The following is a 72,089-nucleotide window of genomic DNA, read 5'->3' on the forward strand; positions in this document are numbered from 1 at the left end:
ATTCTAATTGAGAATTGGCTAATGATTATTGATTACTTACTTGCAAGGATGGTGGTATTATTCTGCTTGCTCAGTACATTGTTATTATGTGGGGATAATGGTTTTGTCCCGCCCACAATGAAGATAGTAGTTTTGTCCTGCTCAAAGCTTGAGGATGATTGTTTGTGTGACAAATATAATTATAAAGAATTATGACTATGGTTATGTTTGACGATGATTGTGGTTGTGATATAACAATTGAATTGGCAAGGACAGAGATTTTGTCCTGCTTGTGTGATTGTGATTGAGATGTGATTATTGATTGATAAGGACGTAGGATTTGTCACACTTGCATGATTTATGATTGAGATATGACTACTAATTAGTAAGGACGTGAGTTTTATCCCGCTTGTGTTGTTGATAAGGTACCTGTGCCTGGCAAGGATGGTGGTTTTATCCCACTTACTCAGCTAAGCATTGAGCGTGCAGTAGTTTATTTTTAGAGTACATTTGTATTTAGCTATTTTTTTCTCTCGCTGTTATTTTTGAATTCATTCTTTTAAGAGGGGCAGAAAATTGTATTTCCTGTTGTATGTATATAAATATTTGTATAAAAGTATACTTGATGTATTTTATTCATGACAATGAATGTAGCTGTTTGAGTTGTAGTAATTATTAATTACCTTGTGATAATTGGAATATAAAATGTACGTATGTATGTATAAAAAAAGAGAGGTTAAATTGGTCCCTTACGTTTGGATGTAATCCTGTTTTGGTCCTTAATGTTTAAAGTGTTCTATTTTAATCTAAAAAAGTTTCATTTAACTTCAATTTAGTCCCACCGTGAGGTCAAAGTTAAATAATTAATGGAATGTCCTACATGATAGCAGTACAAGAACAAGGTCGATAATTTGGAGAACAAGTACAAGCTCCAAAGGCACAAAATCAACTGTGGATGCATCAATACATTTATTTATCATTCTCCTTAATTCTATAGAAAATATTTCATTTAAATTGTAAGAAGATTGATAAATAAATGTATTGATGCATCCACGATTGATTTTGTGCCTCTAGAGCTTGTACTTATTCTCCAGATTATCGATCTTGTTCTTTTACTGCTATCATGAAGGGCATTCCGTTAATTATTTAACTTTGCCTCACGGTGGGACTACATTGAAGCTAAATGAAACTTTTTTCGATTAAAAAATGACACTTTAAACCTTAAAGACCAAAACAAGATTAAGCCCAAATGTAGGGGACCAAATTAGTACTTTACCCAAAAAAAAGAAAAAAATGCTTTTAGCTTTAAATTTTGTTCTTAAAGGCTCCTATTGATATGTAAGAGCCTGTAGAGTGGACTGGATATACTTCATTGCATACTTTGAATGCTGGAGCAAGAAAATTGTACTCCGCAAGTTTTGCACAGATGAATCGGCAAGTGCACTGGGTCGTCCAAGTAATACCTCAGGTGAGTAAGGGTTGAATCCCATGGAGATTGTCGGATTGAGCAAGCAATGGCTATCTTGTAGATCTTAGTGAGGTGATTAGAAAAGATGGTTGTTTGTTTAAAAGCATAAATGAAAATTAAAGGAAACAAAATACCAGATTAAGGTGAAAGCAATGATAGAGATACAGTTAAGGCTTCGGAGATGCGTATTCTTTCCAGATTAACTTTTTTTACTGTCTACTTCAATAACGAATGGTTCATTCAATGGCAGCCGTAAGTGATTAACTCATGTCCTCTCATCAAGTTAATCTTTTCTAAGCAATAGCAGTCCACCATATCCGAGCAACTCATGTCCTCTCATCAAGTTAACTCATGGCTTCCTACTATGGTCGAAGGTGAAGCCCTAAGCAATCCAATCCCCCTCGTGATCCAACTCAAAACGCCACAGACAAGGTTGGATCTTCCGGATCATGGAATGCTGCTTCTCTGACTCTAGCCTTAATGCCAAAGGCTGCGTTTGTTTACAGAGACAGGACACTGAGACATGGACACAGAGACACAAAATCATGTTTGGCAGAGGAAACATGGACAGAGACAGTGTGTCCAGGGACACTGAATTAGTGTATTTTGTGTCCATCCTGACAGGAAGGACACTGAGACACTAACAAGAGACACAACTTATTTTTTATTTTTTCTTTCATTATTCTTATTAATTTTTCATAATTATATTTTTTATTATTATATTTTTTAACTCAAATTTTTTGAATGAAAAAAAAATGAGAATAAATTGAATTTTCATAATTTGTTCTAGTTTATCACCAAACAGAATACAAGAACACAAAATTTTGTGTCTCTGTCCATCAGTGTCTTGTCATGTCCTGTTCTCAGTGTCTTGTCCTGTCCTGTTCTCGGAAACAAACGCAGCCAAATAGACCTCAATAACCCACAGAATTTTATGTCACTTATCCAAAATCGCCCAGGTCTGCTCTTGGAATCTGCAATGCACTCTCTAGCTATGGTTCAATACTATCCGGGTCAGGACTCACATGGAACCCATGTTGAACAAGGATGAATGTCACGGTTCATCCTCAATTCATGAGATGAAGAACAAAAATACACAAGAGAATGGAATTAAACGTGTATTAAAATAGTAATAGTAATATTATTAATCCATGAGAATTAGCAGAGCTCCTAACCCTAAGGATTTGGATCCTCTAAAGCTTGAATTTCACTTTAGAGAGTAAAGTGTGATCTTTTACCCTTGAATAGTTTCTCTTTCATATTTATTCTTGATCCCACCTATGAAATCAATGGTGAGAGATCACACTTTATTCTCTAAAGTGAAATTCAAACTTTAGAAGATCCAAATCCTAACCCTAACTTAGGAGGTTTAGTTGCTCATAGCTTACAGAAGGTAATAGTAAAACATGCAAAGGGCCAAAGATAAAAAAAGTCTTCTCTCTATAACAAAGGTGATCTTTGTTCTATATATAATAACCTAATAACAAAGAAGTACAAAAGTATGATAGACTAGACTAAAGGTGCAAAAATCCACTATTGGGCCCACTTTAGTTGAGTCCTTGGGCTGAGCTTGGCGTCCATCTTGAGGAATGGACGTTGAACGCCTATTAAGGGGTTGATCCATGCTGCCTTATGCTTCTTGGTGGGTGTTGAACACCCCAAAGAGGGTGATTGGGCGTTCAACGCTGGCTAGAGTCTCTTTGGAGTGTTGAATGCCAGAAAGGGGGTAGTTCTTGGGCGTTTAATGCCCAATATGGCCAGGCTCCTTCGAAGAAAAGTGTAGACCATTATATATTGCTGGACAGCTCTAGAATACCTAGTCTAAGCAACAAGATAGTCCGGTAGTTTGTCAAACTCGAACAATCCTTGGCAACGGCGCCAAAAACTTAGTTTGCGAAATTGAACTTTGCAAGTTTCGCACAGATGAGCTGGCAAGTACACCAGGTCGTCCAAGTAATACCTCAGGCGAGTGAGGATCGAATCCCACGGAGGCTATCGGATTGAGCAAGCAATGACTATCTTGTAGATCTTAGTCAGGCGATTAGAAAAGAAGGTTGTTTATTTGAAAGCATAAACGAAAACTAAAGGAAACAAAATACCAGATTAAGGTGAAAGCAATGATTGAGATTCAGTTAAAGCCTCAGAGATGCGTATTCTTTCCGGATTAACTTTTCTTACTGTTTACTTCAATAACGAATGATTCATTCAATGGTAGCTGTAAGTGATTAACTCATGTCCTCTCATCAGGTTAATCTCTTCTAAACCATAGCAGTCCACCATATCCGAGCAACTCATGTCCTCTCATCAAGTTAACTCATGCCTTCTCGTTATGGTTGAAGGTCAAGCCCTAAGCAATCCACTCACCTTCGGGATCTTACTCAAAATGCCACAAACAACGTCGGATCTTCCGGATCAGGGAATGCTGCTTCTCTGACTCTAGCCTTAACGCCATATAGACCTCAGTAACCCACGGAATTTTATGTCACTTATTCAAAGTTGCCCATGTCTGCTCTTGGAATCCGCAGTGCACTCTTTAGCTGTGGTTCAATACTATCCGGGTCAGGACTCATATGGAACCCATATTGAACAAGGATGAATGTCACGGTTCATCCTCAATTCATGAGATGAAGAACAAAAATACACAAAAGAATGGAATTAAACATGTATTGAAATAGAAATAGTAATATTATTAATCCATGAGAATCAGTAGAGCTCCTAACCCTAACTTAGGAGGTTTAGTTGCTCATAGCTTACAGAAAGTAATAGTAAAACGTGCAAAGGGGCAAAGATAAAAAAGTCTTCTCTCTATAACAAAGGTGATCTTTGTTCTATATATAATAACCTAATAACAAAGAAGTACAAAAGTATGATAGATTAGACTAAAGGTGCAAAAATCCACTCTTGGGCCCACTTTGGTTGAGTCCTTGGGCTGAGCTTGGCGTCCATCTTGAGGAATGGGCGTTGAACACTTATTAGGGGGTTGATCCATGCTGTCTTATGCTTCTTGCTGGGCATTGAATGCCCAAAGGGGGTGATTGGGTGTTCAACGCTGTCTTCAGTCCCTTTGGGGTGTTGAACACCAGAAAAGGGGTAGTTCTTAGGCGTTCAACGCCCAATATGGGCAGGTTCTTTTGAAGAAAAGTATAGATCATTATATATTGCTGGATAGCTCTAGAAGTTAGCTTTCCAACTCTATTATGAGCGCATCACTTAGACCTCTGTAGCTCCATAAGTGTATATTTGAGTGTATAGAGGTCCGAATCTGACAGCATCTGCTACGCTTTGCTTGCCTTTGAATCATACTTTGCCAAAGCTCCTCAATTTCAGCCAGAAATTACCTGAAATCATTAAAAAACACAACAACTCAAAGTAGAATCCAATAATATGAATTTTTCACTAAAACCTATGAAAACATAATGAAACTTAAACAAAACATAACTAAAACAATATGAAAATAATGCCAAAAAGCGTATAAAATATCTGCTCATTAGAATACCAAACTTAAACTATTGCTTGTTCCCAAGCAACCAAAAATAAAGTAGGATAAAAAAGAAGAGAAGGATATAATAAATCTCAGAGTTTTCAATAAAGCTCAGTTCCAATTGATGAGCGGGGCTAGTAGTGATTTACTTCTGAATAGTTTTGGCACTTCACTTTCCTTTGAAGCTCAGAAGTATGGACATCTTTAGGAACTCAGAATCTGGATGATATTATTGATTTTATTAGTTAAGCTTTTCTTGATTCTTGAACACAGCTTCTTTTTTGAGCCTGACCGTGACCCTAAGCGTTTTGTTTTCCAGTATTACCACCGGATACATAAACGCCACATGCACTTAACTGGGTGAACCCAATTGGATTATGATTCAGTTTTGTCAGAATCCCCAGACAGTGGTACCCAGAGTTCTTAGGCACACTCTTTTGCTTTTGAGATCACGACTTTAACTACTCAGTCTCAAGCTTTTTACTTGACACCTTCACACCACAAGCATTTAGTTAGGGGAAGCAGCTCATTTGAACTTTTTAGGCCAAGATTTTGTTTCTTTAGACCCTCCTAACCATTGATGCTCAAAGCCTTGGACCCTTGCTCTTGTCTTTTAGTTTTAAGAGCTATTGGCTTTTTCTTTTTCTTTTTCTTTCTTTTTTTTTTGCTTTTTCTTTCTTTTTCTTTTTGCTGCTTTTTCTTACTTCAAGAATCAATAATTGGATTTTCCAAATCACCAATAATACTTTTTCTTTTTCATCATTTTTTAAGAGCCAACACACTTTACTTCAACATCAAATATGTAATGTTAATTCATGCATTCATAAAGTAAAAGCAAGGCCACCACATCAAATAATTGGACTATTCTTATTATATAACTTGAGTTTATTATCTCACTTTTCTTTTTTAAATAATTTTTTTAAGTATGGTGAGAGATACATGGGATATTTCATAGCTTAAGACAAGATAAAAAGATGATCATGCACTTAGAAACAGGAAACAGACAATGAGATAAAATATACTGGAAAACAGAAGATAAAAAAATAGCATAAGGAAGGGGGTAATGAAACGTGACCACCTTAGTGACGGCGGCTACTTCTCCCTCTAGTTGATCCAATGGAGCGTTTAAGCTCCTCCATGTCTTACCCTTGTCTTAGTTGCTCTTTCCTGAAGGCTATTTGATCTTCTCTTATTTCATGAAGGATAGTGTACTGCTCTTGGTGTTCCAACCTCAGTTGATCCATGTTAGAGCTCAATTCTCCTAGAGAAGTATTCACTTGGTTGCAATAGTCTCTAGGAGGAAAATACATCCCTTAAGGCATCTCAGGATTTCTGGAGGCAGCTGCACAGGCTCTTGTACAGGTTCTCTTACATGCTCCATCCTTTTTTTGGTGATGGGCTTGCCCTCCTCAATGGGAACATCTCCTTCTTTGACAATTCCACCTGAATTACATAAGTGATAGATAAGATGTGGGAATGCTAGCCTCGCTTGGGTGGAGGGATTTTTTGCCACCTTGGATAGCTCTTGAGGTATCACCTCATGTACCTCTACCTCATTCCCAAACATAAATGCAGTGAATCATTATTGCTCGGTCTATAGTAACCTCAGAACTATTACTTGTTGGGATGATAGAGTGTTGGATAAATTCCATCCATCCTCTAGCTACGGTCTTGAGGTCAGGCCTTCTTAGTTGGGCATGCTTGCCTTGAGCATCCCTCTTCCACTGAGCTCCTTCCACACAGATGTCTGAAAGGAATTAGTCCAGCCTTTGATCGAAATTGACTCTTCTAGTGTAAGGATGTGGGTTTCCTTGCATTAATGGCAGTTGGAGCGCCAACCTTACACTTTTTGGACTGAAATCCAAGAGCCGCTCTAGGAACATGGTGCGCCAATTTTTGGGATGTGGGTTCACACTAGTGTCATGCTTTTTAGTGAACCAAGCATTGGCATAAAACTCTTGCACCATTAAGATTCCAATTTTTGGGATAGGATTGGTCAGAACTTCCCAACTTCTTCTTCGAATTTCTTGTTGGATCTTCGGGTACTCATCCTTTTTTAGCCTAAAGGGGACTTTAGAGATCACCCTTTTTTTGCCACTACTTCATAGATGTGGTCTTGATGAGCCTTGATGATGAATCTCTCCATTTTCTAAGATTCAGAAGCAGATGCATTTGCTTTTCCTTTCCTCTTTCTAGAGGATTCTCCGACTTTGGGTGCCATTAGTGTGATTAGAAAACAAAAAACAAAGGTTTTCCAACACCAAACTTAAAAGCTTTGCTCGTCTTGGAGCAAAATAACAAGAGAAGAAGAGAATAGTAGAAGAAGGAAGAAAGAGATGGAGAAGAGAGGGGGAAAGGCTTCGGCCGTGTGTGTGGGAAAGGGAAGAAGAATATTGTGTGAGTAAGAAGAGGTAAATAATGAGGTATTTATAGGGACGGTTGAGCTAGGGTTCGGCTGTGGGGGGGGGATTGGGTGGTAAAGTTTTGAATTTGAAGTAGGTGGGGTTGGTGGAAATTGATGGATGGGAGTGATGAAGGGTTTTGGGAAGAGAAAAAAAGTAATGTGGATGTGATTGGTTGAGAGTGTATGGGAAAGAGTGTATGTGGAGAAGACGAAAAGTAAGAGAGAGAAGAAGATGGGGTAGGTGGAGATTCCATGGGACCCACTGATCCTGAGAGGCTAAGAAATTCTAATTCCCTGCCCACTTGTGGCCGTTGAACGCCCAGCCTCTGCTCCCTGAACGCCGCTTCTTGCTCCATGTAGGGCATTGAACGCCATCTAGGGACTTCTTCCTTGGCGTTTAACACTAGCAATACTGCTCCCTTTTGGGTGTTGAACGCCCACAGTTCTCCTTGTATGGCGTTCAATGCCAACTTCTTACCCATGTGGGGTGTTGAACGCCCCTCTTGCCTCCCTGTCTGGCGTTCAACGCCAACAAGGGGTGTACTCCAGGGTGTCCTGTTTCCATCTCGGAATGTCTCTATCTCTGACTACTGTACATGATCACAAACTTAAAGAAACAACTATGAAAATAGGCTAATATTACTCGAATAGAAATAAACTCAAAGAAAAATAGAAATACTCTAGTTACGATTGGGTTGACTCCCAACAAGTGCTTCTTTACCGTCACTAGCTTGACGGACAACTCCTTGATGGAGGTAGATAGTCATAGAGGAATAAATCATCACTCCTCAATGGGAGCTTCCTTCCTGTGCTCTCATAAATCAGCTTAGTGTGCTTAAGAGACAGGATCCTGTTCACTGCATGATGCAGGACTGGGATTGTAGGAAATACTACCCTCATCCCTGGTGAGATGTCTGTAGTAGGGATATTTTTATTTTTCCAGCTTCTAGGCATCTTCCTTTTGGGTGCTTCCTCCTTGGTGGATAGTGTACATCCAACACCCAACTTACGTTTGGTTTTAGGAGGGATTGAATTCGTTTCAATCAAGGGGGATGCTTAGATACTGAATGCTGTATGCAAGTACCTCCCTTGTTAGGAGGTAGTGGAGGTTTAAAAACCTTGAGTAACCTCAGTGTTCTTTTTCCTCTCTCAAGGTCTATCAGGGCTCTTTTAGTGGCTAGGAATGGTTTTCCTGGAATGATAGAGTCAATTGCATCCTCTCCCATGTTAGAGCCTACATAGAATAAGAGCTCTCTAACCTTTACCAGTACGTTCTCCGCTAGCCCATGTGATTGCCTTAAAGACTGGTTGGCCAATTGCAGGGTGATCCTTGTTGGCTGTGCTTTTTGTGTTCCCAGCTTCCTCATCACGGATGGAGATATCAGATTTAAACTTAAGCCAAGATCATACAGGACTTTGTCAAAAGTGATCTTTCCAATAGTACATAGAATATGAAAGCTCTCTGTGTCTGGCATCTTCCATGGTAGCTCATTCTAAATTAGTTTACTGTACTTCTCAATAAGTACCTCTAATTTGTCTCCCTCTAGGGCCTTCTTTTCAGGGTGTAAGCTCTTTATGAGTGCATTAGAGAGAGGCCTTTGCTCTAGGACCTCAGCAATAGGAGTATTGACTTGCAGCTTCTTAGAGTCTTCTAAGAACTGTGAGTGCTGCTCATCCTTGGTCTCATTTTGCTCTTCCTAAGGATGTGATGCTTCAGGTTCTCTTCCTAGAAGAGGGGCGTGTATCTCTCTTTTTGCATCTGGTGGAACCTTTTCTTCTTTTAGTTCCTTAACAGTGTGTATCTCCCAAGCATCATAGAGGGACTCGCTCTCCTTCTGCTTGAAGGTCTAAACATCTGTCATTAGCTTAGCTAATCTCTACGAGGGAGAGAAGCTATTCAGGAATTTGTTAACAACCTTATTCCAAGAGAGAACAATTCCTCTGGGTTCAATATTCCACCATTCCTTTGCTTGATCCCTCAGAGAAAATGGGAAGAGTTTTAGCCTGAGGATTTCAGGTCCATTCTATTGGCCTCTACAGTGTCACAGAACTGCAAGAAGTCGGAGATGAATTTACTAGGGTCTTCCTGTGGGTGTCCATGAAACTAGAACCTTTGTTGCATTAGCAAGATCAAGTCTATGTTGACCTTAAAGTCATTTAAGTCTCCAGGAGGTGGACTATTACTCCTTCTATAGAAGTTGGGAGTGTGAAATGCATAGGAGCCCAGTGTATTCCTCTTTGGATCCATAGTGACTTTGGTATTCCTGCATACACAAATAGGAGACAAAGAAAAATGAGAGTCTCTTTGTCACAGTATACAGAGCTCCCAGTAAGATACCCAAAAAGAAAGAGAACAAGAATTAAAATTACTAAAAAAAGAATTTTTTTTCGAAAATAAATAAAATAAAAATGAAAAATTAATTAAAAAAAATAATAAGTTAAAAATTTCGAATAAAATAAGAGAATGGAAGAATAAGAAAAGATATGACAACCAATTAACTAACAAGAATTAAAATTGAAAGGTGATTTTCGAACAGTAAGAAGAAAAAGTCAAACAAAGATTTTGAAATTCAATTTTTAAAAGAAGGTAAAGATTTAAAATTTAAAAGTTTTGAATTTAAAAAGAAGATAAGATAAGTAAGTTTTAAAATTTAAAAAGAAAGATAAGATAAATATTTAAAATGATTAAGAAAGATAAGATTTATAAATTTAGAGATTTTGAAAATCAAACTTTAAAAGATAGTAAAGATTTAGAAAGATAAGAATTTGAAATTTAAGATTTTAAAAGAAAATAAGATAGGAAGGATTTAAAGTAAAAAGATATGATAAAGATTTGAAAATATTTTGAATTTTTGAAATTTACAATTTGAAAAGATTTTGTTTTGAAATTTGAAATTTGAATTTTTAAATTTTTGAATTTTGAATTTTAAAATCTTGAATTAAAATTGAAATTGAATTAAGATAAGATAGAATTTTGAAATTTGAAATTTAAAGAAATATAAACAAAGAAAAGATAAAGATTTGAAATTCAAAATTTAAACTTTACTAACAAGAAAACACCAAACTTAAAATTTTTAAATTAAGATAAGAAAACATAGCAAGATTTTCGAAAATTTAAATAGAGATAAAAGAAATATTTTTTAATTTTTCGAATTATTAAGGAGAAAGAAAAATAACTAAGAGACACCAAACTTAAAATTTTAAAATCAAAGGCTATTATTTTCGAAATTTTTGGGAGAAAAACACAAAAGAACACCAAACTTAAAAATTTTAATATCAAACAAAGAAAAATAGCAAGAACAATTCGGACACCAAGAAAAAACAATAAGAGGAAGTTTTCAAAAAACTAAAGGAAAGAAAAACCAAGAAACACCAAAAAGACACCAAACTTAAAAATTTTATAATTAAAGACACTAATTTTCGAAAAATTGAAAAAGGAAAGACTCGAAAGGACACCAAACTTAAAAACTGACACACAAGACTCAAATAAAAGATAAAGATTACTAACGAAAAGAAAAGGTTTTGAAAAAAGTTTTTTTTGAAAGAGAAAAGAAAAGACACAAACAAAAGAGCAAATAAACCTTAAAGAATACCTAATCTAAGTAACAAGATAGTCCGGTAGTTTGTCAAACTCGAACAATCCCCGGCAACGGCGCCAAAAACTTAGTTCGCGAAATTGAACTCTGCAAATTTTGTATAGATGAGCTGGCAAGTGCACCAGGTCGTCCAAGTAATACCTCAGGTGAGTGAAGATCGAATCCCACGGAGATTGTCGGATTGAGCAAGCAATGACTATCTTGTAGATCTTAGTCAGGTGATTAGAAAAGATGGTTGTTTGTTTGAAAGCATAAACGAAAATTGAAGGAAACAAAATACTAGATTAAGGTGAAAGCAATGATAGAGATTCAGTTAAGGCTTCAGAGATGTGTATTTTTTTCGGATTAACTTTTTTTACTGTCTACTTCAATAACGAATGATTCATTCAATGGCAGCCGTAAGTGATTAACTCATGTCCTCTCATCAGGTTAATCTCTTCTAAACCATAGCAGTCCACCATATCCGAGTAACTCATGTCCTCTCATCAAGTTAAATCATGCCTTCCCATTATAGTTGAAAGTCAAGCCCTAAGCAATCCACTCCCCTTCGCGATCTTACTCAAAATGCCACAGACAAGGTCGGATCTTACTGATCAGGGAATGCTGCTTCTCTGACTCTAGCCTTAACGCCATATAGACCTCGGTAACTGATGAGCGGATAGTTTGTACGCTTTTTGGCATTGTTTTTAGTATGTTTTTAGTATATTTTAGTTAGTTTTTAGTATATTTTTATTAGTTTTTAGTTAAAATTCACTTTTCTGGACTTTACTATGAGTTTGTGTGTTTTTATGTGATTTCAGGTATTTTCTGGCTGAAATTGAGGGACCTGAGCAAAAATCTGATTTAGAGACTGAAAAGGACTGCAGATGCTGTTGGATTCTGACCTCCCTGCACTCGAAGTGGATTTTCTGGAGTTACAGAAGCCCAATTGGCGCGCTCTCAACGGCGTTGGAAAGTAGACATCCTGGGCTTTCTAGCAATATATGATAGTCCATACTTTGCTCAAGATTTGATGGCCCAAACCGGCGTTCAAAGTCACCTTCAGAATTCCCAGCGTTAAACGCCGGAACTGGCACCAAAGTGGGAGTTAAACGCCCAAACTGGCACAAAAGCTGGCGTTTAACTCCAAGAAGAGTCTCTACACGAAAATGCTTCAATGCTCAGCCCAAGCACACACCAAGTGGGCCCGGAAGTGGATATTTATGTCATTTACTCATCTTTGTAATTCTTAAGCTACTAGTTCCCTATAAGTAGGACCTTTTGCTATTGTATTTTTCATCTTCGGACATCTAGTTCTTAGATCAGATCTTGGTTCTTCTGGTTCCCTCTTTGGGGCCGAAGCCAATGATCACCCTTGTTCTTATGTATTTTCAACGGTGGAGTTTCTACACACCATAGATTAAGGTGTGGAGCTGGTGCACGAAATTGCAATCACACTTTTGCAATCCCGCACAACTAACCAGCAAGTGCACTGGGTCGTCCAAGTAATACCTTACGTGAGTAAGGGTCGATCCCACGGAGATTGTCGGCTTGAAGCAAGCTATGGTTATCTTGTAACTCTTAGTCAGGATATAAAAAATTATCAGGATTGATTGTGAAAAGCAAAAGAACATGAAATAAGTACTTGTTTTGCAGTAATGGGGAACAGGTTGAGGTTTGGAGATGCTCTATCTTCTGAACCTCTGCTTTCCTACTGTCTTCTTCTTCAAGCACGCTAGGCTCCTTCCATGGCAAGCTGTATGTAGGGTTTCACCGTTGTCAATGGCTACCTCCCATCCTCTCAGTGAAAATGTTCAACGCACCCTGTCACGGCACGGCTATTCAGCTGTCGGTTCTCGATCATGTCGGAATAGAATCCAGTGATTCTTTTGCGTCTGTCACTAACGCCCCACAATCACGAGTTTGAAGCTCGTCACAGTCATTCAATCATTGAATCCTACTCAGAATACCACAGACAAGGTTTAGACCTTTCTGGATTCTCTTGAATGCCACCATCAATTCTAGCTTATACCACGAAGATTCTGATTAAGGAATCCAAGAGATATCTACTCAATCTAAGATAGAACGGAAGTGGTTGTCAGGCACGCGTTCATAGTTGAGAATGATGATGAGTGTCACGGATCATCACATTCATCCGGGTTAAGAACAAGTGATATCTTAGAACGGAAGCAAGCATGATTGAATGAGAAACAGTAGTAATTGCATTAATCCATCAAGACACAGCAGAGCTCCTCACCCCCAACCATGGGGTTTAGAGACTCATGCTGTAGAAGATACAATGAGAAACGTGTAAAGTGTCATGAGGTACAGATACAATGTCAAAAGATCCTATTAATAGTGAACTAGTAACCTAGGGTTTACAGAAATGAGTAAATGACAGAAAAATCCACTTCCGGGCCAACTTGGTGTGTGCTTGGGCTGAGCAATGAAGCATTTTCGTGTAGAGACTCTTTCTGGAGTTAAACGCCAGCTTTTGTGCCAGTTTGGGCGTTTAACTCCAATTTTTATGCCAGTTCCAGCGTTAAACGCTGGGAATTTTGAAGCTAATTTGAAACGCCAGTTTGGGCCATCAAATCTCGGGCAAAGTATAGACTATTATACATTGCTGGAAAGCCCAGGATGTCTACTTTTCAACGCCATTGAGAGCGCGCCAATTGGGTTTCTGTAGCTCCAGAAAATCCACCTCGAGTGCAGGGAGGTCAGAATCCAACAGCATCTGCAGTCCTTTTCAGCCTCTGAATCAGATTTTTGCTCAGGTCCCTCAATTTCAGCCAGAAAATACCTGAAATCACAAAAAACACACAAACTCATAGTAAAGTCCAGAAAAGTGAATTTTAATTAAAAACTAACAAAATCATACTAAAAACATACTAAAAACAATGCCAAAAAGCGTATAAATTATCCGCTCATCACAACACCAAACTTAAATTGTTGCTTGTCCCCAAGCAACTGAAAATCAAATAGGATAAAAAGAAGAGAATATACTATAAACTCCAAACTATCAATGAAACTTAGCTCCAATTAGATGAGCGGGACTAGTAGCTTTTTGCCCCTGAACAGTTTTGGCATCTCGCTTTATCCTTTGAGGTTCAGAATGATTGGCATCTATAGGAACTCAGAATTCAGATAGTGTTATTGATTCTCCTAGTTAAGTATGTTGATTCTTGAACACAGCTACTTTATGAGTCTTGGCTGTGGCCCAAAGCACTCTGTCTTCCAGTATTACCACCGGATACATACATGCCACAGACACATAATTGGGTGAACCTTTTCAGATTGTGACTCAGCTTTGCTAGAGTCCCCAATTAGAGGTGTCCAGGGTTCTTAAGCACACTCTTTTTGCCTTGGATCACAACTTTATTTCTTTCTTTTTCTTTTTCTCTTTCTTTTCTTTCGTTTTTTTTTCTTCGTTTTTTTTTATTCACTGCTTTTTCTTGCTTCAAGAATCAATTTGATGATTTTTCAGATCCTCAATAACAGTTCTCCTTTTCCATCATTCTTTCAAGAGCCAACAATTTTATCATTCTTAAAACAACAAATTCAAAAGACATATGCACTATTCAAGCATTCATTCAGAAAACAAAAAGTATTGTCACCACATCAAACTAATTCAACTAGTTTCAAAGATGAATTCAAAATCCTGTACTTCTTGTTCTTTTGTGATTAAAGCATTTTTCATTTAAGAGAGGTGATGGATTCATAGGACATTCATAGCTTTAAGGCATAGACACTAAGATACTAATGATCATGTAATAAGACACAAACATAGATAAACATAAGCATAAAAATTTGAAAAATAGAAAATAAAGAACAAGGAGATTAAAGAACGGGTCCACCTTAGTGATGGCGGCTTGTTCTTCCTCTTGAAGATCTTATGGAGTGCTTGAGCTCCTCAATGTCTCTTCCTTGCCTTTGTTGCTCCTCTCTCATGATTCTATGATCTTCTTTAATTTCATGGAGGAGGATGAAATGTTCTTGGTGCTCCACCCTTAGTTGTCCCATGTTGGAACTCAATTCTCCTAGGGAGGTGTTGATTTGCTCCCAATAGTTTTGTGGAGAAAAGTGCATCCCTTGAGATGAATTTCTCCATCTCCCATGGCTCGGAGGTGGAAGCTTTTGCCTTCCCTTTCCTCTTTCTAGAGGTTTCTCCGGTCTTAGGTGCCATAAATGGTTATGGAGAAACAAAAAGCAACGCTTTTACCACACCAAACTTAGAAGGTTTGCTCGTCCTCGAGCAAAAGAAGAAAGAAGAGAGAGAGGTAGGGTAGGTGGGGATCCTGTGGGGTCCACAGATCCTGAGGTGTCAAGGATAATTCATCCCTGCACCAAGTGGCGAGCAAAAAAATGCTCCTACTACCAATCCTGGCGTTAAACGTTGGGCTGGTGCCCATTTCTGGCGTTTAACGCCAGCTTGGTGCCCATTCCTGGCGTTCAACACCAGTCTGGTGCCCCTTTCTGGTGTTAAACGCCTAGAATGGTGCCAGACTGGGCGTTAAACGCCTATTTGCTGCCCTTACTGGTGTTTAAACGCCAGCAAGGTTTTCCTCCAGGGTGTGCTGTTTTTCTTTCTGTTTTTCATTCTGTTTCTGCTTTTTCAATTGAATTTGTGACTTCCCATGATCATCAACCTATAGAAAACATAAAATAACAAAGGAAAATAATAAATATAACATTGGGTTGCCTCCCAACAAGTGCTTCTTTAATGTCAGTAGCTTGACAGTGGGCTCTCATGGAGCTTCACAGATGTTCAGAGCAATGTTGGAACCTCCCAACACCAAACTTAGAGTTTGAATGTAGGGGTTCAACACCAAACTTAGAAGTTGGTGGTGGCCTCCCAACACCAAACTTAGAGTTTGAATGTGGGGGCTCTGTTTGACTCTGTTTTGAGAGAAGCTCTTCATGCTTCCTCTCTATGGTTACAGAAGGAGAACCTTGAGTCTTATAGTTTGCACTGTCTGCAAGCCACGGAGCTTCCTGAATAGCAAACAATTGCTCATCCGGAAAGGTTTCAGAGATCTCAGTAGGAGGGAGGGATGCTCCTGCTACTGGTTCTATCCGGGACAGGTGATCAGCCACTTGATTCTCTGTTCCTTTTCTGTCACTTATTTCTATATCAAACTCTTGCAGAAGCAACACCCATCTTATGAGCCTGGGTTTTGAATCCTGCTTTGTGAGTAGATATTTAAGAGCAGCATGGTCAGTGTACACAATCACTTTTGATCCTACTAAATAAGATCTGAACTTGTCAATGGCATAAACCACTACAAGTAACTCCTTTTCTGTGGTTGTGTAGTTCTTCTGTGCATCATTTAGAATACGGCTGCCATAATAAATGACGTGCAGAAGCTTACCATGCCTTTGTCCCAGTACTGCACCAATGGCATGGTCACTGGCATCACACATTAGTTCAAATGGTAATGTCCAGTCTGGTGCAGAGATGACTGGTGCTGTGACCAGCTTAGCTTTCAGAGTTTCAAACGCCCGCAGACACTCATTATCAAAAATAAATGGAGTGTCAGCAGCTAGCAGATTACTCAGAGGTTTGGCAATTTTTGAAAAATCCTTTATAAACCTTCTGTAGAATTCTGCATGCCCCAGAAGGCTTCTGATTGCCCTAACATTGGTAGGTGGTGGTAATTTTTCAATTACTTCAACTTTAGCTTGATCCACCTCTATTCCTTTGTTTGAAATTTTATGCCCAAGAACAATTCCTTCAGTCACCATAAAGTGACATTTTTCCCAGTTTAAAACTAGGTTGGTCTCTTGGCATCTTTTCAGAACAAGTGCTAGATGGTTAAGGCAGGAGCTGAATGAGTCTCCAAATACTGAAAAGTCATCCATGAAGACTTCCAGAAATTTCTCTACCATATCTGAGAAGATAGAGAGCATGCACCTTTGAAAGGTCGCAGGTGCATTGCACAGACCAAAAGGCATCCTTCTGTAGGCAAATACTCCAGAAGGACATGTAAATGCTGTTTTCTCTTGGTCCTGAGGATCTACTGCAATTTGGTTGTAACCTGAGTAGCCGTCCAAAAATCAGTAGTATTCATGACCTGCTAGTCTCTCTAGCATCTGGTCTATGAATGGTAAAGGAAAATGATCCTTTCTGGTGACTGTATTGAGCCTTCTGTAGTCAATACACATGCGCCACCCTGTAACTGTTCTTGTAGGAACTAGTTCATTCTTTTCATTATGAACCACTGTCATGCCTCCCTTCTTAGGGACAACGTGGACAGGGCTCACCCAGGGGCTATCAGAAATAGGATAAATAATCCCAGCCTCTAGTAACTTAGTGACCTCTTTCTGCACCACCTCCTTCATGGCTGGATTTAGCTGCCTTTGTGGTTGAACCACTGGCTTAGCATCATCCTCCAATAGGATCTTGTGCATGTATCTTGCTGGGCTAATGCCCTTAAGATCACTTATGGACCACCCAAGAGCTGTCTTGTGTGTCCTTAGCACTTGAATTAGTGCTTCCTCTTCCTGTGGATTTAGAGCAGAGCTTATGATCACTGGAAAAGTGTCACCTTCTCCTAAAAATACATATTTCAGGGATGGTGGTAGTGGCTTGAGCTCTGGTTTAGGAGGCTTATCTTCTTCCTGAGGAATTTTCAAAATTTCTTTTATTTCCTTTAGTTCCTCCAGATCAGGCTGAACATCTTTAAAGATGTCATCTAGCTCTGATTCAAGACTTTCAGTCATATTGACCTCCTCCACCAAAGAGTCAATAATATCAGTGCTCATGCAGTCATTTGATGTGTCTGGATGCTGCATAGCTTTGACAACATTCAACTTGAACTCATCCTCATTGACTCTCAAGGTTATTTCCCCCTTTTGTACATCAATGAGAGTTCGTCCAGTTGCTAGGAAAGGTCTTCCTAGAATGAGAGTTGCACTCTTGTGCTCCTCCATTTCCAGCACTACAAAGTCAGTTGGAAAGGCAAATGGCCCAACCTTGACAATCATGTCCTTAATTATGCCTGATGGATATTTAATGGAGCCATCAGCAAGTTGGAGGCATATCCGGGTTGGTTTGACTTCTTCAGTCAACCAAAGCTTTCTGATAGTGGATGCAGGTATTAGATTGATGCTTGCTCCAAGGTCACACAGGGCTGTCTTGGTGCAAGCACCTTCTAATGTGCATGGTATCATAAAGCTTCCTGGATCTTGAAGCTTTTCTGGTAAGCTTTTCAGAATGACTGCACTGCATTCTTCAGTGAAAAATACTTTTTCAGTTTCTCTCCAATCCTTCTTATGACTCAAGATCTCTTTCATGAACTTAGCATAAGAAGGAATTTGCTCAAGTGCCTCTGCAAACGGAATCTTTATTTCAAGAGTCCTTAGGTAGTCTGCAAAGCGGGCAAATTGCTTATCCTGCTCCGCTTGGCGGAGTTTCTGAGGATAAGGCATCTTGACTTTATATTCTTCAACCTTAGTTGCTGCAGGTTTATTCCTTACAGAAGTGGTTGGAGAAGCCTTTTTAGAGGGGTTACTATCAGCACTCTCAGGTGTCTGATTCCCTATTGGCGTTTGAACGCCAGGATTGGGTGGAAAATGGGCATTTAACGCCAACTTTTTCCCCTTTTCTGGCGTTTGAACGCCAGAACTGGGTAGGGAATGGGCGTTTAACGCCAGCTTTCCCCTTTTTTCTGGCGTTTGAACGCCAAGAGTATTCCTCTCTGGGCTCTTACTGTCCTCAGAGGGATTTTGGATAGTGATTTGGCTATCCTCTGTCAATTGTTCCTTTATTGGCTTTTTGCTACTTTGAGCAGTGTTATTCAATGTCTTCCCACTCCTCAGTTGAACCGCTTGGCATTCTTCTGTTATCTGTTTAGATAGCTGCTGTTTTGCCTGATTCAACTGTGATTCTATGTTCTTGTTAGCAATTTTAGTTTCTTGGAGCATCTCTTTAAATTCTGCTAACTATTTTGTCATCAGGTGTAATTGCTGATTAAGCTCAATCATCTGTTCTTGAGGACTAGGATCAGTGGCTACTGCCATAACTTCTTCTTTTGTAGAGAACTCATTGCTAGAGTACAAATGTTGATTTCTAGCAACAGTATCTATAAGCTCTTGAGCTTCTTCAATCGTTTTTCTCATATGTATAGATCCACCAACTGAGTGGTCTAGAGACATCTGAGCTTTTTCTGTAAGCCCATAGTAGAAGATGTCTAACTGTACCCACTCTGAAAACATTTCAGAGGGGCATTTTCTTAGCATACCTCTATACCTCTCCCAGGCATTATAAAGGGATTCATTATCCTCTTGTTTAAAGCCTTGGATGTCCAGCCTTAGCTGTGTCATCCTTTTTGGAGGGTAAAAGTGATTTAGGAATTTGTCTGATAATTGTTTCCATGTCTTTATGCTTGCTGTAGGTTGATTATTCAACCACTTCTTAGCTTGATCTCTTACAGCAAATAGAAACAGTAATAGTCTGTAGACATCCTGATCCACCTCTTTATCACGTACTGTGTCAGCAATTTGTAAGAATTGTGCCAGAAACTCAGTAGGTTCTTCCTGTAGAAGACCGAAATACTGACAATTTTGCTGCACTATGATAATGAGTTGAGGATTTAGCTCAAAGCTGCTTGCTTTAATGGGAGGTATACAGATGCTACTCCCATATGCAGCTGTAATGGGGTTAGCATATGACCCCAGAGTCCTTCTGGACTGCTCAATTCCACTTAGGTCCATGATGGAGAAAGGGAAATGATATGGATTGCAAGTAGATTATTTATTTTTTTATTTTTTTATTTTTTTTAAGTGACCGAAAAAATATAAAATAAAATAAATAGAGAATAAAATAAAATTTCGAAAATTAACAGAAAATAAGATCAAAGCAAATTGAAAACTGAATCAATTAGTTAATTAAAAAGATTTTGGAATTAGCAATTAAAAAGATATGATTGAGAATTATTTTGAAAAAGATATGATTGAGAAGATATGATTGCAAATAAAAATGATTGAAAAGATATGATTTTGAAAATCTTTGACTAATTTAATGCAAAATTTTGAAAATTATGAGTAAAACAAGGAAAGGATATTTTTTTATTTTTAAATTTTAATGAGGAAAGAGAAAAATAACAGAACGACACTAAACTTAGAAATTTTAGATCAAAACAAAGAGAACAAACAAGAAAACTTTGAATGTCAAGATGAACACCAAGAACACTTTGAAGATCAAGATGAACACCAAGAACAAATTTTTGAAAAATTTTTAAGTGAATAAAAGCACAAAAGACACCAAACTTAAAATTTTTAGAAAATCAAACACAAATTTTCGAAAACTTAAAGGGAAACACAAAGAAGACACCAAACTTAAAATATAAAACTAAACTCAAATAAAAGACTCTAAACCAACAAAAATAAAACAGTCCTAATCTAAGCAACAAGATAAACCGTCAGTTGTCCAAACTCGAACAATCCCCGGCAACGGCGCCAAAAACTTGGTGCACGAAATTGCAATCACACTTTTGCAATCCCGCACAACTAACCAGCAAGTGCACTGGGTCGTCTAAGTAATACCTTATGTGAGTAAGGGTCGATCCCACGGAGATTGTCGGCTTGAAGCAAGCTATGGTTATCTTGTAACTCTTAGTCAGGATATCAAAAATTATCAGGATTGATTGTGAAAAGCAAAAGAACATGAAATAAGTACTTGTTTTGCAGTAATGGGGAACAGGTTGAGGTTTGGAGATGCTCTATCTTCTGAACCTCTGCTTTCCTACTGTCTTCTTCTTCAAGCACGCTAGGCTCCTTCCATGGCAAGCTGTATGTAGGGTTTCACCGTTGTCAATGGCTACCTCCCATCCTCTCAGTGAAAATGTTCAACGCACCCTGTCACGGCACGGCTATTCAGCTGTCGGTTCTCGATCATGTCGGAATAGAATCCAGTGATTCTTTTGCGTCTGTCACTAACGCCCCACAATCGCGAGTTTGAAGCTCGTGACAGTCATTCAATCATTGAATCCTACTCAGAATACCACAGACAAGGTTTAGACCTTCTGGATTCTCTTGAATGCCGCCATCAATTCTAGCTTATACCACGAAGATTCTGATTAAGGAATCCAAGAGATATCTACTCAATCTAAGATAGAACGGAGGTGGTTGTCAGGCACGCGTTCATAGTTGAGAATGATGATGAGTGTCACGGATCATCACATTCATCCGGGTTAAGAACAAGTGATATCTTAGAACGGAAGCAAGCATGATTGAATGAGAAACAGTAGTAATTGCATTAATCCATCAAGACACAGCAGAGCTCCTCACCCCCAACCATGGGGTTTAGAGACTCATGCTGTAGAAGATACAATGAGAAACGTGTAAAGTGTCATGAGGTACAGATACAATGTCAAAAGATCCTATTAATAGTGAACTAGTAACCTAGGGTTTACAGAAATGAGTAAATGACAGAAAAATCCACTTCCGGGCCAACTTGGTGTGTGCTTGGGCTGAGCAATGAAGCATTTTCGTGTAGAGACTCTTCCTGGAGTTAAACGCCAACTTTTGTGCCAGTTTGGGCGTTTAACTCCAATTTTTATGCCAGTTCTAGCGTTAAATGCTGGGAATTTTGAAGCTGATTTGCAACGCCGGTTTGGGCCATCAAATCTCGGGCAAAGTATGAACTATTAAACATTGCTGGAAAGCCCAGGATGTCTACTTTCCAACGCCATTAAGAGCGCGCCAATTGGGCTTCTGTAGCTCCAGAAAATCCACTTCGAGTGCAGGGAGGTCAGAATCCAACATCATCTGCAGTCCTTTTCAACCTCTGAATCAGATTTTTGCTCAGGTCCCTCAATTTCAGCCAGAAAATACCTGAAATCACAGAAAAACACACAAACTCAAAGTAAAGTCCAGAAAAGTGAATTTTAATTAAAAACTAATAAAAATATACTAAAAACTAACTAAATCATACTAAAAACATACTAAAAATAATGCCAAAAAGCGTATAAATTATCCGCTCATCAGGAGCTCTGCTGTACCTCGAGTATTAATGCAATTACTATTGTTCTTCTATTCAATTCAGCTTGTTCTTATTCCAAGATATTCATTTGCACTCAAGAACTTGATGAATGTGATGATTATGTGACGCTCATCATCATTCTCACTTATGAACAAGTGACTGACAACCACTTCTGTTCTACAAGCAAACAAGGCTCTAATGTTTATCTCTTAGGTTCTTTAACCGGAATCTTCGTGGTATAAGCTAGAATTGATGGCGGCATTCAAGAGAATCCGGAAGGTCTAAACCTTGTCTGTGGTATTCTGAGTAGGATTCAATGATTGAATGACTGTGACGAGCTTCAAACTCGCGATTGTGGGGCGTTAGTGACAGACGCAAAAGAATCACTGGATTCTATTCCACATGATCGAGAACCGACTGCTGGATAGCCGTGCCGTGACAGGGTGCGTTGAACATTTCCACTGAGAGGATGGGAGGTAGCCACTGACAATGGTGAAACCCTTGCATACAGCTTGCCATGAAAAGGAGTAAGAAGGATTGGATGAAGACAGTAGGAAAGCAGAGAGACGGAAGGGACAAAGCATCTCCATTTGCTTATCTGAAGTTCTCACCAATGAATTGCATAAGTATCTCTATCTTTATCTTTATGTTTTATTCATATATCATCCATAACCATTTGAGTCTGCCTGACTGAGATTTACAAGGTGACCATAGCTTGCTTCATACCAACAATCTCCGTAGGATCGACCCTTACTCGCGTAAGGTTTATTACTTGGACGACCCAGTGCACTTGCTGGTTAGTTGTGCGAAGTTGTGTTTATGCCATGGTATTGAACACCAAGTTTTTGGATTCATTACCGGGATTATTTGAGTTGTGAGCCGGGGATTGTTGAGTTTGGACAACTGACGGTTCATCTTGTTGCTTAGATTAGGTATTTTTTTCAGAGTTCTTAAGAATGAATTCTAGTGTTTCAAGGTGATGTTCTTATCATCACCAAAGCTGATTGATTCTCATCAATTTATCTCTTGAATGCAATGTCCTGCTGAAGCTTGGCTATCCTTGTCTAATTCCTTTAGACTAAAGCTTTAGACTAACATTGCATGATTCCTGGAATTCTCATTATGAATTTTGATATCTTTATTTTCTTTTCCACTTAATTTTCAAAAAAAATCCAAAAAAATTACAAAATCATAAAAACCAAAAAAATATTTTTATGTTTCTTATTTGAGTCCAGTGTCTCATTTTAAGTTTGGTGTCTTGCATGCATTGTTTATTTGATCTTGGTTCTATTTTCAAGTCAATAATACAGATGACTGAAGATTCAGTACATGCAGCAGAGGAATTAAACAGAAAAAGCTGGGCGTTCAAAACGCCCAGAGAAGAAGGAAAACTGGCGTTTAAACGCCAGCCAGGGTGCCTGGCTGGGCGTTTAACGCCCAAAAGGGTAGTGCTTTGGGCGTTAAACGCCAGAATGGATACCATTCTGGGCGTTTAACGCCAGGATGGCACAAGAGGGAAGATTCTGTTTTCAAACCAATTTTTTTTTCAGGTTTTCAAAATTTTTCAAAATCAAATCTTTTTCAAATCATATCTTTTCAATCAAATCTTTTTCAAAATCAATTTCTTTCCTTTTTCAAAGATACTTGCTAACAATTAATGATTTGATTCAACAATTTAAGTATGATGCCTTTTCTGTTGAGAAAGGTTTAATGTTTGAATCATATCTTTTCTTGTTAGCCAAGTCATTATTTTTTTTAAAATCAAATCTTTTTTTAAATTGTTTTTCAAACCATAACTTTTCAATCATATCTTTTTAATTTCTTATTTCAAAATCTTTTTCAAAAATCACTTGATTTCTTTTCCACTTTTGGTTTTCGAAAATCAATTAATGTTTTTCAAAATGTTTTTTTAAAATCTTTTTAAATTATTTTCGAAAATCTCTTCCCCTGTTTTCACATCCTTCTATTTATGGAGTACCACTCCTCCTTAATGCACAATTCGAACGCTATCTGACTAAGTTCGAATTCTTCTCCCTCGTCCTTCTATTTTTTCTGTTCCTCTGACACCTCAAGGAATCTCTATACTGTGACATAGAGGATTCCATATTTTCTTGTTCTCTTCTCTTTCATATGAGCAGGAGCAAAGACAAAGGCATTCTTGTTGAGGCTGATCCTGAACCTGAAGGGACCTTGAAGCGAAAGCTAAGAGAAGCTAAGGCACAACTCTCTGTAGAGGACCTAACAGAAATCTTCAAAGAAGAAGAACCTATGGCAGCCGAAAACAATAACAATGCCAACAATGCAAGGAAGGTGCTGGGTGACTTTACTGCACCTACTCCCGACTTCTATGGGAGAAGCATCTCTATCCCTGCCATTGGAGCAAACAACTTTGAGCTTAAGCCTCAATTAGTTTCTCTAATGCAACAGAATTGCAAGTACCATGGACTTCCACTGGAAGATCCACATCAGTTTTTAGCTGAGTTCTTGCAAATCTGTGACACTGTCAAGACTAATGGGGTTGACCCTGAGGTCTACAGACTTATGCTATTCCCTTTTGCTGTAAGAGACAGAGCTAGGATATGGTTGGACTTACAACCTAAAGACAGCCTGAACTCTTGGGAAAAGCTAGTCAATGCCTTCTTGGCAAAGTTCTTTCCACCTCAAAAATTGAGTAAGCTTAGAGTGGAAGTCCAAACCTTCAGACAGAAGGAAGGTGAATCCCTCTATGAAGCTTGGGAAAGATACAAACAATTAATCAGAAAGTGTCCCTCTGACATGCTTTCTGAATGGAGCATCATAGGTATTTTCTATGATGGTCTCTTTGAACTATCCAAGATGTCATTCGATAGCTCTGCTGGAGGATCTCTTCATTTGAAGAAGACGCCTGCAGAAGCTCAAGAACTAATTGAAATGGTTGCAAATAACCAATTCATGTACACTTCTGAAAGGAATCCTGCGAACAATGGGACAAATCAGAAGAAAGGAGTTCTTGAGATTGATGCTCTGAATGCCATATTGGCTCAGAACAAAATATTGACTCAGCAAGTCAATATGATTTCTCAAAGTCTGTCTGGAATGCAAGCTGCACCAGGCAGTACTAAGGATGCTTCATCTGAAGAAGAAGCTTAGGATCCTGAGAACCCTTCAATGGAAGAGGTGAATTACATGGGAGAACCCTATGGAAACACCTATAATTCTTCATGGAGAAATCATTCAAATCTCTCATGGAAGGTGGTGCGCGAAATTGTGATCACTACAACTTCACACAACTAACCAGCAAGTGCACTGGGTCGTCCAAGTAATACCTTGCGGGAGCAAGGGTCGATCCCACGGAGATTGTTGGTATGAAGCAAGCTATGGTCACCTTGTAAATCTCAGTCAGGCAGACTCAAATGGGTATGATGATAAACGAATAAAGCATAAAGATAAAGATAGAGATACTTATGTATATCATTGGTGAGAGCTTCAGACAAGCGAATGAAGATGCTTTCCCTTTCGTCTCTCTGCTTTCCTACAGTCTTCATCCAATCCTTCTTACTCCTTTCCATGGCAAGCTTATGCAAGGGTTTCACCGTTGTCAGTGGCTACCTCCCATCCTCTCATTGGAAATGTTCAACGCACCCTGTCACGGCACGGCTATCCATCTGTCGGTTCTCAATCAGGCTGGAATAGAATCCAGTGATTCTTTTGCGTCTGTCACTAACGCCCCGCCTTCAGGAGTTTGAAGCACGTCACAGTCATTCAATCATTGAATCATACTCAGAATACCACAGACAAGGTTAGACCTTCCGGATTCTCTTGAATGCCGCCATCAGTTCTCGCCTATACCACGAAGACTCTGATCTCACGGAATGGCTGGCTCGTTTGTCAGGCGAGCACTCGGTTGTCAGGCGATCAACCATGCATCATGTTATCAGGAATCCAAGAGATATTCACTAGAGCTTTGATTGCTTGTAGAACAAGAGTGGTTGTCAGTCACCTTGTTCATGAGTGAGAATGATGATGAGTGTCACGGATCATCACATTCATCAAGTTGAAGAACAAGTGATATCTTGGGCAAAGAACAAGCGGAATTGAATAGAAGAACAATAGTAATTGCATTAATACTCGAGGTACAGCAGAGCTCCACACCTTAATCTATGGTGTGTAGAAACTCCACCATTGAAAATACATAAGAACAAGAGTGATCATTGGTTTCGGCCCTAGAGAGGGAACCAGAAGAACCAAGATGAAAATACAATAGTAAAAGGTCCTATATATAGAAAACTAGTAGTCTAGGGTGTACAGAGATGAGTAAATGACATAAAAATCCACTTCCGGGCCCACTTGGTGTGTGCTTGGGCTGAGCAATGAAGCATTTTCGTGTAGAGACTCTTCTTGGAGTTAAACGCCAGCTTTTATGCCAGTTTGGGCGTTTAACTCCCATTTTGGTGCCAGTTCCGGCGTTTAACGCTGGGATTACTGAAGGTGACTTTGAACGCCGGTTTGGGCCATCAAATCTTGGGCAAAGTATGGACTATTATATATTGCTGGAAAGCCCAGGATGTCTACTTTTCAACGCCGTTGAGAGCGCGCCAATTGGGCTTCTGTAGCTCCAGAAAATCCACTTCGAGTGCAGGGAGGTCAGAATCCAACAGCATCTGCAGTCCTTTTCAGTCTCTGAATCAGATTTTTGCTCAGGTCCCTCAATTTCAGCCAGAAAATACCTGAAATCACAGAAAAAACACACAAACTCATAGTAAAGTCCAGAAAAGTGATTTTTAGCTAAAAACTAATAAAAATATACTAAAAAATAACTAGATCATACCAAAAACATACTAAAAACAATGCCAAAAAGTGTATAAATTATCCGCTCATCACAACACCAAACTTAAATTGTTGCTTGTCCTCAAGCAACTGAAAATCAAATAAGATAAAAAGAAGAGAATATACTATAGACTCCAAATTATCAATGAAACTTAGCTCCAAATTAGATGAGCGGGACTAGTAGCTTTTTGCCTCCGAACAGTTTTGGCATCTCACTTTATCCTTTGAAATTCAGAATGATTGGCTTCTTTAGGAACTCAGAATCCAGATAGTGTTATTGATTCTCCTAGTTAAGTATGATGATTCTTGAACACAGCTACTTATTGAGTCTTGGCCGTGGCCCAAAGCACTCTGTCTTCCAGTATTACCACCGGATACATACATGCCACAGACACATAATTGGGTGAACCTTTTCAGATTGTGACTCAGCTTTGCTAGAGTCTCCAATTAGAGGTGTCCAGGGTTCTTAAGCACACTCTTTTTGCCTTGGATCACAACTTTATTTCTTTCTTTTTCTTTCTTTTTTTTTTCTTTCTCCCTTTTTTTTTCGTTTTTCTCCTTCTTTTTCTCTTTTTTTTTTTGTATTCACTGCTTTTTCTTGCTTCAAGAATCATTTTTATGATTTTTCAGATCCTCAGTAACATGTCTCCTTTTTCATCATTCTTTCAAGAGCCAACAATTTTAACATTCATGAACAACAAATTCAAAAGACATATGCACTGTTCAATCATACATTCAGAAAACAAAAAGTATTGTCACCACATCAAACTAATTAAGCTAGTTTTAAAGATGAATTTGAAATCCTGTACTTCTTGTTCTTTTGTAATAAAAACAGTTTTCATTTAAGAAAGGTGATGGATTCATAGGACATTCATAACTTTAAGGCATAGACACTAAGACACTAATGATCATAAGACACAAACATAGATAAACATAAGCACTAAAATTCAAAAAACAGAAAATAAAGAACAAGGAGATTAAAGAACGGGTCCACCTTAGTGAGGGCGGCTCTTTCTTCCTCTTGAAGATCCTATGGAGTGCTTGAGCTCCTTAATGTCTCTTCCTTGTCTTTGTTGCTCCTCTCTCATGATCCTTTGATCTTCTCTAATTTCATGGAGGATGATGGAGTGTTCTTGGTGCTCCACCCTTAGTTGTCCCATGTTGGAACTCAGTTCTCCTAGGGAGGTGTTCAGTTGCTCCCAATAGTTTTGTGGAGGAAAGTGCATCCCTTGGGGTATCTCAGGGATGTCATGATGAGTGGGGTCTCTTGTGTGCTCCATCCTTTTCTTGGTGATGGGCTTATCCTCATCAATGGGGATGTCTCCCTCTATGTCAACTCCAACTGAATAACAGAGGTGACAAATGAGATGAGGAAAGGCTAACCTTGCTAAGGTAGAGGACTTGTCCGCCACCTTATAGAGTTCTTGGGCTATAACCTCATGAACTTCCACTTCTTCTCCAATCATGATGCTATGAATCATGATGGCCCGGTCTAGAGTAACTTCGGACCGGTTGCTAGTGGGAATGACTGAGCGTTGGATAAACTCCAACCATCCTCTAGCCACGGGTTTGAGGTCATGCCTTCTCAATTGAACCGGCTTCTCTCTTGAATTTCTCTTCTATTGAGCGCCCTCTTCACAAATGTTTATGAGGACTTGGTCCAACCTTTAATCAAAGTTGACCCTTCTTCATTGCCACAACTTCATAGAAGTGGTCTTGATGCACCCTTGAGATGAATCTCTCCATCTCTCATGACTCGGAGGAGGAGGCTTTTGCCTTCCCTTTCCTCTTTCTAGAGGTTTCTCCGGCCTTGGATGCCATAAATGGTTATGGAAAAACAAAAAGCAATGCTTTTACCACACCAAACTTAAAAGGTTTGCTCGTCCTCGAGCAAAGAAGAAAGAAAGAGTAGAAGAAGAAATGGAGGAGATGGAGGTGGCTTTGTGGTTCGGCCTTTATGGGTGGGTTTGGGTGGAAAGTGGTTTGAATTTTGAATGGTGAGGTAGATGGGTTTTGAAGGATGGATGTGAGTGGTGGGGTTGGTGGGGATCCTGTGGGTCCACAGATCCTGTGGTGTCAAGGAAAAGTCATCCCTGCACCAAATGGCGTGCAAAATCACGTTTTGAGCCAATTCTGGCGTTAAACGCCGGGCTGGTGCCCATTTCTGGCGTTTAACGCCAGGTTCTTGCCCTTTTCTGGCGTTTAACGCCAGTCTGGTGCCCCTTTCTGGCGTTAAACGCCCAGAATGGTGCCAGACTGGGCGTTAAACGCCCAACTGCTAGCCTCACTGCCGTTTAAACGCCAGTGGTTCTTCCTCCAGGGTGTGCTGTTTTTCTTCCTGTTTTTCATTCTGTTTTTTGCTTTTTCAATTGATTTGTGTCTTCTTATGATCATCAACCTACAAAAAACATAAAATAACAAAGAGAAATAGATAACATATAACATTGGGTTGCCTCCCAACAAGCGCTTCTTTAATGTCAGTAGCTTGACAGAGGGCTCTCATGGAGCCTCACAGATACTCAGAGCAATGTGGGAACCTCCCAACACCAAACTTAGAGTTTGAATGTGGGGGTTCAACACCAAACTTAGAGTTTGGTTGTGGCCTCCCAACACCAAACTTAGAGTTTGACTGTGGGGGCTCTGTTTGTCTCTGATTTGAGAGAAGCTCTTCATGCTTCTTCTCCATGGTGACAGAGGGATATCCTTGAGCCTTAAACACCAAGGATTTTTCATTCACTTGAATGATCAGTTCACCTTTATCAACATCAATCACAGCCTTTGCTGTGGCTAGGAAGGGTCTGCCAAGGATGATGTATTCATCCATGCACTTCCCAGTCTCTAGGACTCTGAAATCAGTAGGGATGTAATGGTCTTCAATCTTCACCAAAACATCCTCTACAAGTCCATGAGCTTGTTTTCTTGAGTTGTCTGCCATCTCTAATGAGATTCTTGCAGCTTGTACCTCAAAGATCCCTAGCTTCTCCATTACAGAGAGAGGCATGAGGTTTACACTTGACCCTAAGTCACACAGAGCCTTCTTGAAGGTCATGGTGCCTATGGTACAAGGTATTGAAAACTTCCCAGGATCTTGTTTCTTTTGAGGTAATTTCTGCCTAGACAAGTCATCCAGTTCTTTGGTGAGCAAAGGAGGTTCATTCTCCCAAGACTCATTTCCAAATAGCTTGTCATTAAGCTTCATGATTGCTCTAAGATATTTAGCAACTTGCTCTTCAGTGACATACTCATCCTCTTCAGAGGAAGAATACTCATCAGAGCTCATGAAAGGCAGAAGTAAGTCCAGTGGAATCTCTATGGTCTCATTTTGAGCCTCAGATTCTCATGGTTCCTCATTGGGGAACTCATTGGAGGCTAGTGCACGCCCATTGAGGTCTTCCTCAGTGGCGTTCACTTCCTCTCCTTCCTCTCCAAATTCGGCCATGTTGATGGCCTTGCACTCTCCTTTTGGATTTTCTTCTGTGTTGCTTGGAAGAGTACTTGGAGGGAGTTCAGAAATTTTCTTGCTCAGCTGTCCCACTTGTGCTTCCAAATTCCTAATGGAAGACCTTGTTTCAGTCATGAAACTTTGAGTGGTTTTGATTAGATCAGAGACCATGGTTGCTAAGTCAGAGGGGTTCTGCTTAGAATTCTCTGTCTGTTGCTGAGAAGATGATGGAAAAGGCTTGCCATTGCTAAACCTGTTTCTTCCACCATTATTGTTGAAACCTTGTTGAGGTCTCTCTTGATTCTTCCATGAGAAATTTGGGTGATTTCTCCATGAAGAATTATAGGTGTTTCCATAGGGTTCTCCTAGGTAATTCACCTCTTCCATTGAAGGGTTCTCAGGATCATAAGCTTTTTCTTCAGATGAAGCATCCTTAGTACTGCTTGGTGCATTTTGCATTCCAGACAGACTTTGAGAAATCAAATTGACTTGTTGAGTCAATATTTTATTCTGAGCCAATATGGCATTCAGAGTGTCAATCTCAAGAACTCCTTTCTTCTGACTAGTCACATTGTTCACAGGATTCCTTTCAGAAGTGTACATGAATTGGTTATTTGCAACCATTTCAATGAGCTCTTGAGCTTCTGTAGGCGTCTTCTTCAGATGAAGAGATCCCCAAGCAGAGCTATCCAAGGACATCTTGGATAGTTCAGAGAGACCATCATAGAAAATACCTATGATGCTCCATTCAGAAAGCATGTCTGAGGGACACTTTTTGATTAATTGTTTGTATCTTTCCCAAGCTTCATAGAGGGATTCACCATCCTTCTGTCTGAAGGTTTGGACTTCCACTCTAAGCTTACTCAATTTTTGAGGTGGAAAGAACTTTGCCAAGAAGGCATTGACTAGCTTTTCCCAAGAGTCCAAGCTTTCTTTAGGTTGTGAGTTCAACCATATTCTAGCTCTGTCTCTTACAGCAAAAGGGAATAGCATCAGTCTGTAGACCTCAGGGTCAACCCCATTAGTCTTGACTGTGTCACAGATTTGCAAGAACTCAGCTAAAAACTGATGAGGATCTTCCAATGGAAGTCCATGGAACTTGCAATTCTGTTGCATTAGAGAACTAATTGAGGCTTAAGCTCAAGTTGTTTGCTCCAATGGCAGGGATAGAGATGCTTCTCCCATAGAAGTCGGGAGTAGTGCAGTAAAGTCACCCAGCACCTTCCTTGCATTGTTGGCATTGTTGTTATTTTCGGCTGCCATGGGTTTTTCTTCTTTGAAGAATTCGGTCAGGTCCTCAACAGAGAGTTGTGCCTTAGCTTCTCTTAGCTTTCGCTTCAAGGTCCTTTCAGGTTCAGGGTCAGCTTCAACAAGAATGCCTTTGTCTTTGTTCCTGCTCATATGAAGAAGAAGAGAACAAGAAAATATGGAATCCTCTATGTCACAGTATAGAGATTCCTTGAGGTGTCAGAGGAAAAGAAAAATGGAGGACAGAGGTAGAAAATTCGAACTTATCACAGAAGATGGAGTTCAAATTTTGCATTAAGGGATAGTGTTAGTCCATAAATAGAAGGATGTGAGAAGAAGGGAAGTAATTTTCGAAAATTAAGTAAAAGATTTTGAAAACATTTTGAAAAACACTAATTGATTTTCGAAAATAAAAGTGGGGAAGAAATCAAGTAATTTTTGAAAAGGATTTTGAAATTAGAAATCAAAAAGATTTGATTGAAAACTATTTTGAAAAAGATGTGATTGAGAAGATATGATTTGAAAAACATTTTAAAAAGATTTGATTTTTTTTAAAAAAATTAATGACTTGCCTAACAAGAAAAGATATGATTCAAACATTAAACCTTTCTCAACAGAAAAGGCAATATACTTGAAATGTTCAATCAAATCATTAATTGTTAGTAAGTATCTTTGAAAAAGGAAAGAAATTGATTTTGAAAGCATTTGATTGAAAAGATATGATTTGAAAAAGATTTGATTTTGAAAAACTTTGAAAACTTGGAAAAAATTGATTTTGAAAACAAAATCTTCCCCCTTTTGCCATCCTGGCGTTAAACGCCCAGAATGGTGCACATTCTGGCGTTTAACGCCCAAACTACTACCCTTTTTGGGCGTTAACGCCCAGCCAGGCACCCTGGCTGGCGTTTAAACGCCATCTGTCTTCTTCACTGGGCATTTTTGAATGCCCAGCTTTTTCTGTATAATTCCTCTGCAGTATGTTCTGAATCTTCAATTCTCTGTATTATTGACTTGAAAAGACACAAATTAAAAATATTTTTGGATTTTTAATAATGAGGAATAATCAAAATGCAACTAAAATCAAATAACAATGCATGCAAGACACCAAACTTAGCAGTTTGTATACTATTGACACTAACAAAATGAAAATGCATATGAGAAACAACAAAACACTCAAGTCAATAAAATTCAAAGATCAAAACAAGGAAATCATCAAGAACAACTTGAAGATTAATGAAGACACATGCATAAATTTGAAAAATGCAAGAAGAACAGAAACATGCAATTGACACCAAACTTAAAATGAGACACTAGACTTAAACAAGAAATATTTTTGGTTTTTATGATTTTGTAATTTTTTTGGATTTTTCGAAAATTAAGTGGAAGAAGAAAATAAAGATATCAAAGTTCCTAATGAGAATTCCAGGAATCATGCAATGTTAGTCTAAAGCTTCAGTCTAAAGGAATTAGACATGGCTAGCCAAGCTTCAGCAAGACATTGCATTCAAGAGCTAAATTGATGAGGATCAATCAGCTTTGGTGATGATAAGAACATCACCTTGAAACACTAGAATTCATTCTTAAGAACTCTGAAAAAAAAAATACCTAATCTAAGCAACAAGATGAACCGTCAGTTGTCCATACACAAAACAATCCCCGGCAACGGCGCCAAAAACTTGGTGCGCGAAATTGTGATCACTACAACTTCACACAACTAACCAGCAAGTGCACTGGGTCGTCCAAGTAATACCTTGCGGGAGCAAGGGTCGATCCCACGGAGATTGTTGGTATGAAGCAAGCTATGGTCACCTTGTAAATCTCAGTCAGGCAGACTCAAATGGGTATGATGATAAACGAATAAAGCATAAAGATAAAGATAGAGATACTTATGTATATCATTGGTGAGAGCTTCAGACAAGCGAATGAAGATGCTTTCCCTTCCGTCTCTCTGCTTTCCTACAGTCTTCATCCAATCCTTCTTACTCCTTTCCATGGCAAGCTTATGCAAGGGTTTCACCGTTGTCAGTGGCTACCTCCCATCCTCTCATTGGAAATGTTCAACGCACCCTGTCACGGCACGGCTATCCATCTGTCGGTTCTCAATCAGGCCGGAATAGAATCCAGTGATTCTTTTGCGTCTGTCACTAACGCCCCGCCTTCAGGAGTTTGAAGCACGTCACAGTCATTCAATCATTGAATCATACTCAGAATACCACAGACAAGGTTAGACCTTCCGGATTCTCTTGAATGCCGCCATCAGTTCTCGCCTATACCACGAAGACTCTGATCTCACGGAATGGCTGGCTCGTTTGTCAGGCGAGCACTCGGTTGTCAGGCGATCAACCATGCATCATGTTATCAGGAATCCAAGAGATATTCACTAGAGCTTTGATTGCTTGTAGAACAAGAGTGGTTGTCAGTCACCTTGTTCATGAGTGAGAATGATGATGAGTGTCACGGATCATCACATTCATCAAGTTGAAGAACAAGTGATATCTTGGACAAAGAACAAGCGGAATTGAATAGAAGCATTTTCGTGTAGAGACTCTTCTTGGAGTTAAACGCCAGCTTTTATGCCAGTTTGGGCGTTTAACTCCCATTTTGGTGCCAGTTCCGGCGTTTAACGCTGGGATTACTGAAGGTGACTTTGAACGCCGGTTTGGGCCATCAAATCTTGGGCAAAGTATAGACTATTATATATTGCTGGAAAGCCCAGGATGTCTACTTTCCAACGCCGTTGAGAGCGCGCTAATTGGGCTTCTGTAGCTCCAGAAAATCCACTTCGAGTGCAGGGAGGTCAGAATCCAACAGCATCTGCAGTCCTTTTCAGTCTCTGAATCAGATTTTTGCTCAGGTCCCTCAATTTCAGCCAGAAAATACCTGAAATCACAGAAAAAACACACAAACTCATAGTAAAGTCCAGAAAAGTGATTTTTAGCTAAAAACTAATAAAAATATACTAAAAACTTACTAGATCATACCAAAAACATACTAAAAACAATGCCAAAAAGTGTATAAATTATCCGCTCATCAGAAGGATCAACAGAGACCTCAACAAGGTTTCAACAACAATAATGGTGGAAGAAACAGGTTTAGCAATGGCAAGCCTTTTCCATCATCTTCTCAGCAACAGACAGAGAATTCTAAGCAGAACCACTCTGACTTAGCAACCATGGTCTCTGATCTAATCAAAACCACTCAAAGTTTCATGAATGAAACAAGGTCCTCCATTAGAAACTTGGAGGCACAAGTGGGACAGCTGAGCAAGAAAATTACTAAACTCCCTCCTAGTACTCTTCTAAGCAATACAAAAGAAAATCCAAAAGGAGAGTGCAAGGCCATCAACATGACCGAATTTGGAGAGGAGGAAGAGGCAGTGAACGCCACTAAGAAAGACCTCAATGGACGTCCACTGGCCTCCAATAAGTTCCCTAATGAGGAACCATGGGAATCTGAGGCTCAAAATGAGACCATAGAGATTCCATTGGACTTACTTCTGCCTTTCATGAGCTCTGATGAGTATTCTTCCTCTGAAGAGGATGAGTATGTCACTGAAGAGCAAGTTGCTAAATACCTTGGAGCAATCATGAAGCTAAATGACAAGTTATTTGGTAATGAGACTTGGGAGGATGAACCTCCTTTGCTCACCAAAGAAATGGATGACTTGTCTAGGCAGAAATTACCTCAAAAGAGACAAGTCTGGAAAGTTCTCAATTCCTTGCGCCATAGGCACCATGACCTTCAGGAAGGCCTTGTGTGACCTAGGGTCAAGTGTAAACCTCATGCCTCTCTCTGTAATGGAGAAGCTAGGGATCTTTGAGGTACAAACTGCAAGAATCTCACTAGAGATGGCAGACAATTCAAAGAAACAAGCTTATGGACTTGTAGAGGATGTTCTGGTAAAGGTTGAAGACCATTACATTCCTGCTGATTTCATAGTCCTAGAGACTGGAAGGAGCATGGATGAATCTATCATCCTTGGCAGACCCTTCCTAGCCACAGCAAAGGCTGTGATTGATGTGGACAGAGGTGAATTGATCATTCAAGTGAATGAAGAATCCTTTTGTTTAAGGCTCAAGGATATCCCTCTGTCACCATGGAGAGGAAGCATGAAGAGCTTCTCTCAAAACAGAGCCAAACAGAGCCCCCATAGTCAAACTCTAAGTTTGGTGTTAGGAGGCCACAACCAAATTCTAAGTTTGGTGTTGAACCCCCACATTCAAACTCTAAGTTTGGTGTTGGGAGGTTCCAACATTGCTCTGAGCATCTGTGAGGCTCATGAGAGCCCTCTGTCAAGCTACTGACATTAAAGAAGCGCTTGTTGGGAGGCAACCCAATGTTATATTTTATCTATTTTCCTTTGTTATTTTATGTTTTCTGTAGGTTGATGATCATGAGAAGTCACAAAATTAATTGAAAAAGCAAAAACAGAATGAAAAATAGAAAGAAAAATAGCACACCCTGGAGGAGAACTTACTGGCGTTTAAACGCCAGTAAGGCTAGCAGATGGGCGTTTAACGCCCAGTCTGGCATCATTCTGGGCGTTTAACGCCAGAAAGGGGCACCAGACTGGCGTTAAACTCCAGAAAAGGGCAAGCACTTGGCGTTAAACGCCAAAAATGGGCACCAGCCCGGCGTTTAACGCCAGAATTGGCACAGAATGTATTTTTGCACGCCACTTGGTGCAGGGATGACTTTTCCTTGACACCTCAGGATCTGTGGACCCCACAGGATCCCCACCTATCCCACCACCCTCTCTCTTCTTCACCCATTCACCATTCACATTCAAACCACTTCTCCTCCCAAACACACCCTCCCATAACCGAACCCTACCCCTCTCTTCACCCCTATATAAGCCCATCTTCACTCCTTCATTTTCACACAATCTAAACACTACTTCTCCCCTTTGGCCGACACACAAAGCCATCTCCATCTCCTCTATTTCTTCTTCTTCTACTCTCTTCTTTATTCTTTTGCTCGAGGACGAGAAAACCTTTTAAGTTTGGTGTGGTAAAAGCATTGCCTTTTGTTTTTCCATAACCATTTATGGCATCCAAGGCCGGAGAAACCTCTAGAAAGAGGAAAGGAAAGGCAAAAGCTTCCACCTCTGAGTCATGGGAGATGGAGAAATTCATCTCAAGGGTGCATCAAGACCACTTCTATGAAGCTGTGGCCATGAAGAAGGTGATCCCTGAGATCTCTTTCAAACTCAAAAAGGGTCAACTTTGATCAAAGGTTGGACCAAATCCGCACAGTCATTTGTGAAGAGGGCGTCCAATGGAAGAGAGATTCAAGAGGGTGACATCCCCATTGATGAGGACAAGCCCATCACTAAGAAAAGGATGGAGCAAACAAGATATCCCACTCATCATGAAATCCCTGAGATGCCTCAAGGGATGCACTTTCCTCCACAAAACTATTGGGAGCAACTGAACACCTCCCTAGGAGAATTGAGTTCCAAAATGGGACAACTAAGGGTGGAGCACCAAGAACACTCCATTCTCCTCCATGAAATTAGAGAAGATCAAAGAATCATGAGAGAGGAGCAAAAAAGGCAAGGAAGAGACATTGAGGAGCTCAAGCACTCCATAAGATCTTCAAGAGGAAGAACAAGCCGCCATCACTAAGGTGGACCCGTTCTTTAATCTCCTTGTTCTTTATTTTCCTGTTTTTCGAATTTTCATGCTTATGTTTATCTATGTTTGTGTCTTATGATCATTAGTGTCTTAGTGTCTATGCCTTAAAGTTATGAATGTCCTATGAATCCATCACCTTTCTTAAAATGAAAAATGTTCTTAATTGAAAAAGAGAAGAATTGCATGAATTTCAGATTTTATAACAGATTAATTATATTGATGTGGTTGCAATACTTCTGTTCTCTGAATGTATGCGTGAACAGTGCATATGTCTTTTGAATTTGTGGTTCATGAATGTTAAAATTGTGGGCTCTTGAAAGAATGATGAAAAAGGAGACATGTTACTGAGGATCTGAAAAATCATAAAAATGATTCTTGAAGCAAGAGAAAGCAGTGAATTCAAAAAAAAAAAAAGAGAGAGAAGAAAAACGAAAGAAAAAAAAGGGGGAGAAAGAGAAAAAGAAAGAAAAAGAAAGAAATAAAGTTGTGATCCAAGGCAAAAAGAGTGTGCTTAAGAACCCTGGACACCTCTAATTGGGGACTCTAGCAAAGCTGAGTCACAATCTAAAAAGGTTCACCCAATTATGTGTCTGTGGCATGTATGTATCCGGTGGTAATACTGGAAGACAGAGTGCTTTGGGCCACGGCCAAGACTCATAAAGTAGCTGTGTTCAAGAATCATCATACTTAACTAGGAGAATCAATAACACTATCTGGATTCTGAGTTCCTAAAGAAGCCAATCATTCTGAATTTCAAAGGATAGAGTGAGATGCCAAAACTGTTCAGAGGCAAAAAGCTAAAAGCCCCGCTCATCTAATTAATACTGATCTTCATAGATGTTTTTGGAATTCATTGCATATTCTCTTCTTTTTATCTTATTTGATTTTTAGTTGCTTGGGGACAAGCAACAATTTAAGTTTGGTGTTGTGATGAGCGGATAATTTGTACGCTTTTTGGCATTGTTTTTAGTATGTTTTTAGTATATTTTAGTTAGTTTTTAGTATATTTTAATTAGTTTTTAGTTAAAATTCACTTTTCTAGACTTTACTATGAGTTTGTGTGTTTTTCTGTGATTTCAGGTATTTTCTGGCTGAAATTGAGGGACCTGAGCAAAAATATGATTCAAAGACGGAAAAGGACTGCAGATGCTGTTGGATTTTGACCTCCCTGCACTCGAAGTGAATTTTCTGGAGCTACAGAAGCCCAATTGGCGCGCTCTCAACGGCGTTGGAAAGTAGACATCCTGGGCTTTCTAGCAATATATAATAGTTCATACTTTGTCCAAGATTTGATGGCCCAAACCGGCGTTCAAAGTCACCTTCAGAATTCCCAGCGTTAAACGCCGGAACTGGCACCAAAGTGGGAGTTAAACGCCCAAACTGGCACAAAAGCTGGCGTTTAACTCCAAGAAGAGTCTCTACACGAAAATGCTTCAATGCTCAGCCCAAGCACACACCAAGTGGGCCCGGAAGTGGATATTTATGTCATTTACTCATCTTTGTAATTCTTAAGCTACTAGTTCCCTATAAGTAGGACCTTTTGCTATTGTATTTTTCATCTTCGGACATCTAGTTCTTAGATCAGATCTTGGTTCTTCTGGTTCCCTCTTTGGGGCCGAAGCCAATGATCACCCTTGTTCTTATGTATTTTCAACGGTGGAGTTTCTACACACCATAGATTAAGGTGTGGAGCTCTGCTGTACCTCGAGTATTAATGCAATTACTATTGTTCTTCTATTCAATTCAGCTTGTTCTTATTCCAAGATATTCATTCGCACTCAAAAACTTGATGAATGTGATGATTATGTGACGCTCATCATCATTCTCACTTATGAACAAGTGACTGACAACCACTTCTGTTCTACAAGCAAACAAGGCTCTAATGTTTATCTCTTGGGTTCTTTAACCGGAATCTTCGTGGTATAAGCTAGAATTGATGGCGGCATTCAAGAGAATCTGGAAGGTCTAAACCTTGTCTGTGGTACTCTGAGTAGGATTCAATGATTGAATGACTGTGACGAGCTTCAAACTCGCGATTGTGGGGCGTTAGTGACAGACGTAAAAGAATCACTGAATTCTATTCCGACATGATCGAGAACCGACAGCTGGATAGCCGTGCCGTGACAGGGTGCGTTGAACATTTCCACTGAGAGGATGGGAGGTAGCCACTGACAACGGTGAAACCCTTGCATACAGCTTGCCATGGAAAGGAGTAAGAAGGATTGGATGAAGACAGTAGGAAAGCAGAGAGACGGAAGGGACAAAGCATCTCCATTTGCTTATCTGAAGTTCTCACCAATGAATTGCATAAGTATCTCTATCTTTATCTTTATGTTTTATTCATATATCATCCATAACCATTTGAGTCTGCCTGACTGAGATTTACAAGGTGACCATAGCTTGCTTCATACCAACAATCTCCGTGGGATCGACCCTTACTCGCGTAAGGTTTATTACTTGGACGACCCAGTGCACTTGCTGGTTAGTTGTGCGAAGTTGTGTTTATGCCATGGTATTGAACACCAAGTTTTTGGATTCATTACCGGGATTATTTGAGTTGTGAAAAGTAGTGATCACAATTTCGTGCACCAGTAACCCACGGAATTTTATGTCACTTATCCAAAGTCACCCAGGTCTACTCTTGGAATCCGTAGTGCACTCTCTAGCTGTGGTTCAATAATGCTATCCGGGTCAGGACTCACATGGAACCCATGTTGAACAAGGATGAATGTCACGGTTCATCCTCAATTCATGAGATGAAGAACGAAAATACACAAGAGAATGGAATTAAACGTGCATTGAAATAGAAATAGTAATATTTTTAATCCATGAGAATCAGCAGAGCTCCTAACCCTAACTTAGGAGGTTTAGTTGCTCATAGCTTACAGAAAGTAATAGTAAAATGTACAAATGAGGCAAAGATAAAAAAAGTCTTCTCTCTCTATAACAAAGGTGATCTTTGTTCTATATATAATAACCTAATAATGAAGAAGTACAAAAGTATGATAGATTAGACTAAAGGTGCGAAAATCCACTATTGGGCCCACTTTGGTTGAGTCCTTGGGCTGAGCTTGGCATCCATCTTGAGGAATGGGCATTGAACTCCCATTAGGAGGTTGATCCACGCTGCCTTATGCTTCTTGGTGGGTGTTGAACGCCCCAAAGGGGTGATTGGGCGTTCAACGCTGGCTTCAGTCCCTTTGGGGCATTGAATGCCAGAAAGAGGGTAGTTTTTGGGCGTTCAACGCCCAATATAGGCAGGCTCATTCGAAAAAATGTGTAGACTATTATATAATGCTGGAAAGCTTTGGAGGTTAGCTTTCCAATGTCATTGAGAGCACGTCATTTGGACTTCTGTAGCTCGAGAAATGTTTGTTTGAGTTAATGGAGGTCAGAATCTGACAGCATCTGCTATGCTTTTCTTGCCTCTGAATCATACTTTGCCAAAGCTCCTCAATTTCAGCCAGAAATTATCTGAAATCATAAAAAAAATAACAAATCAAAGTAGATTAAAAAAATGTAAATTTTGCACTAAAACCTATGAAAACATAATGAAACTTAAACAAAACATAACTAAAACAATATGAAAATGATGCCAAAAAGCATATAAAATATCCGCTCATCAAATGCCTATCATGCATTAGGTCTTGTCAAGGAGGAAAGAATTAGAGTTTTATACATATGACCGTCTTTTGATAAATTATATTGGTCTACCTTTCCAGAATTCGTGGTATTATGTTTGACCAACTTAATATCGTTAAATTGGATAGATGTGGATGCTAGTAGATTGTTGGTGACAACTTAGAAAAGTTAAAAAGCTAGTGATAATAGTTTGAGGACGTCAGAAATCAAAGGAAGTTAGAGTTTGAAAACTATACATGCGTGACTGTTAAGTTACCTGGATGCGATTAGGAATTGTTTGATAAATTGCTATTGTGTTAGTTGTAATGATTGATTGTAATGGTTGAATTGCTTGATTTTGTGTGTCTTTGTTTCTCAGAAGAGCTCGTTGCTTGATGCACATATGAATTTTGAGAATTTTAAGGGGTTGCTACCTAAAGTAAAGGTAGTGAGGTTAGAACCAATGAGATTTGTTTGAAAGAGTTTAAATTGAGTTAAGATCAAATTTGTTATATTATAAATCTTTCTAGGATTTTATGTTGTTGGAATTTTGTTGTAAACTACGTCCCTAATCAATTATGAGATAAGCGATGTTTTGACATATTGCTAGGTAACATTAGAGCATGGACATTATGAGGGTGTACATCTGATGAGCGGATAATTTGTACGCTTTTTGGCATTGTTTTTAGTATGTTTTTAGTATATTTGGTTTAGTTTTTAGTATATTTTTATTAGTTTTTAGTTAAAATTCACTTTTCTGGACTTTACTATGAGTTTGTGTGTTTTTCTGTGATTTCAGGTATTTTCTGGCTGAAATTGAGGGACCTGAGCAAAAATCTGATTCAGAGACTGAAAAGGACTGCAGATGCTGTTGGATTCTGACCTCCTTGCATTCGAAGTGGATTTTCTGGAGCTACAGAAGCCCAATTGGCGCGCTCTCAATGGCGTTGGAAAGTAGACATCCTGGGCTTTCCAACAATATATGATAGTCCATACTTTACCCAAGATTTGATGGTCCAAACCGGCGTTCAAAGTCACCCTCAGAATTCCCAGCGTTAAACGCCGGAACTGGCACAAGAATGGGAGTTAAACGCCCAAACTGGCACCAAAGCTGGCGTTTAACTCCAAGAAGAGTCTCTACACGAAAAATGCTTCATTGCTCAGCCCAAGCACACACCAAGTGGGCCCGGAAGAGGATTTTTATGTCATTTACTCATCTTTGTAATCCTTAGGCTACTAGTTCCCTATAAATAGGACCTTTTACTATTGTATTTTCATCTTCTGATCTTTGGAATCTTTTGTTCTGGAGATCTTTTGATCACTTTGGGAGGCTGGCCATTCGGCCATGCCTAGACCTTGTTCTTATGTATTTTCAACGGTGGAGTTTCTACACACCATAGATTAAGGTGTGGAGCTCTGCTGTACCTCGAGTATTAATGCAATTACTATTGTTCTTCTATTCAATTCCACTTGTTCTTTGTCCAAGATATCACTTGTTCTTCAACTTGATGAATGTGATGATCCGTGACACTCATCATCATTCTCACCTATGAACGTGTGACTGACAACCACCTCCGTTCTACCTTAGATTGGGTGAATATCTCTTGGATTCCTGATACACGATGCATGGTTGATCGCCTGACAATCGAGTGCTCGCCTGACAACCGAGCCAGCCATTCCGTGAGATCAGAGTCTTCGTGGTATAGGCTAGAACTGATGGCGGCATTCAAGAGAATCCGGAAGGTCTAACCTTGTCTGTGGTATTCTGAGTAGGATTCAATGATTGAATGACTGTGACGTGCTTCAAACTCCTGAAGGCGGGGCGTTAGTGACAGACGCAAAAGAATCACTGGATTCTATTCCGGCCTGATCGAGAACCGACAGATGGATAGCCGTGCCGTGACAGGGTGCGTTGAACATTTCCACTGAGAGGATGGGAGGTAGCCACTGACAACGGTGAAACCCTTGCATAAGCTTGCCATGGAAAGGAGTAAGAAGGATTGGATGAAGACAGTAGGAAAGCAGAGAGACGGAAGGGACCAAGCATCTTCATACGCTTATCTGAAATTCTTACCAATGAATTACATAAGTATCTCTATCTTTATCTTTATGTTTTATTCATCATCTATACCCAATTGAGTCTACCTGACTAAGATTTACAAGGTGACCATAGCTTGCTTCATACCAACAATCTCCGTGGGATCGACCCTTACTCGCGTAAGGTTTATTACTTGGACGACCCAGTGCACTTGCTGGTTAGTTGTGCGAAGTTGTGTTTATGCCATGGTATTGAACACCAAGTTTTTGGATTCATTACCGGGGATTATTTGAGTTGTGAAAAGTATTGATCACAATTTCGTGCACCAACATCTCTTTGAACAGGGTTCTCATTTAGAAGAAAACAAGTTGTATAAGAACCTTGTGTGAGACATGACATGGAATTTAGATCTAACGAAAATGGATAATGACAGTTAGTTAATTGAGAATTGTGGAGTACAAAAAATTTTGCTTAAGTAATAAGATCGAAGGTTAATGATGTGTAGAAAAGGTCAAAGAGAATAATTATAAGAGTGAGATATTAATTCTTATTGATAAGAAAGGTTGGACGTTTTGGAGATTTAGAGAGTGAAATTCGTAAGCGTGTGGCATTACAAGGAGTTGTCGAGTATTGGATTTTGGAGAAAAGTCTCACTAATCTCATCATCTAAAAGCCTATCGATCTAGTGAGTCAATTCAATATTAAGGAAGTGCTAAGCCTTGAGAGACTCAAGGAAGAAAGAATTGTGGCTCGCAATGAGTTAGCCAAGATATTGGAGCAATGTCGGGCGATAAAGTTTCATTCGAGTTCCTTATTGTGTTTCGGATTTGTAGGTTTAACATTTTGCGAAGTTCTATGGTTAGAGTGGATTTAAGAATTATGAAATCAAGAGGCATAATGAAAGTCGCATGAATTGTTAATGAACTTAATTAAATTGGATTGTTGATGAACTTAATTGAGTTGAAATTGATTATGCTTCAGATTTGCAAAGTTGTAATCTAACGGAAAGTGAGGATAGTCTTTCTTGAGACTTATGGGATAGTTAGGAGAAAATGAAGGAAACATGGAGATAGATAACGTTGAAGAGTTTGGATATTTGAGAGGAAGTTGGATGAAGGTTTAGTTTGAGGTAAAGATATAACTTTGATGTTAAACGTTTGAGTTTATTCTTGGTGTTGCAAACTTTAAAGTCCTCGAGTGAGTAGCTGGAAATCAAAGTTGATGATAATATATGAATCAAGATTTAATTTATGCAAACTGTGGTTGATAGACGTAATAAGTTTAGGAGTATTATGTTTAAAGTTCGAAGGAATAGTCGTTTCTTGGAAACTCATTGGAAGGTTATGAGAATAAAGAGGTTATGGAGTTAGAATGTATTTAGAAGGTTGATGGACCGACAAGAGAATTCGAAAAGAATTGAAGTTAAAGAGCTTTTGGTATAAGATGAGGTCTTAATTATGACGCTGGATGATCGAATGAACTTGAAATGAAGTGATGAACGAGTGGGAAAATGGGAAATTTTTATTTGTTAAGAGAACAAGAGTGTGTGAATGTCATCCACATCATTTTAACACGAACCTATCATACGTATTTTGTAACTTTTGCACCTCGTTACACCTTTTTACTCCTTGTTTTATAATAAGTTAAAACTATTTAACTTTTTACATCTTGTCAATTTTCAAAGGTGAAAATTTTTATAAGGTGGGTAGAATATAAGACCTCAAATTTTGGAAGTTCTATTATGAATAATTTTTGATTTATTTTATTTGTTTAAGATTTTATTTTAAAAAATTCTTTTATTAAAGATAATTAAATCTAGTTTTGGTAATATGAGTATAAATAATTAGTACTTAGAGAATTTTATAGTAATTGAGTAATTTCCATGGTTAAAATTTAAAGTTTTAGTAACTCAAAAACAACGAGAATTTTATATGATTTAATTTAAATAATTGAGATTTGAAATTTAATATTTTAAGTTTATGAACAAAAAGAATTAAATAGAGTATTTCTAATTTTAAATTCGAGTACTTATTTTAAATTAATTAGTAACTTGACAAATAATTTTATTGTGCTCCTAAAGATGATTTCTATTGTATAGATTTAATCTTAATTACTATTTTATCTCCTAATTTTAGTAAAATTCACAAACTACTCTTACCCCTCTTTCTCCAAATCAAATCCTAACCCTATTACAACACACACATATACACACTCAGATCCCACACTCTCTTACAGCTCCTACCCTTGCATACCCTCAAAGAAAGAGAGAGAGAGAGAGAGAGAGAGAGAGAGAGAGAGAGAGATGGGAAGGAAGAAGACGAGAGGGAGAGGGATAGCACCGACGGACCTCGAAGCCATCGTCGCCATTGAGTACGAGATGGAAGGAGAGAGAGACGCGATCAAGGAGAGGAAGGAAGAGATGTGTCCCGTTGTTGCTATCGTGCCCATCGCCATTACTGCCGTTGATTGAAGCTGTCGCAATCCTGGTTGAGGCCTTCCACTACAAGAAAAATGATGAGCACCATCGGATTTATCATCGAATTTATCAAATAAATCTACCGGTAAAAAGATTATCATTGGATTCACCATCATCCTTGGGTTGACGGTATAATGTTGCCGAAAATGGCTTACCGGTGGATTTTTCTTGTCCGACGCTAATTACTGGCGGAGTTATCGTCGATCTTTTCCAATGATTTTTCAAGTTTGTGTTGATGGTTACTGTAGAATGTATCCGACCATAACGTTGGTGCCATTTCACGTGTTTAGGTGCCAAAGTTACTATCAGATAACGCCGATGTTAAATCCAATGGTAATGTTAAATGTATAAACCTTGAATTTTTTTGGCACAGTTAAGCCACAATTAGGATACTTTTATTAACAAAATTGTTAGCAGAAATTTAACGTTTCCAAAAATCAAGAAATAATTTTACTAAAAAATAAATGGCTTGAATGAAATAAAATATTGCAAATGTAGAATACAATGAAGTAAAGACAAAGAAAAATGTGTAAAACCTTAAATCCTACCAATCCCATTAGTCTTCCTAGGTGTCCTGGTCCCCTACTGAGGTGGCAAAGTAGGTGCTGCCGTCGATGCCACACCACCAGCGTCGTCGCTAGAACCAGTAGTGCCGTTGCCTCCAACGTGTATTTGCTGGCTGTAATCTTCCATTTTCTGTCACAACCGATTGAGCTGCTTCAGCTTCTCCGTTAGGTCAGAGCTGATGGTAATGCATGCAAGAATCTCTCGATACCTCTGCTCAGACTGCTCCGCCTGCTAGTGAAGCTCCTGTGTTAGCTTTTGTACCTCCTCCTTCAGGTCGACAACTTCTTGGGAATCAATAGGACTGGTGGCAAAGGCAAATGCAGAGGTAGCTGCCAACGCGAAGGAGCAGAGGCCACTAGCAAAGAACGACCCCAACCAGAAGTGGCGATTCTTGTGGGGTTCAAAGGCGGTCTCGTGCCAAATAAAGATTTTGATAACGTTTAGCTTGATACTTAACCCCCTTCCAAATTCTTAGCTGTCAAACCTTCATGATGTCTTTCATGTTTCTCAACTTAAAAAGTATAATCCTAATGAGAGTCATGTATTGCAACCGAAAATAGTACAGCTATAAAGTGGCTTGACTTATCCAACACCACCAGTGAGGATTATATAAAGAAGCGATAAATAGTTAAGAGGAAAAACAGTTCTCTTAGTCAAGGTGGCTTGGGAAAAAGAAGGACCAGAGAAATATACATAGGAACTAGAGAGTACGATGCGGCCAGACTACCCTCATCTTTTTATAGATACCTTAATTTTGAGGACAAAATTTTCTTCAAGGAAGGTAGAGTGTAACAGTCTGATTTTACGACGAAACAAATTTTTACTGAAAGAACAGTGAAGCAGGCACCTCGACTCTTGACCTAGCCTGAAGTTACAAAAAACTGATCTTTTGAGCCGTATCGGCTAAGAATTTCAAAAATCTAACTTCTGCGGTTAGACTCAGTTTGATGAGGCGTACCCGAATATCGAGAAAAATAAACAATAAATAATATTATTATATTATTATTTTACCTGGTTTATTAAAAACTGAGATAAGTTTAATATAATAATCGAGCCCAAAATCTACCGATACAAGTCAAGGCTAGCACTCTCCGATGAATTTAGCTATGGTAAGGTATTCTAATAAATCCTTCATGGCCGAGATAATTATGTTTCTAGTATTAAATATATTAGTAACTCATATGTTTAATCTAATAAAATAAATACATGTGATATAATATATCTAGCTTTAGTAATTATCAATCAAAATGATATTTAATAATATAATCCATCCTTATAACCCTAATTTGCCACAGCTTCATTTCATAAAATTCGCCTCCTGCTTATATCTTCATTTCATCCCACGGAAGTAAAGAGAGAACGAGAGAGAAAAATTTTAACAGGCACTTCATCGTTTTAAACTTTAACCTCGGCTAACTTCACAACAAAAACTCCCATCAAAATTATAAACTAATTAAAGTGTTCTTCCCATCCTTCTCTTCAATCTCATACCAATTTCTTTGAAGGAAATTTGAGGTAGGATTATTATTTTGTTCTCTCCTTAATAGTTTTGGTCTTGAAGTAATGTTCGGAAAAAACTTGATTTTTCTTGATTGTTTTTATTAAAAACTTGATAAGAAATTGGTGTTATAAGTTCCAAGAGGAAAATCGATTTTGAATCTAAGAAAAGATAAGAATTTAATTAAATTAATTTTTGTGAACTGTATTTTGGATATGTAATTTATAAATTTGATGTTTGATGACTGAAAATTTATGTTTAAGTGCTTGTTTGAGGTTAATTATTTGTTGTATACAAGCTTGAGAAAAAATGATATTTTTCATGAATGCTTCAGTGGTGTGCAAATTTTAACTCCGCACAACTGAACCAGCAGGCGCATCGGGTCGTCCAAGTAATACCTCAGGTGAGTGAGGGTTGAATCCCAAGAAAATTGTCAGATTGAGAAAGCAATGGCTACCTTATAAATCTTAGTTAGGCGATTAGAAAAGATGATTGTTTATTTGAAAGCATAAACAAATAGTAAAAGAAAGAAATACCAGATTGATGTAAAAATAGTGATAACGATTTAGTTAAGGCTTTTGAGATGCATATTCTTTCCGGATTAACTTTTCTTACTGTCTACTTCAATAACGAATGATTCATTCAATGGCAGCCGTAAGTGATTAACTCATGTCCTTTCATCAAGTTAACTCATGGTTTCTCACTATAGCCGAAGATGAAGCCCTAAGCAATCTACCCCCCTTTGTGATCCTACTCAAAACGCCACGACAAGGACGGATCTTCCGAATTAGAGAATGCTGCTTTTCTGACTCTAGCCTTAGCGCCACGAAGACCTCAGTAACCCATGACCAACGAAATTTCATGTCACATATCCAAAGTCATCCCAGGTACTCTCTTGGAATCCGCAATGTATTCTCTAGCTGTAGCTCAATGTTATCCGGGTCAGGACTCACACGGAACCCATGTAGAATAGAGATGAATGTCACGTTTCACCCCTGATTCATAATATTGATGAATGAGAATGCATCAAAGAATAGAAACAGATATGTATTGAAATAGAGACAGTAATATTATTAATCCATGAGAATCAGCAGAGCTCCTAACCGTAACTTAGGAAGTTTAGTTGCTCATATTGTCCAGAAAGTAGTGTATTCAAAATATAGAGTGGAAGAAGCTCCTTAACATGGGTGATCTTCTCCTATATATAATAACCTAAAAACTAAGAAGTACAAAAATATGATAGACTAAACTAGAGGTGCGAAAATCCACTCTTGGGCCGACTTTGGTTGAGTGCTTGGGCTGAGCTTGGAGTCCAACTTGAGGAATGGGAGTTGAACACCCATTAGGGGGGTTGTCCATGCTGTCTTGTACTCCTTGGGTGGCGTTGAAAGCCAGAAAGGGGGTGAATTGGGCGTTCAACGCTGGCTTGAGTCCCCTTGGGGCGTTGAACGCCAGAAAGGGAGTGCATTATGCATTCAACGCTCAATATGGGTTGTCTCCTTCGAAGAAAAGTATAAACCATTATATATTTCTGGAAAGCTCTGAAAGTTAGCATTCCAACAACATTAAGAATGCATCAGTTGAAACTCTGTAGCTCCAGAAATGATTGTTTGAAGGAATGGAGGTCAGAATCTGACAGCATCTGTTATGCTTTCCTCGCCTCTGACTCAGACGTTGCCAAAACTCCTCGATTTTAGCCAGAAATTACCTGATATCATAAGAAAACACAACTCAAAATAGAATCCAAAAATGTGAATTTTTCACTAAACCCCACTAAAACATATTAAAACTTAACAAAATATAACTAAAACACTAAGAAAATAATGCCAGAAAGCGTATAAAATATTAGCTCATCAGAACACCAAACTTAAATTGTTGCTTGTCCCCAAGCAACCAAAAATAAAGTAGGATTAAAAAGAAGAGAGAGATATGATATGTCTCAAAGTTTTCAATGAAACTCAGTTCTAATTGATGAGCGGGGCTAGTAGTCATTCACTTCTGAACAATTTTGGCATCTCACTTTCCTTTGAAGCTCAGAAGTATTGACTTCTTTAGGAACTCAGAATCTGAATGATATTATTGACTCTCTTAGTTTAGTTCTTCTTGATTCTTGAACACATCTTCTTTTTTAGTTTGGCCATGACCCCTAGGCGTTTTGTTTTTCCGTATTACCACCAGATACATAAACGCCACAGACACTTAACTAGGGGAACCCTTGGATTCGACTTTAGCTTTGCTTAAAGTCCTAGACAGTGGTGTCCAGAGTTCTTAGGCACACTCTTTTACTTTTGGGATCACAACTTTAACTGCTCACTCTCAAGCTTTTCACTTGACACCTTCACACCACAAGCATTTAGTTAGGGGATGTAGCTCATTTGAACTTTTTTAGGCCAAGATTTTGTTTCTTTAGACCCTCCTAACCATTGATATTCAAAGCCTTGGATACTTGCTCTTGCCTTTTCCTTTTTTTTGAGCTATTGGCTTTTTCTTTTTGTTTTTCTTTCTCTTTATTTTTCTTTTCGTTTTTCTTTTTTTGTTTTTTTTTGCTGCTTTTTTTTTGCTTCAAGAATCAATTTTTTGGATTTTTCATATCACCAATAATACTTCTCCTTTTTCATCATTCTTTCAAGAGCCAACACACTTTACTCCAACATCAAATATGCACTATTAATTCATGCATTCAGAAAGTAAAAGCAAGGCCACCACATCAAACTAATTGAACTACTCTTATAACTCGAGTTTATGTATCTCACTTTTCTTTTTCAAATAAATTTTTCTTTTAAGCATGGTGATGAATACACAAGACATTTCATAGTTTAATACAGAACAAAAAGAAGATCATGCACTAGAAATAGAAAATAGACAATGAAATACAATGAAAAATAGAAAAATAACATAAGCAAGGGGGTAATAGAACGTGACCACTTTAGTGACGGCGGCTACTGCTCCCTCTAGTGGATCCAATGGAGCGTTTAAGCTCTTCTATGTCTTGCCCTTGTCCTAGTTGCCTTTCTCTCAAGGCTCTTTGATCTTCTCTTATTTCATGAAGGATGGTGGATTGCTCTTGGTGTTCCAACCTCAGCTGATCCACGTTGGAGCTCAATTCTCCTAGAGAGGTGCTCAGTTGGTCCCAATAGTTTTAGGGAGAAAAAATACATCCCTTGAGACATCTCAAGGCTTTCCTATTGAGGCGACTGCACATGCTTTTACTGTGGTCCATGTGTATGCTCTCTCACATGCTCCATCCTTTTTTTTGTGATGGCCTTGTCCTCTTCAATGGGGATGTCTCCTTCTATGACAATTCCAACTGAATTATATAGGTGACATATGAGGTGAAGGAATGCTAACCTTTCTTGAGTGGAGGGCTTTTCCACCATCTTGTACAACTCTTGAGGTATCACCTCATGTACTTCCACGTCATTTCCAAGCATAATGGAATGAATCATTGTTGTTTGGTCAATGGTAATCTCAGAACGGTTACTTGTTGGGATGATAGAGCGTTGGATAAATTTCAACCATCCTCTTGCCATGGGCTTGAGGTCAAGCCTAGCTAGTTGGTATGGCCTGCCTTGCGTATCCTTCCTCCATTGTGCTCCTTTCACACAAATGTTCGCAAGCACTTGGTCCAACCTTTGGTCGGTATTGACCCTTCTAGTGTAAGAGTGTGGGTCTCCTAGCATTTGTGGTAATTTGAGCGCCACTCTTACAATCTCCGGACTGAAATCCAAGAGTTTCTCTCGGACCATGGTGTGCCAATTCTTGGGGCTTGGGTTCACACTTGTATCATGCTTTTTGGTAACCCATGCATTGGCATAGAACTCTTGCACCATTAAGATTCTAACATCTGGGATAGGATTGGTTAGAACTTTCCAATCTCTTCTCTAGATTTCTTGTTGAATTTTCGGGTACTCATCCTTTTTGAGCCTAAAGGGGACCTTGGAGGATCACCTTTTTGTGCTTCACCACATTATAGAAGTGCTCTTGATGAGCCTTGGTGAGGAATCTCTTCATTTCCCAAGATTTGGAGGCAGAAGCAATGACTTTTTCTTTCCTCTTTCTAGAGGATTCTCCGACTTTGGGTGCCATACTTAAGAATTTTGCTCATCCTCGAGCAAAGAAGAATAAAGAGAAGAAGAGAGTAGAAGAAAGAAGAAAATGTTGGAGAAAGGGGGAAGAAGTTTCGGCCAAGTGGGGGGTGTTTATTATGAGGTGTGTGGTATGAAGGGTTGTACTAAGGGATATATATAAGGTTGGGAAAGGGTAGGGTTCGAATAAGAGGGGAAAAATGAGTGGGAAAGGTTTGAATTTGAAATGGGTGGGGTTTGGTGGGAATTAATGTGATGGGATTTATGATGGTTTTGGGGAAGTGAGTATGGGGAAGAGGAAAAGTAGAGCGTGGGTTTCTAGGCTTAAAAAGTAGGAGAGAGGGTTTATGTGGGGGTAGGTGAGGATGCTGTGGGTCCCACTGGTTGAGAGGTTCTCGAAATTTGAGAGTTCCTGCCCCTGTGTGGCGTTCAACACCAAGGTTCTGCTCCTTGGTGGGCATTGAACACCCAACCTTACTCCCTGGCTGGCGTTCAACGCCAGTGTGTTCCTTCTTAAGGGCGTTGAACGCCCAGAATGGTCCCATTCTGGCATTCAACGCCAGCTCCTGCTCCCTTATGGGTGTTGCACGCCCATTTCCCTACTTGTCTAGCGTTCAATGCCAACAAGGGGGTCTCTCTAGGGTGTTCTGTTCCCAATTCTAAATGTCTCTGTTTCTGTTCTGAATACTGCGAGTGATCACACAAAGAAATTTATTAAAATAACTTAAGACTCCACTCAGACAAAAAATGAACTAGAAGAAATAAAAACATAAGACTCTATAGTTAGGTTGGCTCCCAACAAGTGCTTCTTTACCGTCACTAGCTTGACGGGTAGCTCCTTTACAGAGATAGATAGGGGCTCAGAACTTTGCCTTTTACGGTGAACTTCTTCCCTGTGCTCTCATGAGAGAGCTCCACATTCTCTAAAGACAGGATTCTGTTCATAGTATGTGGAATGATTGGGTTGTCCGTGAAGACAACTCTCATGCCAGGTGAGAGGCCTTTAGTAGGGATCTTCTTGTCCCTCCAGCCCTTAGGTACCTTCTTTTTGGTACCTGCTTTCTCAGTGCTTGATGAAGATTGCCCAACACCAAACTTAGAGTTGGTGTCTGGGGGCTCTGTATAGCTCTGCACAGAGAGAGAAGGTGCGAACACTATGTATTGCACAGTGGTACTTCTTTTGTTAGAGGGGGAGTTAGGTTTGGACATCTTGAACAAGATACAATCCTCATGCAACTGCAGGACTAACTCTCCCTTTTCCACATCAATTGTGGCTTTAGCAGTGGCTAGGAAAGGCCTTCCAAGGATGATAGACTCGTCCTTGCCCTCTCCAGTGTCTAGAATTATAAACTCCACAGGGATGTAAAGGTTTTCAACCTTCACTAGGACATCTTCTACCATGTCATATGCCTTTTTTAGGGTTTTGTCCTCCATTTCTAATGAAATTTTGGCAACTTGCACCTCTAGAATTCCCAGCCTTCTCATTATAGAGAGAGGCATGAGGTTTATGCTTGACCCAAGATTACATAAAACCTTCTCAAATGTCATTGTCCCTATGGTGCAGGGAATTAGGAAACTTCCGGGGTCTAGCATCTTCTGAGGCAACTTTTTCTGAATTAGGACACTGCACTCTTTGGTAAGTACTGGAGGTTCCTCCTCTAATGATTCTGTTCCACAGAATTTGGCATGCATCTTCATGAGGATTCCCAAGTACCGAGCAATTTGTTCTTCCCTAGTTTTCTCTTCCTCATCAGAGGAGAAGTATTCTTTAGACACCATAATCTGCAACAGGGCATTCAAGGGGGACTCGATGGTCTCCTCATGAGCTCTGATTTCCTTTAGTTCTTTCAATAGGAGGGTCCTTAGTGGGCGTTGAACGCCCATACTCTCCTATTTTGGCGTTCAACACCAATGATTACTCCCTAAGGGGTGTCGAACGCTCAGCTACTCCCTTGCTGGCGTTCAATGCTAGAAGCTCCTCTTCAGTTTCGGCCTCAGCTCCTATACTGAGGGCCTTACACTCTTCTCTTGGGATTACTTCAGTGTTACTTGGAAGAGTGTAAGAAGGGATCTCAGGGATCCTCTAATTCAGCTGACCAATCTGTACCTCCATATTCCCACAACTAGAAAATGGATTAATACAGACAGATTTACAGACGTATTTAGTCCTTATTACAGACGGATTTTTGGTTATCGACGAAATTACCGACGGATTTTGTCCCTCTGAAAAGCCTCGTCGAAAATTATTTACCGACAGATTTTTTTCCGTCGGAAAATTACCGACGAATTTTTACCAGTTACTGATGGATTTTCCCTCTGTAAATTCTCCATCCATTTCCCGAAGCCGAAGAACTTTCCGACGTATTTTTCGTCTGTAATTACAGACAGATTTTTCAACAGATTTTCCATCTGTAATTACAGACGGATTTTCTGACAAATTTTTCTTCTGTAATTACAGACGGATTTTTTGATAAATTTTTCGTCTGTAATTTGAACCTTAGAAAATCATCCCACACTCTAAATACAGACAGAAAATTCGTCTGTAAATCTATCAGTAAGATAAAATAGAATTTTTTATAAAATTTTTCTATTGCAAAATAAATACTTTAAATTTGTTTTCAAAATTTACTCCATCAAACACACTGTAAATTGAAAAAAAAGAAAGCCAAAAATCACATAGATAAACATAATATTCATTTCATGATACTATAAAATTGGATGTTATTTTTCAACACCATTATCCATTATCTCACTGTCTCAATAAAAATATACCCCAAAATTTCTTTTAAACTACAACAGAGAAGGGCAGGACTTTCAACCTAAATTTTAAAACTATTTCCTCATGCTCTCTTTAAAGTTTAAACTCTCCAATCTAATCTGAGTTGCATGATTCTTCACTCCATGGTAGACTCTTGTGTGGATGAAACTTGAAAGTATTTGTTCATCTACTTCTTCTTTGATTTGTTTGTATTTGACTGAGCATATGTAGTTCTCTGATGTCAAAAAAATAGGATATGAACAGATTTCAGAAGCCTAGCAATGTTTTATAGGATTAAGAAAAAGTGAAGGAGGATAACAAAAACACAAAGTCCTGTGAAAGCATACTGAAATCTTTACATTACGTAAGCTCACATATATGCAAGTACTGCTAGAAGCAAAGCAATCATAACTGATACAACAAAGCAACCAAAAACGTTGATTTTCCATGGATAATTGATAATTGCAACAACATATATCTCTACTACCTCATGGAGTTAAATGATCCTGAAGCCCCCCTTGACTTTATTACATTCACATTTCTCAGTCTCCTTTTTTTTATTCATAAAAGTCAAACAAAAGTCTCAACTTACTAAATACATCAAGTGAAAGCAAATATGGAAATAAATGCAATGACAACTAAATATGTTTCTACACATAAACGAAGAATGCTACTTTGAAAACATGGATATCACCGTACCTCAAAATTTCCAACAAAGCCAAGCCTCTTTCAGCAGCATGGTAGCATGAACACTAACATGTTTTTTGATGAGTTCATTATGAATCACCCTCAACATCTCAATCATCTTCAGTGCAACAAAGACATAGATTACACAACCTTGTGATTGCTATATCACAATTTTCTAGAATGGTATGATTAAAACTAATCGAATTTCTTGCAATGATGCATGGAACTATTCCCATGAATTCACATAAGAATAAAGAATGCACTCTAAATTTTAGAGCACATATAACAGATAAGCAAAGAGACATGTATGAGGAGTGACATGGTGGAAGAGACGGACCTTATGCTAGAAGTATTGCTAGCAGTCACAGTACCACCATTCTGCTTGAAGTTTGCTCTAAGCTTCTTTAACTTTGCAGCATCAAACTAGCCACAAGAACAATAATGTAGGTATTAATCAAAATGCACAAATCTCCATCATAATCTAATGCCAAGCAAGTCATAAAGACCATGAATCAAGTAAACTGCGAACCGTAAAAAGTCAGAAGAACTTCTGAACTAAATAACAGAAGTAATCACACCAACATTAACCATTATATGATACCATATTAACAAAGCTTAATTTTAGGGTGTTCAGAAGAACCTTAACCTTGGCGGTACCAAAAGGCTAGATGCTGAGATAACACTGAAAAGAAAAATAATAATGAACTGAATAATTCCCCTTGCCTTCCAAAAATCAACAACAGATACATATTTTTTTATTACCGAACTGATGTGAATTTGGTGACAAATTTCTCTAGTTATACCAATAGAGGCAGGAGATACCACAAAAGAAAAAAAGGGAAAAAATCATAAAGAAATACATAAGCATAGCATGAAATATATTACATAACCTGCTCATCTCTTGTTATGACATGCTGATCTGCACATAGTTCTGTACAAACTCCCATGCCAAAGTCATTATAGACATTCCAAAGCCCATCTTTGATCATACTATCAATGATCGTATCATGTCCATATCGAGACCCCTTCCTATTTTACAAGTGCAATATATACAAGAAAAACCCAGCAAAGAAATGGGGAGCTTCTAGAAATAGAAAAAATAACCTTTTGACAACAAAAATGATATGTTATTGTTATGGATCATAAGAACCATCACATAGTTAAAATTACTGTTATAGTTACGGTTGTAGAGGAAACTCACAGTCAAAACAAGAAGGAAATAGAATAGAAGAAGGTCGATGTTAGACTTTGAGAAGCCAAGCAAGGTAGTTCTCTGCAACAAAGGCATATATTAGCAATTTGGTCTTGGAAAAGATTGGACATAGAGATGTTGAAGTGAAAGAATACCGATGAGTTGGGCAATAATCAAAGTAGTTCTGTCAGAATTGGGTTCATTCCAAACCCTGGTTGAGTACCATACGCATCCCCCACTTCTTCACTTCCAAATGCATGTTAATCCAAGTTATTTATCAAGGTTTTGTGTGTGATGCATGGTAACTCCCCTGTATTTGGAGCTACCCCTCGAAAAACCAGTGCTCTGCCTACGCAGAATATGCACATCCTTTGTAAAGTTACTCATCTGCATCAGAAGAAAAAAAATCAAAGATGCTATGACTACAACTTCCATAAAATCTTTTCAATTTTTCTTTACAAAAAACCCTCAAACTTGCTCAAATAACTCCTTATTTGTAGGGTACTACAAATTCAAACACAGATCCCCTATTTTTATATTTTTTATTTATTGAAGAAAATTAGCAACACCAATAAATAAACTTTTCAACTGTAAATTGAGAAAATTCTATCAATTTGCTATAATCGAGAAGAAGCATTACCAAAGAAGAAGCCATTAACTGAATTAAATTTCTGTTCTAGAAGGACGTGTAAGATTCTCTTCCTTCTTTGTTAGCATCTGTAGTGCCCTTGACATGGTTGGCCTCAAGGAAGGGTTCTCTTGTGTGCATAGAAGTACTATGTGCACCACTCTTAAAATCTCATATTTCTCATTAATATTGTTATCTGAAACTAGATCAAATAGCTCTTCTGAAACTATATACATCTGCCTTTTCTGTTAACTGACCATAATCTGTACAATATGAAAATATTTCAATATATAATTTATTAACTCTTAGAAATAAATGACCAAACAAACAAGTTTTATGGAAAGAAAATGCCAATGAACATAAAAAGTTAAAAAGAAGAGGCTGATTGATACCTTTTCAGCAGAAGAGGCTGAAGCCTGAAGCTGCTCGTTCCTTTCTTCCAATTTCTTTTGCAATCTTCCAATTTCAAACTCCATGCTCTTGGCTTTAGTCTCTGCTTCCTGCATGATTAAAGAAAAATTCCATTTAAAAAAAAACATGACCCCACAACTCAAAAAGTAGAAATAATTGATATCAAAATTTGAAAAAAGACACAGAAGGTAGCAACTCAAAAATTGAAAATAAAAGAATCTTAAGTTCATAACCTTGTACCTTTCTTGTTAAGGTTTCTTTGGCATAAGATTGTTCCTGTGAAGCAAGACAGTTTCGAACATCCTTCAACTCTGCAGCCAAAGACACCACGTTGCGCTTGAAACTCTGCTTCTTTTCGTTCAAATCCTTCAATAGTGGATCAATATCTCTTGCTAATGCTACACTCGTCACTAAACAAGATGATGATGGTTTCTTAGATGCTGACATGACCAATTTTTTTTAGGTTCTTTAACTATGCACGTCTCTACTATAACAATAATAATAATAAAAATAACATGTTACATATATGGTGTAATGAAATTGTGTTTTGTATTGTTTATGAACAAAAATAAGATTTTATGGACCAAAGATCAGAAGTTTACTTTACTGGTCCATCGCTTGAAAACATTTACTATACTTAATTCACTCTGCCATGTGAAATAAACATGGTAGTTGGTACAATTAATATATAATCAATAAAATAAAATGGAAATAGCAAATTTATTAAAATAAAATGATAATAACAATAGAAAACACAAAGTGGCTTAGAAAGTACTGGAACCAAATTTGAATTGCTCTAGTAATAAAATAAAATAGAATATACCAATCAGATACTGGTAACAAAGATTAAAAAGAAAAAGGGCTTCAACTTAATTTTCTGATTCACGAAAAGGTTGCTACTGTATTCAAATTTTAAAGTTCTCTTTTCTACAACTAGATACTAGATATAATCCATCCGTCGACAAAATTCAAATTTGCCAAAGGGGCTGCATCCCTTATCAGGGGAATCAAGCTTCAACGCAAGGCATTACAATAATACATAGCTCCAATTGAAAAAAATTAAAAAAATTAATGTTACAGTTACATACCATCTTGTTTCGTAGTACTCTTTTCTCCAGCTGTGATAGCCTGATTCTCAAACAGGAATAGTTCATTACTAATTAGATCAGAAAAGTTCATTGGCATCAAATAGTTTAATAAAATTTAATTTCAAATTATATAAAACCACTTCAACTGCTAGGAAGAAGAGAAGGAGGACTCACCGAAACAGAACTGGCCAAATGGCTGGTGGGGAGGCCGGTGGTGTTTGACTCTTTCATGGAACGCAATATATCACAGCCATCAATAAGTGGTAAATAAACTTAGATTCCCAAACTCTGGAAATAGAATTGTGTAGCCATTACATAAAAAAATAGTTTATGCACTTTCACTTTCATGTTAGAGAGAGTGTATTAAATAAAAGATTTATACTGTTTCAGAAAGCATTGGTACTTCAGCTTGAACTTGTTGGTTCATCTCAGATGAGTTATACGAGTTTACAAGAATCTAGATTACTGCACTTGACAACCTTTATTTTCCCACACACCAGGCCTGAAAATGTTTTAATTTGAGAGGGAGAAACAAGTAAGTAGTTAATTTGAGAAAATGTCCAAAATGATGCAGTCACATATGAAAATTGGCATTGATTGTATGAAATACCACAGTTAGCAACTTACGCATCAAAAAATAGCCCAGCATCACTGAGACACTTCACTTTTGACAAAACACATTCCTTTCGGCATCAGATCCTCCATTGCAACCATCCAAATGCGCTGTCCTCAAAATTGTAGACGTGCAGCCTATCTTAGTAGACAACATTCACTTAGTTTTGTGTGGTAACCCTTATTCTATGAATGTCGTTACCAATGTGTTATCTCTGAGATTCAAACTCTACCTTATGTTCACTGTCCCCAACAAAAGAGGCACCATCATAATAACAAATTTTCACTCTATTCCAGTTGAAAAAATCTACAATCACAAATGAATAAGAAGTGAAACGAGATGGTTAACTCTATAGGTAGAAGAACAGAAAAACACAAAGGGAGCAGCAATCAAAGTAGTTCAATTGAATGGAAACCTGGATTTTGTTCAGCCTTATTGCTTAATATTCCTGTAAAAGGTATCTCCTTTTCCATGAATGCTGAAGATCCACGCTAAGTTTTCTTGCGATAAATGCATGTCCTGACAATATATTTAGACAAAAAATTCTGTTTCAAATTTAAATTATACAAAAATAAAATTTGAATTTCAACACTTAATTAAAGAAACAAAAGAAACTTCCTAGTACACTTTCATAATAGGCAAGTTCATTGTCGATTCTTTGAGGACTCAAATCAGTTTATTTGTGAATTTGGTTAAGAATATAAGGACTTGCTAACCAGGCATTTGAGATAAATGCATTAAGAATTCCATTTGGAGCTATTCCTAACACAGTTTCTTCCAATTCTTATACGGAAGGCCGTTAGAAATAGGCACTTAACATGCACTAATGACATTGCATTTAGATTATCTTTTTAAGATAGTAAATACATTAATTCGTTTATTTTATTTACATAAACAAAATTCTTGACAAAGTTATGCTTAACCTCCCCCCCCCCACAAAAAAAGAAAAAGGAAAGAAAGGAGCATGATAATGCCCTCAGAGACATTGCGTCGAACACATGATAGACGTGAATATATTATAACATTATCTCCAACATAAACATGAAAGTTAACACCATAAAAATAAGTAGAAGCCATGCAGGTGCACACATTACAACTAACAAGTATTTATTTGAAGGAATGATATATCGATCACAAACAGTAAACGGGAAAAGATGGAGATTTTGAAGCACAACGAAGCAGAACCACCACAAATGTACAAATTTTATCATCTACCGTTTATACACCACAAGGAAAATCTAACCAGAGAAGATTCTAATCGCTGCACTTCCTGAAGACAAAAATCATTCAAAATTAAATTGAAATAGGGAGTGAATAAATAAATAAATACATAAGTTATCTTGAACGAAAAGCTAGGGTTCGAAGAGAAAGACAAGTTTACAAAGTGAGAGTAAGATTGATAATGTTGTTGCTAGGGTTTGTTGGTTTGTTAGTATGTAATGGTTTCGATTCCTAAAGCCATAACTGAACAGCACAGGAACTATGATTTCAAATGAGAAGAATTCAAAAATTGAAAGCCATGCAAAACCATACCTGAACTGGTGGATGAGGATGACCAGCGAATGGCAGTTGCTGTCAGTGATGAGATCGTGGACGGAGCGATGGAGAGAGCGACAGCGGTGAAAGAAGCTCCTATGATGGAGAGAACGTGGACGGAGAGAGGAAGAAGCTTTGAGAGGATAGGATCTGAGAGGATGGGTTCTGAGAGGATAGGAAGAAGATCCTATTAAGGAGAGTGTGGAGTGTGAATGCATCGCGAGAGGATAGGATGTGAGTTAGGTTAACTCAATATTTTCGAGGGAAATTTTTAAATTACAGACGGATTTTTTGTCTGTAATAATTTAATAAAACTCATCATTTTGTCTATTTAATTACAGACGGAAAATCCATCTGTAATTATTTTCTACGAAAAAAATTAATTTTTCCGACGAAATTATCGATGAATTCTCTTTTCCGTCTGTAATTTATGCTAATTCATTTTTTTGTTTTCCGACAAAAAAGCCCTTTGAAATTTTGTATGTATTTCCATAGGATAAAATCCGTCGGAAATATCCGTCTGTAATAACTAATTTTCTAGTAGTGTGCTGATGGAGGACCTAGTCTCTGTCATGAAACTGTGAGTGGTCTTAGAGAGATCGAAGACTATAGTGCCTAAGTCAAAAGGCTCTGCTTAGAAGTCTCCATCTGTTGCTGAGAAGGTGAGAATGGTCTGTTATTGAACCTATTCTGGTTTATTCCACCTTGATTGTTGTTGAAGCCTTGTTGAGGCTTCTGTTGATCCCTCCATGAAAAGTTGGGATGATTCCTCCATGATGGGTTGTAGGTGTTTCCATAAGGCTCATTGTTGGTATTCCCAGAGAAATTTCCCATATAGTTAACCTCCCCCATCATGGGTTGATTTGGATCATAGGCATCTCCTTCATAGGAGGCTTCTTGAGTGCTGCCAGTTACAGCTTGTATTCCAGTCAAATGCTGAGAAATCATGTTGACATGTTGGGTCAGAATCTTGTTCTGAGCCAATATGACATTCAGAGTGTCTACCTCCATGACTCCTCTCTTCTGAGTAGCTCCACTGTTCACAGGGTTCCTCTCAAAAGTGTACATATATTGGTTGTTAGCAACCATGTTAATGAGTTTCTGTGCCTCTTCAGGCATTTTCTTCAAGTGGAGTGATCCACCTACAGAGTGGTCTGATGACATCTTGGATAATTCAGAGAGGCCATCATAGAAAATATCTAGCATAATCCAATCTGAGATCATATTAGGAGGGCTCCTTCTGATCAGTTGCTTATACCTCTCTCAGGATTCATAGAGGGATTCACCCTCTTTCTATCTGAAGGTTTAAACTTCTACCCTAAGCTTGCTCAGCTTCTGAGGTGGAAAGAACTTGGTCAAGAATGCATTGACCACCTTCTCCCAAGAGTTTAGGCTTTCCTTAGGCTGAGAATCTAGTCAAAGCCTAGCTCTGTCCCTTACAGCAAAAGGGAAAAATATAAGCTTGTAAACGTCAGGATATGCTCCATTGGTCTTGACAGTATCACAGATCTACAAGAAATTAGAGATGAATCTGTTGGGATCTTCCTGTAAAAATTCATAAAACTGGCAGTTTTGTTGAACTAGCGTGACCAGTTGAGACTTCAGATCAAAGTTATTTGCACCAATGGCAGGTATGGAGATGATGCGCTCATAGAAGTCAGAAATGGGGGCAGTAAAGTAACCAAGGATCTTTCTTGTGTTTCCTCCATCATTAGGATTGGCTGCCATGTTTGTATTTTCAACTTCTTGTTTAAAAAGCTCTGTGAGGTTTCCTCCGGAGTGTTGTGCTCTAGTTTGTTGTAAATGCTTCCTTAGAGTTCTCTCAGGTTCAGGATCAAAGAGAGGTTCTTCATCTTGGTTCCTAATCATAAACAAGAAAATAAAACCAAGAAAGAGAAAGAATGGGAGTTTCTATGTCAGAGTATAAAGAACTCCCAGTGAGATAGGAAGAAAAAGAAAATAAAGGTGTGTTTTATTTAAAAGAATAATTTCAAAAATAGAGAGGGGATGAGAGATGAAATTTTCGACAATAAAGAAAGAAAGAAGAAGAGGGTTTTTGAAAATAATGAGGGAGAAAGAAGTAGGAGATTTTCGAAAATAGAAGAGAGAGAAAAGGAACCAAAGAATTGGAAAGAAAAAGATTTGATTTGAAAATTTTGAAAGAGAAAGTTAAGAAAAGATTTTGAAATTTAATTTTTTTGAAAGAATAAGTCAAACAAGATAAGATAAGATTTGAAAATCAAAAGATAAGAAAGATAAAGATGAGGAATCTAGAAAGATAAGATATAATTTTGAAATTTGAATTTTAAAATTTGAATTTAAAACAAGATAAGATATCAGAATTTGAAATTCAAAGAAAAGGAAAGATAAGATTTTAAAATTTTAAAATTTAAACTTTACTAACAAGAAAACACTAAACTTAAAATTTTTAAACTAAGACAAGAAAAGATAGAAAAGATTTTGAAAATTTGAATAAAGATAAAGCAAATATTTTTGTATATTTTTTTCGAATTATTAAAGAAAAAGAAAAGAAAAACAACTAAGAGACACCAAACTTAAAAATTTTAAGATCAAAGACACTAGTTTTTTTTTTTGAAAATTAAAAGAAAAACACCAAAAGACACCAACTTTAAAAATTTTAAAATCAAACTAGAAAAATTTCCAAGAAAGTTTTGAACATCAAGAAAGAAAACAAGAACAATTTTGAAAATTAAAAAAAAAAGATGAAAACAAAAAGGGACACCAAACTTAAAAATTGACACAAGACTGAAACAAAAGATATATATTACTAAAGAAAAGAAAATGTTTTGAAAAAGAAAACAAGAAACACAAGTAAAAGAGCAAATAAACTGTAAAAAGTACCTAATCGAAGCAACAAGATAGTCCGGTAGTTTGTCAATCTGGAACAATCCCCGACAATGGCACCAAAAACTTCGTGCGCAAATTTTAACTCCGCACAACTGAACCGGCAAGTGCACCGGGTTGTCCAAGTAATACCTCTGGTGTGTGAGGGTCGAATCCCACGAGGATTGTTGGATTGAGCAAGCAATGGCTACCTTGTAAATCTTAGTCAGGCGATTAGAAAAGATGATTGTTTGTTTGAAAGTATAAACGAATAGTAAAAGAAAGAAATACCAGATTGATATAAAAACAGTGATAAGGATTTAGTTAAGGTTTCGGAGATGCGTATTCTTTCCGGATTAACTTTTCTTACTGTCTACTTCAATAAAGAATTATTCATTCAATGGTAGTCGTAAGTGATTAACTCATGTCCTCTCATCAAGTTAATCTCTTTTAAACCATAGCAGTCCACCATATTCGAGCAACTCATGTCATCTCCTCAAGTTAACTCATAGTTTCTCACTATAGCCAAAGATGAAGGCCTAAGCAATCCACTCCCCTTTGTGATCCTACTCAAAACGCAACAAAAAAAGTTGAATCTTCCGGATCAGAGAATGCTGCTTTTCTGACTCTAGCCTTAGCGCCACAGAGACCTCAGTAACCCACGACCAACGGGATTTCATCTCACATATCCAAAGTAAGCTTAGGTACTCTCTTGGAAATTACGATGTATTTTCTAGCTGTAGCTCAATGCTATCCGGGTCAGGACTCGCACAGAACCGATGTAGAATAGGGATGAATGTCACGTTTCACCCTTGAGAATGCATCAAGGAATAGAATCAGACATGTATTGAAATAGAGACAGTAATATTATTAGTCCATGAGAATTAGCAGAGCTCCTAGCTCTAACTTAGGAAGTTTAGTTGCTCAAACTGTACAAAAGGTAGTGTATTCGAAAAATAGGGTGGAAGAAGCTCCTTAACATGGGTGATCTTCTCCTATATATAATAACCTAATAACTAAGAAGTAAAAAAATATGATCGACTATACTAGCGGTGCAAAAATCCACTCTTGGGCCCACTTTGGTTGATGCTTGGGCTGAGCTTGGCGTCCAACTTAAAGAATGGGCATTGAACGCCCATTAGGGTGGGTTTTCCATGCTGCCATCTACTCCTTGGTTGGATATGAACACCAAAAATGGGGTGAATTGGGCGTTCAATGCTGGCTTGAGTCCCCTTGGAGAGTTGAACGCCAGAAAGGGAGTGCATTGGGCGTTCAACACTCAATATGAGCAGTCTCCTTTGAAGAAAATTACAAAACGTTATATATTTCTGGAAAACTCTGAAAGTTAGCTTTTCAACGCCGTTGTGAACGCATCATTTGGACCTTTGTAGCTCCAGAAATGCTTGTTTGAATGCATAGAGGTCATAATCTGACAACATCTGCTATGCTTTCCTTGCCTCTAACTCGAACTTTGCCAAAACTACTAGATTTCAGCCAGAAATTACTAGAAATTATAAGAAAACACAACAACTCAAAGTAGAATCCAAAAATGTAAATTTTGCAATAAAACCTACTAAAACATATTAAAACTCAACTAAACAAAACTAAAATACTAAGAAAATAATATCAGAAATCGTTTAATTATCCGCTCATTATTTAGCCGAGTCTAAGATTTCTTTAAAAGAGGTTTATTTAAATTTATTTGAACGATGAGGTGGAATTAAAGATTATAGCTGAAAGAAGGAATGATTAAAGCTTAAGGTTTAAAGTCTAAAGTTTAAGGTTTGAGTAATTAAGGTTTAAGGTTTAAAATTAAGTTTTAAGGAATTAAGGAATAGGGTTTAAAGGTTTGAGAAAAAAATATTAGGGAAAATGATTAAGGAAAATCAAGTAAAATGAATTAAAGAATTTAATTTTAAGCACAATCTTGTGAGGATGACAAAACGAAATGCTCATTTGAGATATTGTGCATGAGGCTAAGTGGAAACAGTGACACGTAACACCTACTTGAGACCTGAAGGATGAGACTCAGTGGGGACAATGATACGTGATGAGCGGATAATTTAAACGATTTTTGGCATTGTTTTTAGTATGTTTTAGTTAGTTTTTATTATATTTTTATTAGTTTTTAGTTAAAATTTACTTTTCTGGACTTTACTATGAGTTTGTGTATTTTTCTGTGATTTCAAGTATTTTGTGGCTGAAATTGAGGGACCTGAGCAAAAATCTGATTCAGAGGCTGAAAAGGACTGCAGATGCTGTTGGATTCTGAACTCCCTGCACTCGAAGTGGATTTTCTAGAGCTACGGAGACCCAATTGGCGCGTTCTTAATTGCGTTGGAAAGTAGACATCCTGGGCTTTTCAGCAATGTATAATAGTCTATACTTTGCCCGAGATTTGATGGCTCAAACAGGCGTTCCAAGTCAGCTCAAGAATTCTGGCGTAAAACGCCGGAACTGGCACAGGAATGGGAGTTAAACGCCCAAACTGGCACAAAAGCTGGCTTTTAACTCCAAGAAAAGTCTCTACACATGAAAGCTTCAATGCTCAGCCCAAGCACACACCAAGTGGGCCCGGAAGTGGATTTTTATGTCATTTACTCATCTTTGTAAACCCTAAGCTACTAGTTCTCTACAAATAGGACCTTTTGCTATTGTATTTTCATCTTTTGATCTTTGGATCTTTTGATCACTTTAGATCTTAGGATCATCTTTGGACGTCTAGTTCTTAGATCATGGGGGCTGGCCATTCGGCCATGCCTAGACCTTGTTCTTATGTATTTTTAACTGTGGAGTTTCTACACACCATAGATTAAGGTGCGGAGCTCTGCTGTACCTCGAGTATCAATGCAATTACTATTGTTCTTCTATTTAATTCTGCTTATTCTTGTTCTAAGATATCACTTGTTCCTTAACTTGATGAATGTGATGATCCGTGACACTCATCATCATTCTCACCTATGAACGTGTGCCTGACAACCACCTCCGTTCTACCTTAGATTGAGTGTTTATCTCTTGGATTCCTTAATCAGAATCTTCGTGGTATAAGCTAGAATTGATGGCGGCATTCAAGAGAATCCGGAAGGTCTAAACCTTGTCTGTGGTATTCTGATTAGGATTCAAGGATTGAATGACTGTGACGAGCTTCAAACTCGTGATTGTGGGGCGTTAGTGACAGACGCAAAAGAATCAATGGATTCTATTCCGACATGATCGAGAACCGACAACTGAATAGCCGTGCTGTGACAGAGCGCGTTGAACATTTTCACTGAGAGGATGGGAGGTAGCCATTGACAACGGTGAAACCCTACATACAGCTTGCCATGGAAAGGAGTAAGAAAGATTGGATGAAGACAGTAGGAAAGCAGAGAGACGGAAGGGACAAAGCATCTCCATACGCTTATCTGAAGTTCTCACCAATGAATTACATAAGTATCTCTATCTTTATTTTATGCTTTATTCATAAATCCTCCATAACCATTTGAATATGCCTGCCTGAGATTTACAAGATGACCATAGATTGCTTCATACCAACAATCTCCATGGGATCGACCCTTACTCGCGTAAGGTTTATTACTTGGACAACCCAGTGCACTTGCTGGTTAGTTGTGCGAAGTTGTGATAAAGAGTTGAGATTGCAATTGAGCGTACCATGTTGATGGCGCCATTGATGATCACAATTTCGTGCACCAAGTTTTTGGCGCCGTTGCCGAGGATTATTTGAGTTTGGACAACTGACGGTTCATCTTGTTGCTTTGATTAGGTATTTTTCTTCAGAATTTTTAAGAATGAATTCTAGTGCTTCAAGGTGATGTTTTCATCATCACCAAAGCTGATTGATTCTCATCAATTTAGCTCTTGAATGCAATGTCCTGCTGAAGCTTGGCTAGCCATGTCTAATTTCTTTAGACTAAAGCTTTAGACTAACATTGCATGATTCCTGGAATTCTTATTAAAAATTTTGAATCTCTTTATTTTCTTTTCCACATAATTTTCGAAAAAACCAAAAAAATTACAAAATCATAAAAACCAAAAATATTTTATGTTTCTTGTTGAGTCTAGTGTCTCATTTTAAGTTTGGTGTCAATTGCATATTTATATTCTTCTTGCATTTTTTCGAATTCATTCATGTGTCTTCATTAATCTTCAAGTTGTTCTTGATGATTTCCTTGCTCTGATCTTTACATTCTCTTGTCTTGAGTGTTTTGTTGTTTCTCATATGCATTCTCAATTTGTTAGTGTCAATAGTATACAAACTTCTAAGTTTGGTGTCTTGCATGCATTGTTTATTTGATCTTAGTTTCATTTTGATTATTCCTCATCATTAAAAATTCAAAAAAAAATTTTAATTTGTGTCTTTTCAAGTCAATCATACAGAGAATTGAAGATTCAGAACATACAGCAGAGGAATTACACAGAAAAAGCTGGGCGTTCAAAACGCCCAGTAAGGAAGGAAAACTGGCGTTTAAACACCAGCCAGAGTGCCTGGTTGGGCGTTTAACGCCCAAAAGGGTAGAGTTTTGGGCGTTAAATGCCAGAATGGATACCATTCTGGGCGTTTAACGCCAGGATGGCACAAGAGGAAAGATTCTGTTTTTAATGCAAATTTTTTTTCAAGTTTTCATAATTTTTCAAAATCAAATCTTTTTCAGATCATATCTTTTCAATCATATATTTTCAAAATCAATTTCTTTCCATTTTTCAAAATACTTGCTAACAATTAATGATTTGATTCAACATTTCAAGTTGCCTTTTCTGTTGAGAAAGGTTTAATGTCTGAATCATATCTTTTAAATTTTTTGTTAGCCAAGTCATTAATTTTCAAAATCAAATCTTTTTAAATTGTTTTTCAAATCATATCTTCTCAATCATATCTTTTTAAAACCATAACTTTTCAATCATATCTTTTTAATCACATCTTTTTCAAAATAGTTTTCAATCATATCTTTTTGATTTCTAATTTCAAAATCTTTTTCAAAAATTACTTAATTTCTTTCCCAATCTTATTTTTCGAAAATCATTTACCATTTTTCAAAATTTCTTTTAATTAATTCACTTTAATTTTCGAAAATTTCTTCCCCTCTTCTCACATCCTTCTATTTATGGACTAACACTCCTCCTCAATGCAGAATTCGAACTCTATCTTTCTTGATAAGTTCGAATTCTTCTACATCTCCCTTCTATTTTTCTTTTCCTCTGACACCTCAAGGAATCTCTATACTATGACATAGAGGATTCCATATTTTTTTGTTCTCTTCTCTTTCATATGAGCAGGAGCAAAGACAAAAGCATTCTTGTTGAGGCTGACCCTGAACCTGAAAGGACCTTGAAGCGAAAGCTAAGAGAAGCTAAAGAACAACTCTCTGTAGAGGACCTAACAGAAATCTTCAAACAAGAAGAAGACATGGCAGTCGAAAACAACAACAATGCCAATAATGCAAGGAAGGTGCTGGGTGACTTTACTGCACCTACTCCTGACTTCTATGGGAGAAGCATCTCTATCCCTGCCATTGGAGCAAACAACTTTGAGCTTAAGCCTCAATTAGTTTCTCTAATGCAACAGAATTGCAAGTTCCATGGACTTCCATTGGAAGATCCTCATCAGTTTTTAGCTGAATTCTTGCAAATCTGTGACACTGTCAAGACTAATGGGGTTGACCCTGAGGTCTACAGACTTATGCTATTCCCTTTTGCTGTAAGAGACAGAGCTAGGATATGGTTGGACTCACAACCTAAAGAAAGCCTGAACTCTTGGGAAAAGCTAGTCAATGCCTTCTTGGCAAAGTTCTTTCCACCTCAAAAATTGAGTAAGCTTAGAGTGGAAGTTCAAACCTTCAGACAGAAGGAAGGTGAATCCCTCTATGAAGCTTGGGAAAGATACAAACAATTGATCAGAAAGTGTCCCTCTAACATGCTTTCTGAATGGAGCATCATAGGTATCTTCTATGATGGTCTGTCTGAACTGTCCAAGATATCATTGGACAGCTCTGCTGGAGGATCTCTTCATCTGAAGAAGACGCCTGCAGAAGCCCAAGAACTCATTGAGATGGTTGCAAATAACCAATTCATGTACACTTCTGAAAGGAATCCTGTGAACAATGGGACGAATCAGAAAAAAGGAGTTCTTGAGATTGATACTCTGAATGCCATACTGGCTCAGAACAAAATATTGACTCAGCAAGTCAATATGATTTCTCAAAGTCTGTCTGGAATGCAAGCTGCACCAGGCAGTACTAAGGACGCTTCATCTGAAGAAGAAGCTTATGATCCTGAGAACCCTTCAATGGAAGAGGTGAATTACATGGGAGAACCCTATGGAAACACCTATAATCCTTCATGAAGAAATCATCTAAATCTCTCATGGAAGGATCAACAGAGACCTCAACAAGGTTTCAACAACAATAATGGTGAAAGAAACAGGTTTAGCAATGGCAAGCCTTTTCCATCATCTTCTCAGCAACAGACAGAGAATTCTAAGCAGAGCCACTCTGACTTAGCAACCATGGTCTCTGATCTAATCAAAACCACTCAAAGTTTCATGACTGAAACAAGATCCTCCATTAGAAACTTGGAGGCACAAGTGGGACAGTTGAGCAAGAAAATTACTGAACTCCCTCCTAGTACTCTTCCAAGCAATACAGAAGAGAATCCAAAAGGAGAGTGCAAGGCCATCAACAATGCCGAATTTGGAGAGGAGGAAGAGGCAGTGATCGCCACTGAGGAAGACCTCAATGGACATCCACTGGCCTCCAATGAGTTCCCTAATGAGGAACCATGGGAATCTAAGGCTCACACTGAGACCATAGAGATTCCATTGGATTTACTTCTGCCATTCATGAGCTCTGATGAATATTCTTCCTCTGAAGAGGATGAAGATGTCACTGAAGAGCAAGTTGCTAAGTACCTTGGAGCAATCATGAAGCTAAATGACAAGTTATTTGGTAATGAGACTTGGGAGGATGAACCCCTTTTGCTCACCAAAGAACTGGATGACTTGTCTAGGCAGAAATTACCTCAAAAGAGACAGGACCCTGGGAAGTTCTCAATACCTTGTACCATAGGTACCATGACCTTTGAGAAGGCTCTGTGTGACCTAGGGTCAAGCATAAACCTCATGCCTCTCTCTGTAATGGAGAAGCTAGGGATCTTTGAGGTACAAGCTGCAAGAATCTCACTAGAGATGGCAGATAATTCAAGAAAACAAGCTTATGGACTTGTAGAGGATGTTCTGGTAAAGGTTGAAGACCATTACATCCCTGCTGATTTCATAGTCCTAGAGTCTGGGAAGTGCATGGATGAATCCATCATCCTTGGCAGACCCTTCCTAACCACAGCAAAGGTTGTGATTGATGTTGACAGAGGAGAATTGATCATTCAAGTGAATGAAAAATCCTTTGTGTTTAAGGCTCAAGGATATCCCTCTGTAAGCATGGAGAGGAAGCATGAAGAGCTTCTCTCAAAACAGAGTCAAACAGAGCCCCCACAGTCAAACTCTAAGTTTGGTGTTGGGAGGCCACAACCAACTTCTAAGTTTGGTGTTGAACCCCCACATTCAAACTCTAAGTTTGGTGTTGGGAGGTTCCAACATTGCTCTGAGTATCTGTAAAGCTCCATGAGAGCCCACTGTCAAGCTACTGACATTAAAGAAGCGCTTGTTGGGAGGCAACCCAATGTTATATTTATCTATTTTCCTTTGTTATTTTATGTTTTCTATAGGTTGATGATCATGGGAAGTCACAAAAATAATTGAAAAAGCAAAAACAGAATAAAAAACAGACAAAAAAAACAGCACACCCTGGAGGAAAACTTGCTGGCGTTTAAACGCCAGTGAAGACAGCAAAATGGGCGTTTAACGCCCAGTCTGGCACCATTCTGGGCGTTTAACGCCAGAAAGGGGCACCAGACTGGCGTTTAACGCCAGGAATGGGCAAGAAGCTGGCGTTAAACGCCAGAAATGGGCACCAGCCCGGCGTTTAACGCCAGGATTGGCAACAAGAGCATTTTTGCTCGCCACTTGGTGTAGGGATGAATTATCCTTGACACCTCAGGATCTGTGGACCCCACAGGATCCCCACCTACCCCACCACTCTCTCTCTTCTTCACCCATTCACCAATCACCTCAACACCTCTTCCCCAAAAACCCCTCACCTATCAAATTCCACCATTCTCTCCACCACTTACATCCATCCTTCATAAAACCCCACCTACCTTACCATTCAAATTCAAACCACTTTCCCTCCCAAACCCACCCATACATGACCGAACCCTACCCCTCTCTCCTCCCTATATAAACCCATCTTCACCCCCTCATTTTCACACAACCTAAACACTACTTCTCCCCTTAGCTGAACCACCAAGCCACCTCCATCTCCTCTATTTCTTCTTCTTCTACTCTCTTCTTTCTTCTTTTGCTCGAGGACGAGCAAACCTTCTAAGTTTGGTGTGGTAAAAGCATTGCTTTTTGTTTTTCCATAACCATTTATGGCACCTAAGGCCGGAGAAACCTCTAGAAAGAGGAAAGGGAAGGCAAAAGCTTCCACCTCCGAGTCATGGGAGATGGAGAGATTCATCTCAAGGGTGCATCAAGACCACTTCTATGAAGTTGTGGCCATGAAGAAGGTGATCCCCGAGGTCCCTTTCAAACTCAAAAAGAGTGAATATCCGGAGATCCGACATGAGATTCAAAGAAGAGGTTGGGAAGTTCTTACCAATCCCATTCAACAAGTCAGAATCTTAATGGTTCAAGAGTTCTATGCCAATGCATGGATCACCAAGAACCATGATCAAAGTGTGAACCCGGACCCAAAGAATTGGCTTACAATGGTTCGAGGGAAATACTTAGATTTTAGTCCGGAAAATGTAAGGTTGGCATTCAACTTGCCCATGATGCAAGGAGATGAACACCCTTACACTAGAAGGGTCAACTTTGATCAAAGGTTGGACCAAGTCCTCATAGACATTTGTGAAGAGGGCACTCAATGGAAGAGAGATTCAAGAGGGAAGCCGGTTCAACTGAGAAGGCAT

At 38.5% G+C, this 72,089-nt stretch overlaps 1 long non-coding RNA gene and 3 other non-coding genes across 8 annotated transcripts; 1 reads left to right on the forward strand and 3 right to left on the reverse strand.

The window, feature by feature from the left end:
- Positions 1–24,564: 24,564 nt before the first annotated feature.
- Positions 24,565–24,672, reverse strand: LOC130978452 (small nucleolar RNA R71). The gene has a single exon (XR_009086095.1). It is a non-coding gene; the product is annotated as a small nucleolar RNA R71 (small nucleolar RNA).
- Positions 24,673–30,892: 6,220 nt separating this feature from the next.
- On the forward strand, positions 30,893–31,000 carry LOC130978866 (small nucleolar RNA R71). The gene has a single exon (XR_009086475.1). It is a non-coding gene; the product is annotated as a small nucleolar RNA R71 (small nucleolar RNA).
- A 22,985-nt stretch (positions 31,001–53,985) lies between these two features.
- On the reverse strand, positions 53,986–60,453 carry LOC130974131 (uncharacterized). Of its 5 annotated transcripts, none has more exons than XR_009084427.1 (15): positions 60,219–60,453; positions 59,101–59,204; positions 58,918–58,991; positions 58,700–58,822; positions 58,455–58,574; positions 58,247–58,360; positions 58,073–58,112; positions 57,225–57,295; positions 56,966–57,073; positions 56,586–56,836; positions 56,101–56,332; positions 55,394–56,026; positions 55,091–55,176; positions 54,766–54,871; positions 53,986–54,301 (listed from the first exon to the last, which is right to left on the reverse strand). It is a non-coding gene; the product is annotated as an uncharacterized LOC130974131 (long non-coding RNA). The 5 variants fall into 5 exon arrangements; XR_009084429.1 differs by having other exon boundaries at positions 55,394–55,782; positions 55,955–56,026; positions 58,700–58,991; XR_009084428.1 differs by having other exon boundaries at positions 55,394–55,435; positions 55,644–56,026; positions 58,700–58,991.
- An 8,421-nt stretch (positions 60,454–68,874) lies between these two features.
- On the reverse strand, positions 68,875–68,982 carry LOC130977937 (small nucleolar RNA R71). The gene has a single exon (XR_009085606.1). It is a non-coding gene; the product is annotated as a small nucleolar RNA R71 (small nucleolar RNA).
- Between the last annotated feature and the right edge of the window lie 3,107 nt (positions 68,983–72,089).

Source organism: Arachis stenosperma, chromosome 4 (genome assembly GCF_014773155.1).
Source record: "Arachis stenosperma cultivar V10309 chromosome 4, arast.V10309.gnm1.PFL2, whole genome shotgun sequence".
Taxonomy (NCBI): domain Eukaryota; kingdom Viridiplantae; phylum Streptophyta; class Magnoliopsida; order Fabales; family Fabaceae; genus Arachis; species Arachis stenosperma.